General features: G+C 41.7%; 1 protein-coding gene across 1 annotated transcript; it reads right to left on the bottom strand.

Moving 5' to 3' along the window:
• Positions 1-9,321: 9,321 nt before the first annotated feature.
• On the bottom strand, positions 9,322-51,488 carry LOC142661448 (suppressor of cytokine signaling 3-like). The gene is made up of 2 exons (XM_075838842.1): positions 51,086-51,488; positions 9,322-10,548 (listed from the first exon to the last, which is right to left on the bottom strand). The coding sequence occupies exon 2, from the start codon at positions 10,449-10,451 to the stop codon at positions 9,798-9,800; it is 654 nt and encodes a 217-aa protein (XP_075694957.1). The 5' UTR covers positions 10,452-10,548; positions 51,086-51,488; the 3' UTR covers positions 9,322-9,797.
• Between the last annotated feature and the right edge of the window lie 16,089 nt (positions 51,489-67,577).

The following is a 67,577-nucleotide window of genomic DNA, read 5'->3' as shown; positions in this document are numbered from 1 at the left end:
TCTATACAGGGCGGAGGGGTGAGCAGGGGGAGGAAGTAGGAGCAGAGAAACACACAAACATGATGGTAAAATGTAAATCTCACACCAGTGCTGGATTCTCAGCTACATTGCTGCCGTATAATCTCCTCCATGATGCTGCAGCTTCTATATATGTGATAGAAGAGGAGAATCCTGCTCTCCTATTTCTATGTGTGCAGTGTGTAGAAGACATGATAGCAGTTAGGCTCCACCCACTAGCTCAGAGACAACTGAGAATTAGGGATAGAGCCTGCAGAGTGGAAAACTGCTAAATAATGCCACAGAGAAGTCATATAATGGCCAGAAATAGTGTTATTCCTCATGTACACACATATTACAGATTATTTTGAAAAGTCCCCAGAAAAGTTAGTTGCATATACCCCATATACCTTCTCTACCCTTAGCTTAGTGCCAGTTTGACCTTGAGCAGAAGAGTAGTTTGAATAATCTCAGACAGATACATTGCTAGGGATGTTCAGACTAGCAATCCTATCCATTCAAAAGAATGTTGCTATTAGGCAGTGTATTCCAGGCAACTAATTAGTGTCCAAAAGGGCAGAGCAGTATGGCAGCAGTCATGCCATGCTATTCTCAACAGATTTTCTTAAAATACACTGATGTCAAAGGAGTTGTTTCATCAGAACAACCCCTGTCCATAAGTTCTATTAGGGCATATGGATGCCATATATGGGGGTCCATGGCTCTGTGATCAAGAGCGGAGAGCTACTAACATGCAACGGTTATCGTTCTGGCGGATTCTAGCCGTACATGTATTAAATGGACTGCCATTCATCTAAATGGTTGCCATATAATACATTATTTTTTCTGTGCAGCGGTCGCGGCTTCCACCAACTTAATCAGCTGTTTGCCGGGGTCTCTTGGACTATCTGTTAACTTTCTGTGTATCTGGCATGGGACTATTATTGTCATGTTGGTACCACATAAACTTTCAGGTGCACGACTAATGTATTTTTTACTGCATTCAGAAACTTCTCAATTGTAACTGTTCTGTTTTAAAGGCTATGTGAACCTTTGAGCAAATTTTTTATTTTATTTTTAAAACAACGTATTAGAAGATTTTAGCCAACTTTGTAATTGTTTTTTTTAATTTCCTTTTTGAGTAATAACTTCTATGTATTCTGGATCCATAGAAGCTGTATATTTAAGAATAAATGCTCCTAATCCAACGTTGAATAACTTTGAAATTACATTACATCACACCTTGTAGTGATCCTGATTTATAGCCTGTAGAATAGAGCTGCAATCCCCATTCTGCTGGTTGTTATTGGAAACATTTCTAACAGTTTATCTGAGCCCTTATAATGCAATTATGGTTTGCATTTGTGATAACCTGGCAGAAAAGGGCAGCCAAGGGCTTATTTTTTAGCTGATTTTTTAATTTAAAGGCTATGTAAACCTTTGGAGGGCAATTTTTTTTTTATTTTTATAAAAAGGTTAGTCAGTGTGATTAGTGCAACTTTCTAAATAGTTTTTATTACAAATTCATTTTACTTTTTGAGACACAGCTGCTTTGTATTCTCTATACTCGGCAGCCGTATCTAGCGCTAAATCCTGCTCCCGTCAAGTCCGCGGGACTGATGGGTTCAGTGATAGCGGATCCGGGGCTGGCTCCAGGTTTATGTGGGCCCTTGGGTGACACAGACTTAGTAGGCCTCTTTGTGGGGGAACTCACGGCAGCAGTAAAATGGCAGAAAACGTCACTTTTTGCCCCCATTTAGCCGTCAGGCCCTGTTTATGGCCTCATATAGAAGTTAGGCCCCCAGTTTGTACCCTCATAAATTTAGTGCCCTCTGTAGATAGTGCCACAAAGCCCCTCCCAGGTAGTGCCACACAGCCCCCTCCCAGGTAGTGCCGCACAGCCCCCTCTTAGGTAGTGCCACACAGTCCCCCTCTCCCAGGTAGTGCCACACAGCCCTCCTTCCTGGTAGTCCCACACAGCCCCTCCCAGGTAGTGCCACACAGCCCCCATCCCAGGTAGTGCCACACAGTCCCCCTGCCAGTCAGGGGCTTCCCCAGAGACGGAGTCCCAGAGCAGACCCGCTAGCGCTCTGCCTGGGACTCCTCTCCTCTTGACATCACTGTCCATATATAGACAATGATGCTGTGTTGACGACAGTGTCAGCACCCGGCGGCCGAGTGGACCCCAAGGGTTGTGGGTCCCGGCACTTGCCTGGGTTCGCCAGGTGCTGACGCAGGCCCTGAGTGGATCCACCTGTAATCTATCACATCTAAGTTCATACCCTAGATGTGATAGATTACAGGTGGATCCTGCATGTCAGAGACACGCAGGACCTGCTGTCACTGAACCCGTCAGGTCCGCGGGACTTACGGATTAAGGTCATAGCAAACGATAAAGCTGCTGTGTATGGAGAATAAAAAGCAGCTATATCTCAAAAAGTAGACATTTTTAATAAAAACTATTTAGAAAGTTGCACTAAACACACTGACCAACTTTTTTATAAAAAAAAATAAATAGCCCTCCAAAGGTTTACATAGCCTTTAAGGGGAAATATTTTAGACCGTTCTGTTCTGGGGGATTATTATGCCTCTGTTGAATAATGTTGCCATCCGATGCCTTGAAGGGGTATTCTGCTTTCAGCAAAACACATAGTATTCTTTACATAATAAGGCTTTATTCAGACGAACGTAAAATACGCGCTTGCAACGGGCGTGATTTTCACGCGCGTTGCCCGGACCTATATTAGTCTATGGGGCCGTGCAGACATGTGCATGTTTTTTGCGCAGCGTTGCTCCGTTGCCAAAAAGGCACGACATGTCCGTTGATTCAGCGTTTTCAACGCATCACGCACCCATTGAAGTCAATGGGTGCGTGAAAACAACGCAGGGCACACGGAAGCACCTCCGTACGCACAGCGTTTTTCACGCAACACTTGTTAAGTCTATGTAAATGAGTTGAGCAGACTAGACAAAACAACTACAAACCAGGAAGTGGCTTTTCACTTTCTGAGCACATGCGCACAGTTTAAACTGACATCTGCAGCAATAGTAGTTTTTTTACCTGTAAAACCACCCAAAAACAACAAACACGGGCCAAAGTGTGAGGTAACGTGAAATCTTGATGCGAACATGTGTTCACAGCAAGCAGGTGTTGGAGAAGGTGTCTTTTTGTAGGCTGCCCTCTCCATTACTCTACCCTCCGTTGTTTTGACGCGCGTAAAAAACGCATGCCATACGCGCGTTAAATACGCTATCACGCTGCCCAAACGGATGCCACACGCAACTCCAACGCAACCAAAACGGCGCGTTTTTCACGCGCGCAAAAACGCAACGTTCGTGTGAATCCAGCCTAAAACAAGAAATGGATACGATATTAAGGAGAACTTTTCACCTGACCATACATGTGCAGCTGAGTGCAGGTGAAAGGTTCTCCTTAAAGAGATGGCCACTTCTATGGGTGGATCTTCCTTTCTGTAAAAAATTACATAGAACAGTTAATGGCATATTTATGTTCTTTCTTTACTTAATTGTATATGTTATTAATGAAAAAAATATGCAATCTTAAAGTCCCTTGGCACCGCAGCCATTTTTAGTTTTTTCATTTTTGTTTTTTTCTCACCACCTTCCAAAAGCCATAACTTTTTTATTTTTCTGTCGACATTGACTTATGAGAGCTTGGTTTTTTTTCAGGATAAGTTGTAGTTTTCATTATAAAATTATTTGTGGGGAAGAACTGAAAAAAAATGGATTCCTCCATTGATTTTTGGGTTTCATTGTTACCACGTTCACTGTGCGCTAAAAACTACATGTTTACAGGATAAAGCAGGAGACGGCAAGCACTAAGATACACTCAAACATTGAATTTATGGGTTATTTCACATTGCATCACTGCTATATTAAGCTGGTACTAGTTTGGTAGGCCTTTTAAAACCATGTGCCCACATACCTTTGTATGGCTTCCTATCATCTTCTTTGCAGAGATAATCCACTTTATTTCACTATGCAAATTAGGTTGAAAGTGCCACTGGAGCAGTCCGAATCCCGGTAAGTGCTCCTGGTCTCGGCGTGTAACCCTGCCTAGTCCCTTGCCCTTGCTTATGATTGACAGCGCCACCTTATAGCAATGTCGTTGTTCCCTTCTCTGATCTCTCGTGGAGCATACCCTGTAGGCCTGTGAGGATGTTACACCACAGTGGGCATGCACCACGTATAATGCAAGCGACGCATACGCGAGAGTTCTGTTTTTTGATTGTAGAGGAAAATGTTCTGTAATTTTCCACTTGAGAAATAATAAAACATATATAGTAGAAGATTGACAAACTGACATCCTTAATTTTAAGGAACAAATTTAAGAAGCTGCAATTTATTGGTACAGATTTTAATGTGTCTTTATCCAGTTTAGACCATCAGTATGATTAAATATCGTTTATTATGTGAGCAAAATACATAAGGTTCCTACAACATAAGGGTATGTTCATACGGCTTAGCAAAATACGTCTGAAAATACGGAGCTGTTTTCAGGCGAAATCAGCTCCTGATTTTCAGAAGTTTTTGCAAGTGCTCGCGTTTTTCGCGGCGTATTTTACGGCCGTTATTGGAGCTGTTTTTCAATGGAGTCAATGGAGTCACAGCTCCAAAAACGTCCCAAGAAGTGACATGCACTTTTTTTTCGCGGGTGTCTTTTTACGTGCCGTATTTTGACAGCGACGCATAAAATTACACCTCGTGGGAACAGAACACCGTAAAACCCATTGCAAGCAATGGGCAGATGTTTGTAGACGTATTAGGGGCATTTTTTCAGGCGTAATTCGAGGCGTAAAACGCCCGAATTACGTCTGGAAACACTGCGTGTGAACATACCCTAAATGTTCAGGATTTATGAAGCTTGTAGATACTAGTGCATAAAATGTGCCTGAAAACCATGAGAGATCAATTGACTTGTTTTTAGTATAGCAATGCGTCTGTGGATATACTTTAGTGAAAAGAAGCCCTCTCTTGAACAACAATTTAGAGTTCCATATAATTGCGTTTATAAATACTTTATTTTGCATATCTTGTATGTTTTGTGAACTAGTTAATGTTTTTTTTCGCCTTCCACGCCCAAAGCTAAAATTGAAATTCGGCTGGTTCCCTCTTGGAAACTGCATGCAGTTTATATGAAGACTATTTCATGTAGATTTAAACTATGGGGTGCTGTAAGTGTATTGTAGGAAAAGTAGAGTTTACCTTTAAAGAAGCACTCGCATGAAAATTGTTATGCTTTTCCCATTTCCAATGGGCATCTTGTGCATGTATATGCTATGTATTTGCACACCACGCGTCTAGTTTTTAAAACACCGGCTCCGTTCGGCTCCCCTGTGCGGTCATGTGATCTCTCATCTGGCTCGCCGATTCACACTGCATCTTATCCTAAGTCTCATAGACTGACATAGGGAAACTGGCTTCCGATCCTCACATAAAACGCGGTGTGAATCGGCCTGCTAGATTAGAGATCACGTGACCGCACGGGGGAGCCGAAAGGAGACTGTGTTTTGAAAACTAGATGCTCGGTGAGCAAATAAATAGCATATACATGTACAAGATGCCCATTACAAACGGGCTGTCACGGTGGGTGTGTGGATCCAACGGGACCTACCGCCGTAGTGGGACAGCAGCTGGCCAAACAGGATACCAAGGCAAAGTCAATAGTTCGAATAAGGGTACCTGTGGCAATACAGGCAGTAGCAATGAATTTTAATAGTTCAGGGTTTTTTGTCCCAACCCCCTGAAAACACCACAGTGCCCATGTAGTGACGCAATACCACTGTAGATAGTGCCACATTGCCCACATAGATAGTGCCAGTGCCCTCATAGACAGTGTCCACTGTAAATAGTGCCACAGTGCCCACATAGTGCCACACACAGTGCCCATGTAAATAGCGCCAGTGTCCCCTGTAGGTAGTGCCAATATAATGCCGCAGTGCCGGTGTAGATAGTGCCCCACACCCTGTTTATAGCACCAGATAGCACACCTGCTGTATATAGTGCCACCCCCTGCAAATAGCGCCACCCCCCTGTACATAGCGCCACCCCCCCAGTAGATAGCAACATCCCCCCTGTATTTAGCAACATACGCCTGCAGATAGCGCCAACCCCCCATAAATGGCACCCCCTTCCTGTAAATAGCAACACTGTAGCTGCCTGTAGGAGTGGAATCCCTCTGGCCGGGGATTCGGCTCCTACAGGGAGCCCCTGTTGTCTCTGTCCATATATGGACAGTGACGTCAGGGGTTTACACTAAAAGTGGAATCCCCTGCCAGAGCATATATGGATAGTGACACAAGGGCCTTCTCCAGTAGCGGAAGAGAGAACCACTAACGTCAGTGTCCAAATGGACAGTGACGTCAGGGGCTCTTTCTAGAAGTTGAATCCCTGGCCAGTGCGATCTGACACCGGGGATTCCCCTCCTAGAGGGAGTTCAGGTGGCACTATCTACAGTGCGGGGTTCGATGCTATCTACAGCGGGGGGGGGGGGGGGTTGCTATCTCGCTTGGAGGGGAATCCTCAGCCAGAGCGCTGGCCGGGGATTCCGATGCTGGAGGGAGCTTAGGTGGCACTATCTACAGAGGGTTTTGCGCTTCCCTTCAGGGGGCTGTGTGTTGTGCTATCTACAGTGGGGGATGCATTCCAGTGCTCTCAAAGCCATGGTCGACATGACAGTGCAGAACTGCTCACACTGAAGCAGCACTACACTCATTAAACCCGTTCAAGTCTGTCAACGTCTATATACGTGACAACTGCACGGTGCATCGGAAGTTGGAACGCATATAGCCGTATGGCAGTCGTGAAGGGGTTAAAAAACTATGACTTAAAATAGGAAAAATAGAAAATTCTAATTTAACATTTGCATTGCTTTAAATGGAAAATTCTCCATAAAACTATTGCTAAATGTATCAATATTGACTAGTAAACAATAATGATCTCCAAGCAGGCCTGATACATCTTCCAGTTGATGTAACATATTACCTTTGGTTGGAACCAATACCATTAGCACCCCAGGCATAACATTTAGGGCATGTGCACATATAGTGGAAATTTTGGCTGTGGAAATGGCTGAAATGTTACTGTGCGTTTGGCTGCGGATTTCACCATTTGCATTCAAATTAGAGAAATCCATGGCAAATCCAGGAAAAAAACGTGACTGGAAAAGCATGCCCTCATATCCGCACAAATGTTGTAAAACCTCATTCACATGCTTTGTATTGTACTTAGCTGTGGATTTTTATGTGCAGAATCTGCACCGCTAATCCACAGCAAATGCACGATATGTGAACATGGTCTTATTGCCTTGACCTCTTGTTATTGATCATAATGGCTAAACCCATACTTAGGCCGGATTCACACGAGCGTGTGCGTTTTGCGCGCGCAAAAGGTCTGCAGAAGCTCTGTGTGTCATCACCATATGATGCGCGGCTGCGTGATTTTCGCGCAGCCGCCATCATTATGACACTCTGTTTTAATGTATGTAAACAGAAAAGCACGTGGTGCTTTTCTGTTTTCATTCATAGTTTTGACTGCTGTTGCGCGAATCACATGCGGCACCCGGAAGTGCTTCTGTGTGCTGCGCGTGATTTTCACGCACCCATTGACTTGAATGGGTGCGTGATGTGCGGAAAACGCAGAAATATAGGACAGGTCGTGAGTTTTACACAGTGCTGCGTGAAATTCACGGCCTGTCTGAACGGCCCCATTAACTAACATAGGTCCGTGCGGCACGCGTGAAAATCATGCGCGTAGCACGGACCTATTATATGTTCGTCTGAATAAGCCCTTAGACTGTCATTTGGAAACCAAACTGACAGCAGGACCACGGTAAACTTGTTTATCTCTATATTCACTGCAAGAAATTATTTGTTTTGCGCACGTTTTGTTCATAAAGGGTGCTCTATGGACAGGATATGTGGGATATGTCCATAGAGCCATACCTTTTCTTTACCATCTACTTGTAGACATGAAAAACTCGAGATGTCGATTTTTGATAGCAGGATATTAGAGAGCAGTCATCTACTGGAGGTTTGTAAATGTCTACAAATTGTTGACTTGTCTTTGCTCTTCAAACACTGGTCCAGCCATGACAGGGCAACGCAGGCGGCGTCCTAGGAAGCAATTGAGCCTGAAACCAAGTCACCTAGAATCTCTGATACTATGACATACAACTGAGAATAAGCCAATAAATGGTTGGCAGATAATTTCTTAATAGTTCTGAATATAAAGTTTGGTGCCAACTGTTCAGTGTTGACTTCTTATTGGTGACATGCGTGTGTACCATAGTGTAACTATAGGGGGTGCGGAGGATGCAGTAAAACACAGTCCTGGAGCCTGATGGAACCAAAAGGGCCCTCTGCCCCATATATTAACGTGTGATCATTGCAGAGTTTGCATTTTGGCCTTGAAGCTTACGCCTTTGTAGTTGGTGATGGTAGATTGTAGACAACAGGAATACTTTCATTTCATTTCTAATGTTCCTGACTATTACACCTTGTTGGTTCTGTGTGCGCACGTGATACAACGCTTTTTGGATTCTCAGTCATTTTTTCAGTGTTCAAAGCACAAACAGAAAGAGCTCCCTAAAAGGGACGACAACTGAATTGCTTGGCTGGTGATTGTCCAACAACCTTTCCAGGACAACATTAAGTCATTCATTTTAAGTTGACAAAAGTGGATATGGGTCCAGAGGCAGAGAGGGCCCACTCGCGTCACTATGGGCATCCACGTGTTTCTATGGGGAAAAACACAAGTCTTATACAGTCAAATACAGTCTAATCATTTCTATGGGGAAAAACACAACAGTCTAATGCTACTATATAGGTTCTTTTTTGTGTCTTTGTGTTAATGTTATCCATCCCTTGATGTTGAGCAAGTAGTTATGTTGCTGTTTCCATCATTACACTTCAGTTTAGAATCGGGGGGATATTTCTGACAGCTATGAAGCCCTGCAAAAAGTTATTATCTACAGCAAATTTTACACCTACATTGGATGTTAGGAAATTGTGTATATTAAATCAAGCTTAGGTTCATATTGTTTATAACTAGATCTTCCAGGGGATGTTAAAAGTGATTAGGCCTACTGGAACAAGGGAATGACCGTTTCGGAGGCTAGCATACTACAGGGCAATGTCCTGGTAGGATTTTAGCATGCAAAGATTATGGAGTGGTATGGTCGATGGTATGTGTCAGGGAGTATTCATTAATTCAACGGGATCAGTGTGCACACAGCACAGAATATGTTATGTTTATTATATACATATAGCGCAATGAAGAACAACAATGGACAAGACAGAACAGTCTCGTGTGTCATTACCTTTAATATCTGAAAGTATCAAGGGTATAGTTTAAAATGAAATTTTCTCTGTTGCCTTTTAACTTGTTATTTTGTCTAATGTCACATACTGTTCCATTACAGACGTCATGCTCCTTATCTCACTGTGTCTGCGAGATGCTGATAAATTAATACAGTAAGGAAATAAATGTGAAAAACATAAAATATCAGTCAAGTGTTTCCTCTAGATAAAAGCCATCTCTTTCTATATATAAAGAAAAAAAATCTGCTGTTCTCTGCACCAGGGTCATTTTTTTGTCTTGGTACGATATTTTCTGTGGTTTTTGAACAAGTTCATTTATTTTTCCTTTTCTGTATGACCTCATACTGGAAGTAAGAAAACATGGAAACAAAAGTCCTGTAGGCAGTTTTATTTAAGAGACTGCCATGAGTTTACTTTCATAGTCTCTCCTGAAGTGTTTTCCAGCTTAACTCAATGTATCTAGTTTGGAAAGGCATTCCGGAGCATCTTAGACACAGGAAGTTCTTCCAAGTTCCCGTCGGAACCGGAAGCTTCTGCAGGCATGCTGGCCACCACTGTCCTTTTGCATAAATACTGTAGAGACACCACTTTACAATTTAGTGGTTGTGTAAGCATAAGAGGGACAGGATGCTCTTTACCTTCAATGTAGCACAGATTAGAGTCAGACTCTCCTGCTGCTGTCAAGCGCATATAATGTTCAACCAGCTTCACCACACATGGAAATGTTGGAGGACTTTCTGCTCCCGCTACTGTTTCCAAGTAGAAAGAAGTACCTTCTAGTTTAATACGTAGATTGGTAATGCCAGCAGATGTGCGAAGGCTGAGGGTAAACAGGTGGTGATGGTCTGAAGAGTCACGGATAAGAAAGGATCCAACAGGCTGATCAGATAAGAGCTTTTTGGCTTCAGTACCGGAGAGGGTACTCCAGTAGTAGCCAGTGGCCTCCAGCCTCTCAAGTGCTGTCTCCACCCTTTCATAGTCTCCACAGAAAGATTTGTAGTGGTAAGACAGTTGGGCAGCCTGTGAGCTCATGGCTGCAAGGATGGATGATGGACAGAAGCGGCGATGGAAGCAATTCCAGCGAAGTGTGACCATCGTCAAACTAATGAACATGGACTGCTGCACGTTTTGAGAGGGAAGACCCAGACTGGTTGTGCTTAACTGTTTGCACCACTTTTAGTGCTCACCTGTGTCCACCTTCCCAGTTCATCTGTAAGGCAAAAAACAGAAAGTTAGGTGATGATAGGCAGATGGTGTTGTATGATGACTTTAGTCATGGCTAAACAATCCTAGTATGGTCCCTCTCAAGCATCTAAGTTTTTTTAGTAGCAGTGGAGAAATGCTATTCCTTTTATATCAAGTAAACTTGTGATAACTTAAAGAGGCTCTGTCACCACATTATAAGTGCCCTATGTCCTATATAAGGAGATCGGCGCTATAATGTAGATGACAGTAATTCTTTTTATTTAGAAAAGCAATCTATTTTAAACCACTTTATGAGCGATTTTTAGCTTTATGCTAATGAGTTTCTTAATGCCCAAGTGGGCGTGTTTTACTTTAGACCAAGTGGGCGTTGTACAGAGGAGTGTATGACGCTGACCAATCAGCGTCATACACTTCTTTCCATTCATTTACACTGCACTAGCGATATAGTTATATCGTTATGTGCAGCTACATACACAAACATTACTGCAGTGTCCTGATAATGAATATACATCACTACCAGCCAGGACGTGATGTTTATTCAGAATCCTGACACTTCTGAATCTTTTCTGTGAGATTCCAGCAAGGCAAGCGTAATCTCGTTTGAAATGACAGGTTACATCGTAATCTCGCGAGATTACGTTTGCCTTGCCGTAAATCTAACAGAGACGCTACAGGCATGTCAGGATTCTGAATAAACATCACGTCCAGGCTGGTAGTGATGTATATTCATTATCAGGACACTACAGTAATGTTAGTGTTTGTGTATGTAGCTGCACATAAAGATATAACTATATCGCTAGTGCAGTGTAAATGAATGGAGAGAAGTGTATGACGCTGATTGGTCAGCGTCATACACTCCTCTGTACAATGCCCACTTGGTCTAAAGTAAAAACACGCCCACTTGGGCATTAAGAAACTCACTAGCATACAGCTAAAAATCGCTCATAAAGTGGTTTAAAATAGATCGTTTTTCGAAATAAAAAGCATTACTGTCACCTATATTACAGCGCCGATCTCCTTATATAGGAGATAGGGCACTTACAATGTGGTGACAGAGCCTCTTTAAAGAGGCTCTGTCACCACATTATAAGTGCCCTATCTTGTACATGTACATTATAAGTGCCCTATCTTGTACATGATCGGCGCTGTAATGTAGATTACAGCAGTGTTTTTTATTTAGAAAAACGATAATTTTTGACGGAGTTATGACCTATTTTAGCTTTATGCTAATTACTTTCTTAATAGACAACTGGGCGTGTTTTACTTTTTGGCCAAGTGGGCGTTGTACAGAGGAGTGTGTGACGCTGACCAATCAGTGACCAATCAGCGTCATACACTTCTCCCCATTCATTTACACAGCACATAGCGATATAGCTATATCGCTATGTGCAGCCACATAAACACACTATAACGTTACTGCAGTGTCCTGACAGTGAATATACATTACCTCCAGCCAGGACGTGATGTCTATTCAGAATCCTGACACTTCGGTAACGTTTGTGTGAGATTTACATCAAGGCAAGCGTAATCTCATTTTAAATCTCATTTAAAGTTCACAGCGTAATCTTGCGAAATTACGCTTGCCTTGCTGTAAATCTCACAGAAATGTTACAGAAGTGTCCGGATTCTGTAAAGACATCACGTCCTGGCTGGAGGTAATGTATATTCACTGTCATTACACTTGAGTAACGTTAGTGTGTGTGTATGTGGCTGCACATAGTGATATAGCTATATCGCTAGTGCTGTGTAAATGAATGGAGAGAAGTGTATGACGCTGATTGGTCACTGATTGGTCAGCGTCTTATACTTCTCTCCACAACGCCCACTTGGTCAAAAAGTAAAACACGCCCAGTTGTCCATTAAGAAACCCATTCGCATAAAGCTAAAATAGGTCATAACTTCGCCAAAAATGATCGTTTTTCTAAATGAAAAACACTGCTGTATCCTACATTAGAACGCCAATCACATTATGTACAAGATAGGGCACTTATAATTTGGTGACAGAGCCTCTTTAAATCTATAATTAGAGAAAAGACTCGTCAAAGCAGAAACAAGTGTTATATACTGCATGTAGCTATGAATCTCTAGCTGGGGACATCTCTAAATGCTTTTATGCCCAAGTGACACCAGGGAGGTTACAGTAGCACAAGGGTCAAAACCATACAGCAGTTAATACTAGGATAACCCATTAGCGATCATCCTATTTTAGGCCCTAATAACCAAGCATTTTTTCTATTTTCTTTTTTCATCATCGCATTTCATGAGCCGTAACTTTTTTATTTGTTACGGCTTGATTATGTTTGGTGTTTCTTATAATGTATTGTATAACTTAAAAAGGAAACATTTTTTTGAGAGGGGGTGGATAAAACAGTAATTCCGCCAATGATTTTTAGGTTTTGTTATTACAGCGTTCACCCTGCGGTATAAATGACATGTTAACTTTATTCTCAGCATCAGTACGATTACTGAAATACCAAATTTATATGTTCGTAAATGTTTTACTACTTTCGCACAATAAAAACACTTTAAAAAAAAAAAAAAAAAGATTCGTTTTTGTGTTGCGCATTCCAAGAGCGTAACATTTTACCCCCTGGCGACATCTGCTTTACATGTGCGGTGGATACTGCCAACGTATGTATAGAGCGGGCTCAGGAGCTAAGTCCGCTCCATACAGACCGCGTGACAGCGGTTTATTATCTCTGATCGTGTTTAATCACTTAGATACCGTGGTCAATAGCAATTGTGGTATCTAATCCATTAGACAGGGAGGGGTCCTCTGTCACTCTATCGGCCTCCTCACAAAGTGATTGCGGGGTACGGATGGATTGTCATGGATAATTCAACACTATTTGCATAAATTATATTAGGTCAGCTAATGGAAACGGGAAGCTTAAAATTCTCCTCAGAGATGAGAGAAGGTTAAACTGACATGTGGCTTTTGAATGGAGTGGAGATATCCATCTGACCCCCAAATTCTCGCCTACGTGGTCCCTGCTGATCGGGAAACTATGGGTGTCAACTGGCAGACTGCTCCTGCCCAGTCAGTCATTGTCATGACCTGCCTAGAAACCTGCATAGGAAATAACTTACTGTAAAGCCTTATTCACACGAACGTGTCCGTTTTGCACGTGTAAAAAATGCAGCATTTTTCCTGCGTTGCATGGTGCTTGTCAGCATTTCTACGCGCGTATGTCATGGGTTTTTTACATCAGCAAAATAAACTGAAGGAGGTGGCTTTCTTTTTCTCATAATTTCTTTAGCAATTGTTGCGTGAATCATGCATAGCACACGGATGTGCGTCCGTGTGCTGTCCGTGATTTTCCCACACCCATTGACTTCAATGGGTGCGTGATGCGCAAAAAACACACAAGTATAGGACATGCAGTGAGTTTCACGCAGCAGGCACACGCTGCGTGAAAAACAATGAATGTCTAAATGGCCCCATTGACTTGCATAGGTCCGTGTGACGTGCATTATTGTCACGCGCGTAAGGCCTCATGCACACGACCGTATTTTTGTCCACCCGTAAATACTGGCGTAAATACGGGTCCTTGGTCACACGTATTCGACCCGTATTGCACCAGTATTTACGGACCCGTGCCCGTAAATACGGGTCCGGTGTCACCAGTATTCCACCCGTATTTACGGGCACGTTTTTTGCTGCAAAATTGCACTGCACTAATCGGCAGCCCTTCTCTCTATCAGTGCAGGATAGAGAGAAGGGACAGCCCTCTCCGTAATAAAAGTAAAAGAAATTCATACTTACCCGGCCGTTGTCTTGGTGACGAGTCCCTCTCTTGACATCCAGCCCGACCTCCCTGGATGATGCGGCAGTCCATGTGACCGCTGCAGCCAGTGATTGGCCTGTGATTGGCTGCAGCGTTCACATGGGCTGTAACGTCATCCCAGGAGGCCGGACTGGAGGAAGAAGCAGGGAGTTCTGGGTAAGTATGAACGTCTTTTTTTTACAGCTTTATCTATATTGTGATCGGTAGCCACTGTCCAGGGTGCTGAAACAGTTACTGCCGATCGTTTAACTCTTTCAGCACCCTGGACAGTGACTATTTACTGACGTCGCCTAGCAACGCTCCCGTAATTACGGGTGCACACACGTAGTCACCCGTAATTACGGGAGCCCCATAGACTTCTATGGGCTGCCAGTGCCGTAATTACGGCCTGAAATAGGACATGTTCTATCTTTTTCAACGGCACGGGCACCTTCCTGTAAGCATACGGGGAGGTACCCGTGGCCAATAGAAGTCTATGGGCCCGTAATTAAGTTTTTACGGTCGTGTGCATGGGACCTAACACGGACGTGAAATAAGCTTGTGTGAATTAGGCCTTATCTAAGCCTAAACAGGTTCCCTAGTTAGTCATGACAAGTTCTACTGCCAGAAAGCACCTGTGGAGCCCCATGATCGGCAGAGACCACATATGTAAGAATTTGGGGTTGTAGAAGTGCATTTTTTCGTATAGCATTTAGAAAATATTGTAGGCATGAGCAAGGCCACTACTGAGCCCTCACACAATTCTTCATGTGGTAATGTGCTTTGTGAACAGTAGCAGAGGAATGTGCATTGTGGGCTTCTTATCACAGGCCTGAGCTGCCGCTTCCCTTTATGGGGTTAGTTCATTCACACTTTCTAGTATTTGATACTGTTATATGTTTATGGTGGTGACTCATTAATATCTATTGCACAATAAATATTTTAGGTCAGTGATTCATTCTTTAATATTCCTTCTCATTAATCCTTCACAAAAGTTTGGAAATTCATGTTTATTCAATGTTATAAAAACCACATGAATTTCCTATGTTTATGTTCTCCACTTGGATAGAGATATTTCTCTGAAAGACAGAGAACTATGTCTTTTTCCTCTCATTTTCTAATTTTGGGGACTATGCAAAAATGTTAAATTGAGAAGACAATAAGGCTCAGTCCACACAGAGTTTTTTGGCGCTGATTTTGACACGGAATCTGCATTGGAATTAGCGGCAAAAAACATCCGAAAACGCCTCTCATTCATTTCAATGATAGGCTGAGGCATTCCCCCCTCCCCCCCGGTGGCTTTTAGCTGCTTGTGGGGAAAAAGCAGCATGTCCTTTCTTGGCACGGTTCTGCCTCTGACCTCCCATTGAAAAAAGCGTTTTTCCCGGCGTTTTTTGCAGCGGTCCTCAATAGCCGTGGCAAAAAAGCGCAGGCTGGTCAAATTCTGCATCAAAATTCCTGAAGGATTTTTGAGGCAGATTATTTCTGCCTGCAAAAAAACTCTGTGTGAACTGGGCCAAAGAATAATTTTAGTCTGTAACTAAAACCTGGGTTCATGTCACCAGCCTTTATCTTATTATTGTTGACTTACAGTCTACAGTGTTGGGAACCTCAGAAATTTCAGCCACACCTGGGTCCTGGAGCCATAGAAGGTCAAAAAGTATTTGCGCTGTTTGAGACCTGTACTATAAATTACACTAATAAGATTAAGAATCACTGGTCCAGAACTTTAGCCGAGAGAGACAACCTATCCAAGAAGCCCATATTATCAGTATGTTTTTGGAGTGTAGGACAAAACATGAGGAACTGGAGGAAATCCATTAAGGCATGGGGAGAACATAGAAACTTAATGCAGAGGTGTATTGGATTCAAACCCTGGACCCAGTGCCAAAAGGCATTAGTGCTAACCACTGAGCGTCCCTACTATCTGATTTTGTGACTCCAGGGTTTCAAGACAGTAGCACTAACCAATGTGCCACCATACTTCCTATTGAGTTATTATGTTGCTCACAGGGGCATTTTGCTTCCCATGAAATGTTTCAAATAATTGAATTCTTCCCATGCACTCGTGTTCCTTCATACGCTTCATATGACTTTGAATAGTCTTTCAGGGTTCAACCCAATAGCCCGGGGAGACCAGAGAACAAAGAAACCACTATTCTGCAATTCCAGGAATATTACAGCTATTGAACCTCATTACAGACAATCTAATCTGAGAAGTAGCAGAAATGTACCAAAAAATAAGTAATTTTCATCCATCATCTAGATGCTCCCGGCCTCACGAAGGATCCAGATATGGTCACGAATACCCCCTAGCAATAACTAATAGATGTGAAGCACTTACAAAAGGAATGAATAAGTCAATCTGATATTGCAGGAATTCTGTAATTGAATAAGAGACAACTAATTTCAGCCTTAAGTCAGACATTATATGATGTATTGTGTCATTAAAGCAGAGTTAGAGATGCTTATTCCCAGAAAGTAACATTACTTATCTTTATTCTGATTTGTTACCGTCTTACTGGGAAGTGCTCTTCAATTAGCATGTAACAATCTACATTTTTAAATACCTGAACTACACAGCCTTTTTTACAGCAGGAAGAGCAGAAATGCCAGATATTAATGATATTGGTGACATAGAAAAAAGCCTTTCCATTGATTCATGTTTATCATCTCGTTGTGTTCTAAGCGATTGCCGTTGTGCATTATTCATTGGTTCTAATACTGACTGTAAACTTCACGGTGTGACTGTATATTCCGGGTGATTAATAGCTGCTAACACTTTAATGAGTGCCGGCCAACACTGAAACCCCAGAGCAGCATGTTACGAGCAATTCAGCCTGGGCTTATTGCTTGCAAGGAAATGACTATACCTTCCAAAAAAATAGAGATATTTCTTACTGTCTGTCCAGTGCACATAATTAAATGGGATTCCCCTGTTGAAGTAATGACATATTGTGCCTACGGTCACTATATTAGGCTTGATAAACACTACGTAATAGTTACGTCCTGCTACAGAAAACCAATCTAATTGCCTAAACCATCGTTCAGTCTATAAACATGCTTCTTTTCAGGAAGCTCTTTTTGGTATTTTTTTATTAGTTACACGGAACAATTCGGATTTAATATTCTATGCAGCCTGACTCATCAAGGGAGTCATCTGGTTTGGACAGGGCCATTTTGTAAGAAGGCCTCTCAAAAATTAGCAGATCACAGGTTCTGGCTGCAGAGACCACCAGAAATCATCTGTGATCTCCAGGGAATCCCAGCAGCAAGTGTTAACATTTTCCTGCAGTGCCACCACAGGGGGAATAAAACATTACATGGTGTACGTTGAAATCAGTGGTCTGTACGTGTAATTAATGGACAGGCTTTGGTATGGGGGGGTCGATATTGCATGGGGGCTGCCATGGGGGCATTATACTGTGTGGGGCAGCCATGGGGGCATTATACTGTGTGTTGGCAGCTATGGGGGCATTATACTGTATTGGGACAGCTATACTGTGTGGGGACAGCTATGAGGGCATTATACCTTGTGGGGGCATTATAATTTGTGGGGGCAGCATATGTCGGCATTATTCTGTGTGGGGACATTATCCTATGTTGGGGCAGCTATGGGGGGCATTACACGGTGTGGGGGAATTATCCTGTGTTTGAGCAGCTATGTGGGCATTATACTGCGGGGAGGCACTATTGGGGCATTATACTATGTGGGAGCACTAAGGGGTCTGTAAAGGATCTGCCAGGCACAACTTCTGTGGATACTCCCATAGGTAATCAGTCTGCACCTGAGTCTATGTCTCTGAGACTGACTCCATCTTCCACCACTCAGGATGGCAGGCTTAGGAGTGGGAGAGCCTATCGCAGCCTGGCCAGACGGAGCTAGCTCCCGCCCTCTGTCTATTTACCTGCCTTTCCTGTTCCTCCTTTGCTTGTGATTCTTCTCGTGTGGTTTCCTGGCCCAGCTACAGCTTCTATCTATTTGATCCTGCTCCATACTGACCCTGGCTTTCTGACTACTCTCCTGCTCTGCGTTTGGTACCTCGTGCACTCCTGGTTTGACTCGGCTCGTTCACCACTCTTGTTGCTCACGGTGTTTCCGTGGGCAACTGCCCCTTTCCCTTTGCTTGGTGTTCCCTTGTCTGTTTGTCTCGTGCACTTACTGAGCGTAGGGACCGCCGCCCAGTTGTACCCCGTCGCCTAGGGCGGGTCGTTGCAAGTAGGCAGGGACAGAGTGGCGGGTAGATTAGGGCTCACTTGTCCGTTTCCCTACCCCCGTCATTACAGGGTCATTACAATGTGTGGGGGCAGCTATGGGGCATTATACGGTGTGGGGGGCACCTATGGGGCCTTATACTGTGTGGGGGCAGCTTTAGGGGCATTATACTATGTGGGGGCACAAAAGGGTCATTGCGCTTTGTGGAGGCAGCTATGGGGCATTATCCTGTGTGGGGGCATTATCCTGTGTTGGGGCAGCTATGGGGGCATTATACTGTGGGGAGGCACTATAGGGGCATTACACTACGTGGGTGGCACTAATGTGTCATTACATAGTGTGGGGGCAGATATGGGGGCATTATACTGTGTGGGGGCAGCTTTAGGGGCATTATAATGTGTTGGGAGGCACTTTAGGGGCATTATACTGCGTGGGGGCAGTGACCCCTATTTTGGAAACTACTTCTCTTAAGGCATCGGGGCATTATCCTATATGGGGCAGTTAAAGGCATTATACTGTGTGGGGGCTACTAAGGGGTCATTAAACTGTATGGGGGTCCAACTGGGTTGGGTCGCTCTTAGAAGTGTTTCACCACCCCTGTGCTAAACCCCTAGCTATGCCTCTGATGGATGGGTCAGATCACATGACACACCATCAGTGGCCATAGTCGAGCCTCAGTGAAGCACAGCGGCAGGATACCTTGAGCCCACCCTCCCTCCACCCACACAATTATCATTATTTTCAATGTTGCTTATTTTTCAAACGGAGCTAAGTACTAGCACCTAGCTACGAATAAAGTCTCAGACAAAAGTGGGTCCCAGCCTCAGAAAGTTTGGGAACCATTGCTCTAGAGAACAATACACTTTATAGCCACAGTCCACCGCAGATAATTGAAGGTGGTCTCAAACAAGAGTCCGCCCCCCTTTATTTATACAGAATGCTCTAATTTGGTGTTAGAAAAAGGGTTTTATAAACCACACAACCCATTAAACACAGGAATACATAGTAAAGATATTAGATATTTATAAACTGTATAGTGTACTATGGTACACAAAAGATAATAAGATCCATCAACATCAATTGTCCTGCCTGTTTGATATATTTTATATTTGCTGACTACATACTGTAGTTAAAGGGGTTGTACAGGATTAGAAAAACATGGCTGCTTTCTTCCAGAACCAGCGCCACACCTGTCCATGGGTTGTATCTAGTATTGCACCTCCGCTATATTGAAGGGAATGGGTCTGAGCTGCCGTACCACATACAACTTGTGGACAGGTGTGGCACTGTTTTTGGAAGACAATAGTCATGTTTTTTTATTCCTGGACAACTCCTTTAAAGAGGGCGGTGTAATGTTTTCTGTATGACGCTGTCCAATCAGCATACAGTGTGATCATATAGTATAGAGCTTCTATTCCCGACTGTGTTTTCAACTGGCGATATCTCCGGTTGTGTCACAGCTAGAACTGCGATCCTGGTGTTATATGAAAGATGAGAATCTCCTCTTTCATAGACCGCGTTCCAAATTATTATGCAAATGTTATTTTTCACTGATTTTCCTAAATAGTCGATGCAAATGACAGTCAGTATAATCTTCAAGCCATCAACCGTTGGAGTATAATGCAAATTTTATTGAACAAATCTCCTAATGATAACAGGGGTTTTTTAGAAGTAAAAAACTCAAAATGCACTGTTTCAAATTATTATGCACAACAGAGATCAAAACATTTTAAAGGTTGTAAAGAGAACTAAAATGGTAATTTGTTGAATTTGCAGCATCAGGAGGTCATATTTACAGAAATCAAAAGCTCTTTCAATAAAAAAAAAACTTAACAGGCCAAGTTACATGTTAACATAGGACCCCTTCTTTGATATCACCTTCACAATTCTTGCATCCATTGAATTTGTTAGTATTTGGACAGTTTCTGCTTGAATATCTTTGCAGGATGTCAGAATAGCCTCCCAGAGCTTCTGTTTTTATGTGAACTGCCTCCTACCCTTATAGATATTTTGCTTGAGGATGCTCCAAAGGTTCTCAATAGGGTTGAGGTCAGGGGAACATGGGGGAAACACCATGAGTTTCTCTCCTTTTATGCCCATAGCAGCCAATGACACAGAGGTATTCTTTGCAGCATGAGATGGTGCATTGTCATGCATGAAGATAATTTTTCTATGGAAGGCATGGTTCTTTTTGTACCACGGAAGAAAGTGGTCAGTCATAAACTCTACGTACTTTGCAGAGGTCATTTTCACACTGTCAGGGACCCTAAAGGGGCCTACCAGCTCTCTCCCCATGATTCCAGCCCAAAACATAACTCCACCACCTCCTTGCTGACGTCGCAGCCTTGTTGGGACATGGTGGCCATTCACCAACCATCCACTACTCCATCCATCTGGACCATCAAGGGGTGCACGGCACTCATCAGTAAACAACACGGTTTGAAAATTAGTCTTCATGTATTTCATGTATTTCTGAGCGAATAATAGCTTTATGCACACTTGCAAACCTTTGGAGGATCCTACACCTTGAGGTTCGCGGGACTCCAGAGGCATCAGCGGCTTCAAATACCTGTTTTCTGCTTTGCAATGGCATTTTAGCAGCTGCTCTCCTAATCCTATTAATTTGTCTGGCAGAAACCTTCCTCATTATGCCTTTATCTGAACAAACCCGTCCGTGCTCTAAATCAGCCACAAATCTTTTCACAGTACGGTGATCACGCTTAAGTTTTCTTGAAATATCCAATGTTTTCATACCTTGTCCTAGGTATTGCACTATTTCACGCTTTTCGGCAGCAGAGAGATCCTTTTTCTTTCCCATATTGCTTGAAACCTGTGGCCTGCTTAATAATGTGGAACGTCCTTCTTAAGTAGTTTTCCTTTGATTGGGCACACCTGGCAAACTAATTATCACAGGTGTCTGAGATTGATTACAATGATCCACACAGCTCTAAGACACAATACCATCCATGAGTTTAATTGAAAAACTAATAATTAAATGTTTATGACATTTAAATCCAATGTGCATAATAATTTGAAACACGGTGTACATCACCAGAACTGTTTTAGGTGGTCCACAGCCTGAGATATGGCTATTTGAAGTGATCCCCTTTTTCTCCAGCCTCAGACTCTCACACTGTGTGAAGCAGCTTATAGGACAGTGTCAGAGGCTGTGAGGAGGCTCCACCTCAGGAGAATCGCTGCTGTTGACACTCACTTGTCATGTATAGCCTTATTTGCATATTCAGAAAAAAGCGAATAACTTCTAAATTAATAAACTTTTTGGGACACAATTTTCACTAGCATCATTAGTGTGACAGCGCCTATAAGATTAGCTAGGAGATAGGGCATTACTAAACTAGTGACAGATCCTCTTTATTGTTATTTGAGTGTGGAGTTTTACTTTGAACCAGTCATAAGCTATTTTGTTTCAGGGAAATTGAGTCTGCTTTATATTTCACAATGTCTGTTTTTATAATAATCATACTGCTGCAGACGATTTTTGCTTTAACGGGGTTAACAAGCTAAATGAGGATCCGCTAGCAGTTTCAGCAGCTGAAACACTGCGAGTGGCCACAAATTTCTCCTGCTTGAGCCAGTGCAGGGGAAACGTAGACAAGCATAAAATACATTTTCAGACTCCAGTGCAAGAGTCGTTCTTTGCAGTGGCTCTCCGCTTTGGTAATTGAGTGGGGTCCTGAGCAAGGAAACCCCCTCTATAATGTCCATATGCGCTAATTGGACATATGAACAGGAATTGCCTTAATGGGACAACCCCTTTAACCCGTTAGTGACCGCCAATACACCTTTTAACGGCGGCCACTAACGGGCTTTATTCTGATGCATATGCCTTTTTACGGCACTGCATCAGGATAAAGTAAACAGAGCAGGGAGCTGTCAAATCTCCCTGCTCTCAGCTGCCAGAGGTAGCTGAGGGCTGGGGGCGTCCCTGCTCTGCCGTGTGAGATCGATATAAGTATCGATCTCACCCGTTTAACCCTTCAGATGCGGTGCACAATAGCGTGCACCGCATCTGAGTGGTTTTGGAGAGAGGGAAGGAGTTCCCTCTCTCTCCCACCGACACCCGGCGATAAGATCGCCGAGTGTCTGTGTCTGCAATGGCAGCCGGGGGTCTAATAAAGGCCCCCAGGTCTGCCTGTGACGTTTTAGGCTATGTTCACACGGAGTATTTTGCAGGAGGAATATCTGCCTCAAAGTTCCATTTGGAAGTTTGAGGCAGATTTTCCTAACCCTGCACGCCGATTTTCGCTGAGTTTTTCGCAACGTTTTTCGCCCGCGGCCATTGAGCGCCGCGGGCATAAAACACCGCGAAATACGCTTTCTCTGCCTCCCATTGAAGTCAATGGGAGGCATTTTCGGGCCGTTTTTGACGAGTTTTGTAACGCGCTTTCCGCGTCAAAAAACTCGTCAAAATACTCCGTGTGAACATAGCCTTAAATGGACAGGCAGTAATACACTGAAATACAAAAGTATTGCAGTGTATTATAATAGCGATCGGAGAATCGCATATTAAAGTCCCCTAGTGGGACTAGTAAAAAAGTTAAAAAAAAGTTTAATAAAGTTAATTTAAAAAAAATGTGGAAAAAAAATGAAAAACCCACTTTTTCCCCTTACAAAATGCTTTACTATTAAAAAAACAAAATAAAGTAAAAAAGTAACGCATATTTGGTATCGCCGCATCCGTAACGACCCCGACTATAAATCTATTACATTATTTAACCTGCACGGTGAACGCCGTAACATTTTTTTAATAAAAAACTATGGAAAAGCTGCTGTTTTCTGTGAACCCTGACTTAAAAAAAATGTGATAAAAAGTGATCAAAAAGTTGCATCTACTCCAAAATGGTACCAATAAAAACGACAAGTCTTCCCGCAAAAAAAGAGCTCTCATACAACTACATCGGCGGAACAATAAAAAAGTTATGGCTCTTCAAATATGGAGACACAAAAACAAATAATTTTGAAAAAAAAGCGTTTTTACTGTGTAAAAGTAGTAAAACATACAAAAACGATACAAATTTGGTATCATTGCAATCGTAACAACCCACTGAATAAAGTTATTGTGTTATTTATATCACACGGTAAACGGCGTAGATTTAAGACGTGAAAAAGCGTGGCGAAATTTCCGTTTTCTTTCTATTCCCCCCCCAAAAAAGTTAATAAAAGTTAATCAATACATAATATGTACCTCAAAATGGTGCTATTAAAAAATACAACTTGTCCCGCAAAAAACAAGACCTTACACAGCGATGTCGACGCAAAAATAAAAACGTTATAGCTCTTGGAATGCGACGATGGAAAAGCGTAAAAAATGGCTTGGTCATTAAGGTTTAAAATAGGCTGGTCATTAAGGGGTTAAGAGCCAGAAGAAAATGTTTATTTTTATTTTTTTGCTTCAACTTTAGAATATTTTGTTAAGTAGAAGTAGCTGTATACCTCTATATTATTTTCTTAAAGAGAACCTTTCACCTGCCCATACATGTGCAGCTGAGTGCAGCATGTAATGGGCAGAGCTGCACAAACCCTGGGGCAATGTAAATTTTTTCCCTACCCACCTTCGTTATTTAGATATCGGTGCCGTTATATTTGGCGCCCGATATTTAAATGACCTCCTGAACTGTCAATGGAGCGTGTAATGGCAAGGGGTCATGTAAAATTGCTGTGACACTGTCCAATCAGCCACGGACACGGACATGAACTGCGCGCCTGCGAGCGCGCACGCACACACGCTCTCCTTTAAACAAGCTCTTGCAGTGACACTGTCCGTAGATGATTGGACAGTGTCACAGCCATAGTAACCATAGTAGCCATTACATGCCCCATTGACAGTCCAGGGGGTTATTTAAATATCGGACGCCAAATATAACGGCTGGTGAAAGGTTCTCTTTAAGGTTATGGGGATAACAAATGTGTCTAAGATTTTACTGTTTTTTTCTTCTTTTTATTTTACTTTTTTTTCTTCTGATAGGCGACATTTACATGCAGTCCTCCATTACTTGCTGCTGCAGCTGCTTAGTGCATATCCAGAAGCCAGCTTGTCATCACTACGGGTCCACAGCCGCCAGCTTGCAGCTGCTGCTCCGCCTCTTTCCTGGCTTGGCTGCCAGACGTGCCTGTGCCTCCCTTGAACCACTGTAGTTATTTTTAATAGGTGCTTTCCTTACCCTACTGCCCTCCCAGCACAGAATTAAAGGGGTCTTCCGATACCCATAATATTTTTTTTTTAGCCTTGCACTGATTATTATTTTCTATATTAAAGCCCCCTGAATATGTTTTGTTCCAATTTTTTAATCTTCTTTTAGCATTACGCTTGTAAGTTTACATTCAGAGGTTTATTTGTGTTTCTTCCGTCGCTCTTCCGGTTATTCTGCTCCCAGCATGCACTGCTTGTCTTCATTTAGAGCGCATGCGTGATTCAAAAACACTTTTTTTTTAAACGCGCATACGCTGTTTTACTAAATAAACTTTCAGAACAGCCCACTACGGGAATGCCACTGATGACGCGCCGTTCGTGGAGAAAACAGAAGTAAAGAACATGTCACGTGACACTACTCGCTATTAGAAGACGTCAACAGCTTTGCATCGGTAAGTATATTAGAAAGTTAGCTTAATACATATTTTTGTAAACATATTTTGTTACATATTTTTCATAAATGTTTCGGAACATAGATTTACAAAGGTGGAAAACCCCTTTAATAAATCATGGTCACCTTCAAAATATTGCACAATATTCACATGGTGCGGTTAAATCGTGTTTTACTGCTACGATTACCATGAAACCTCAGGAAAATGACTCTGTTTTTCCGTGGTTTCCATAAAGCTGCTGCAAATTGCTGTGATTTTGTGGTAATGACGGCAATAAACTGTGATTTCATCCCACGTATGAATAAGCCCGTCAAAAAAATTATACTGCTGACTATGGATGCGGCGGTGGAACACGTTTTGTGAACAGTCCAGGGCACATTGTACTCTTAATCCACTACTGTCATTATACTGTGTGAGGGGCCCACTGGATTGGCGCCCTCTAAGATGTGATTTGTCCCCCCTGTGCTAAATCTCTTTGTGTAATGTTGAATTCCAGCGCCAGTTCTTCATGTAAAAGGCCCTGAATATCTTACTTTACCTCTGCCTGTTGTAATTTTGTAATTTTTAACAGGGCTTCATAACTATTACATGCCAATCAGATATGGACAGTGCCACACCAAGAGCGAGCAGAGAAAGTACACGCTCTCTCACTCTTCAGCTTTGAAGATCAGTCTTTTCACCCGAACTGGCAAGGGGGCGTGTCACTGCTACGGACAGTGTAAGAGCTGTGGAGAGGAGCGCGCTCATGTGCACTCTCATCTCTTCAGCTCTTGCGAGAGATCAGTCTTGTATTGTCTGCCGAACCGGCAAGGGGGCGTGTCACTGTTACGGACAGTGCAAGTGTGTCTTTATGTGTGTGTATATTTGTGTCTAAGTGCCTATATATGTATCCGTATGTGTATATATTTCTGTGTGTGCATCTACTACATTATCTGTACTCAGAGTTATCACTGTGTGTTATCTGTGGTGTTACATAGGACTGCAGGTATCATCTACATTATCTGTACTCAGAGAGTTATCACTGTGTTATCTGTGGTGTTACATAGGACTGCAGATAACACTACTACATTATCTGTACTCAGGGAGCTATCACTGTGTTATATGTGGTGTTACATAGGACTGCAGATAACACTACTACATTATCTGTACTCAGGGAGCTATCACTGTGTTATATGTGGTGTTACATAGGACACCTGGTGACATCTACTACATCATCTGTACTCAGAGAGTTATCACTGTGTTATCTGTGTTGTTACATAGGACTGCAGTTAACACTACTACATTATCTGTACTACTAAAATATAGGGTAACAAACGGAAGGAGGGCCATGTCCTTTACCCTGGGTGAATAATCTATTATTCAGCAAACGCTTCCACATTTTTCTTAGGTTTCAAATTTGGTTATTAGGTTTTAAAATACACTTATATTTTTTTATAACATGCTTTACAAATACTTATCATCATTCCCTTTGCTAGCAAACCCGTGTAATGGGTTTTCTATACTAGTTTTTTATATGTTCGGCATTCTGCATTTGTAACATAGGAGCCTGAGAGATATGGTGAAGTCTAAATCAGAGGTGTAACTTGAAGCACCTGCTCACCAATGCAAAAGCTGGAACAGGGCCCCCCACCTACCATGTGCCATTTATAATACTGCCATCTTCTTATGTGGGAGAGGAGCCTATGGGACACTTAGGCACCAGGGTTCAGGTGCGACTGCTATCTCTGCACCACCGATAGTTATGCCCCTGACCTAAACCATACTGCCAGTCCCTTAATATGATTATATAACAGGGGTGGTCGATTTAATGATTTGTGGGAGCCAATAACCAATGATGACCATTCAGGAGCCAAAATAATGGAATCATGGAAGCACATTTTCCAGATGTGACTCCCTCCTTCCTACACCTTATTATTCTGACCCTACCTCCAAAACCATGTAAACCAAGACAATACTGTGTTTCCTTAGTGCCTAAACCTAGAAATGTGAACGATGCCACTGAATTGTTTTATATTGTAGTGCTTACAGCAGAGTATTACCACACTAGGGCCAATAAGTACCTTTAAAGTGGTGTCACCTTGCAGATATTCTACCCTATGGTGTAATACAGTAGTGTAGGCCAAATGGTTGTATCAGTACAGCAATATCATCCACCCAGAATCGCCCACACCAGGGTGCCAAGCACAGAACTATGCCTAAAATTGGGTCAGTCTTATAGTGGTGACCATAATATAATCACTTAGAAATGCCCATAGAGTAGTTTTGCCAGACTAATGACCCTATATTACCACACATTGTCTCCTCCATGCACTGTTCTCTACTCTTCTAACGGGAACTCAATCAACCAATCAGCAGCCATTTACACATAGAAATCTCTACAGTGCCAATCCCTTCAGTATGATCAACGCTGGCAAATCCCTCAAGCAGACATTTATGATTGATCTCTTGCATCAGGTCAGATATGTGTCATTTCGGGACAATTCTGGAATTCTAGTACCATCTCACTGAATTCTAAACATCTGTTTATCATAAAGTTGGCAAGTTCGGGGGCTACCCGATAGAGGTCTACTGTGGACATTGTGGCCACACCAGTTATATAAGAACGATTGGATCTGTATGATATATTTTAATACAGGTAAACTGACCACCATACATTACAACCTAATATGTTATTAGACATATGGTCAACTTATCTATTTTGTTTTCCGCTTTCACGTAATTTTGGAGTTAGTTACGTCTTAATTCTTTCTTTCTTCAGTACTATGTTCTAGTGACTTTTATACAGATAAAATAGAATTGTTTTTCAATGATTTAACTTGTCAGAGGACAGACAAACTAATCAAAGCACAGCTCCACTCAAAACCTCCAACATTCGAATGTGATTGCACTTACCCCAAATACCCATTTCCCAGTAAGCCACATTTACAGGGGTCCAGGTAGCTGAGATATGAGGAGTTGTTTAGTGGGATCCTTACACTGTGAAGATTTCTCTAGCCGTCTGCTTATCACATGGAGGGAACACTCTGGTCACCAGTGACCGTGGGTATTTAAGGTTAACTGCAACTACATATGAATTTTTAAACTTTAGAATGGATTTAGACTTTAAAAATATTTTCATATGACTCACTTTTCATTACTTTCATGCTTTTGTTCAAAAGTAAAAATGTATGGCAGACAAAATTGGATAAACACAAGGATATGTACTTTTGAAGTTGAATAACTTCAACTGGTTGTCTTTAGAACTTGTAATGGGTAAAGTAGGCATTCATTGAGAATCACAAATATACTATATGCACCAAAGTATTGGGTCACGCCTCTTAATCATTGAATTCAGGTGTTTCATTCAATCCCATTGACACAGGTGTATAAAATCCAGCACCTGGCCATCCAGTCGCCTTCATAAACATTTGTGGTAGAATGGGCTGTTGTTAAGAGCTCACTGAACACCAGTGTTGTACTGTAATAGGATACCACCACTGCCACAATTCAGTTATTGAAATTTATTTTCTCCTAGATATTCCACAATCAACTGTGAGTGGAATTAATGCAAAGCGGAAGTGTTTCGGACACAGCAACTGGGCCAGAAAACGTCAGACCACGTAAAGTTACAGAACGTCGCCGAGTGCTGAGGTGCATAGTGCATACAAGTTGCCAACGCTCTGCTGGGACACTGCAGAGTTCTAAACCTTCTCTGGTATTAACATCTGCACAAAAACTGTGCCCCGGGAGCTTCATGGCATGGGTTTCCATGGCCGAGCAACTGCATGCATGCCTTATATCCCCACACACTGCCGAGGTTCAGGTGGAGTGGTGTAAAGCCTCAGCCACTGGACTCCGGAGCAGTGGAAATGTGTTCTGTGGAGTGACGGACTACACTTCTCTGTCTGGCAGTCTGATGGACGAGTCTGGGTTTGGCGAATGCTATGAGAACTTTACCTGCCTGACTGTATTGTGCCAACTGTAAAGTTTGGTCAAGGAGGGATAATGCTATGGGGTTGTTTTTCAGGTGTTGGCCTAGGCCCTAGGATTTGCCTGACACAGCTTCTGTGTCGACGCCCGTGGCTAATCAGCCTGCATTGGTTCCTAGGTCTGCTAGAGTGACTCGATCTGCTACCACTCAGGCTGGTAGGCTGAGGAGTGGGAGAGCCTATCGCAGCCTGGCCAGATGGTTCTAGCTCCCGCCCTTGGTCCACTTATACCTTAATTTGCTGCTTGTCCTTTGCCTGTGATTCTGTTTCCTGGCTCTGCTGTTCCTGCTGTTACTATTGACCTCTGCTTCTTATTGACCATGGCTTGACTGACTATTCTCCTGCTCTGCATTTGTTACCACGTACTCTCCTGGTTTGACTCGGCTCGTCCACTACTCTGTTGCTCACGGTGTTGCCGTGGGCAACTGCCCCACTTTCCTTTGCTTTTGTGTTCCCTTCCCTTGTTTGTCTGTGGTGCACTTATTGAGCGTAGGGACCGTCGCCCAGTTGTACGCCGTCGCCTAGGACGGGCTGTGCAAGTAGGCAGGGACTGAGTGGCGGGTAGATTAAGGCTCACCTGTCTGTCTCCCTAGCCTGTCATTACAACATGGTTGGGTGAGTTTGAGGTGGGAGAAACCTCACCTCAACCCCATTGAACACCTTTGGGATGAACTAGGATGGAATTGGAGACAGGCCCTCTCATCCAACATCAGTGTTTGACCTCACAAATTCTTTTTTGGATAAATCTGGAAAAATTCCCACAGACACTTCAAAATCTTGTAGAAATTCTTTCCAGAAGATTGGAATCTATTCTAGCTGCACAGGATGGTCCAACTCTATATTAATACCTGTGGATTTAGAATGGGTTGTCATAAAAGCTTTTGTAGGTGTAATGTGTAGGTGTCCCAATACTTTTGTCCATATAGTATATGAAAGCTATGGTGATAGAACATCATGATAGTAATTATGGGCCATACCAATCATGTGGTTTCCATATTATGTCAATAGTAATTCTGCTATACAAAGGGTGCGACATTGTTCAGTCCGGCACAACTCTGCTTATAATCTATTCAAATAGAAATGACTGTATGGCATTCCAGGACTTGTCCTGAATACATATGTTTATGCCAATTTCATTCAGAGGCTTTGGAGTAAACAGCCAGCAGACATTACACATCTAACTCCTGCCTGACCATCAAAACTAGAATTTATAGGGACTTCTAGTTTGTCTTTAATAAACTGAGAATAACCGGTTGTGTTCCAAGCCTTGTAGAAACTACTGTGCCATTGGACAATGATCCTTTTGTCTCAGCAGACTTTAGTTTCCAGCCATACACAGTATATTTCAAGATATAAAAATATACCACGGATGACTTTGAGGTAAACACATAGAGAAGATCAAGCAGCAAATAAAACATTCATTGAGTTTACATGAACAGATCATTTCAATTGCAATAATTTATATAAAATTGACCCAAATCAATGAACAGGATTTTACCAATAATGGATTACAAAAATTAGTTGGTTATTGCTCCACTAAAATGGTCCTGAAAAGATGAGATACCAATAGGATAATCGGTCTAAGAAATCCAAGTAATTATTAGAGTTCATTATTACAGTGTACACTTAATTATTGAGCATGTCGGAGGAAAGAAGCATCGGGCATGTTAGATGTCAACAGGACCGATTATTTGTTCCCCCAGGAGACACGTGCTGCCAAAAGTGACTGGCAGACACTTTTCACCCTCTCCCGATTGAAATTAACATGCACGCTCAGCCAGTCCGAGCGTACATATATATGGGAGAGTCTAAAGAGATGTTTAACCCCTTCCCGCAATTGGACGTGATTGTACATTGAGATTGCAAGTGTTTTCCCACAATATCACCTACTGTCACGTCCAAGCTTTAAACTGTCACTGTGTTAAGTGACACGGTGACAGCGTCCTGATCGCAACTGTCAGAGATAGTTGCTGAACAGGACTCACGGCACAAGACCTATCAAAATGGTCCAGTGCCGGCAAGCGCTGTGATTGGCCAGTCAGTACAGACTGGCCAATCACAGCACAGGTGGTTGCTTTTTCCAGCATTTCTGGCTCTGACAAGCACACTTCTGTCAGAGAGCTTGTCAGAGACGGTTACCAATGATAATTGTGGAAGAAAGTAAAAGAAGATACCGCAAAACCCAGTGATCTGCCCCTTTTCTGTCCACTGACCAGTGATCACCACCTTTGTTGCCCACTGTTCATCACATACTTCAGTTCAGTCACCCACAGTGCACTTCTGCCGTGCTGTGATCTGTGCCCAGCCATCACCTGTCGCAGTACCAGGTCGCCATCGCCCTGCTGTGTCCCTAGATTGCCCACTGCCCGAGTTCCCTGTTAGGTAGCAATGACACCTCTCATTTAGATTTTCCCCTAGTTGGTAGGGTACCCTTACTCATAAAATACAGCAGGGTCGCCGGTCTGTTCTCGTTTCTCACTTGGGAGTAGCAGTGTTTTTTTTGGTAAGCCTGTCAGAAAGACAATATAGTGCAATACATTAGCATTGCAGTATATAGTGCAAGTGATCCAACGACTAATGAAAAAGTAAAAACCAGTGAAATAAAGTTTTTTTATGTAAAAAAAATAAAAAATTGGAAAAGTTCAAAAAAACAACCCTTTTCCCATTTCCCCCTTAGAGCATTGTAAAAAAAAAATAAAATAAACATAATTGGTATTGCCGCATCCGTAAAAGTCTTATTACTATATCCACGGAAAAATTAAAAAGTTATGGCTTTCGGAAGGTGGGGAGGAAAAAAAACGAAAATGAAAATCTGAAAGTTATTTACAATGGGAACGGGTTAAAAAAATACGTTTAAATTTATATTTTTCCATTTGTTTTAGTTAGTAGTTGCACTGTGGGTGCAGCGTTGAGTATATTATTCTAATATCCCCCAATATGGCCAGAAGAGTCTACACATCCGAGGAAGCATATCAAATGTTATGCTCCGTTACGGACAGTGCGAGTGAAGGTGAAGCACAGTTCGAGCTGTCAACTTCATCCGTATAAAGTCACTCCGATTCTGCACCCCCCCCTGTCGGCGCAGAAGAGGCGATCGTTCTTCTCTGTCCGAGCGGACATGCGTAGCTGTGGACAATTATACCACCGAAGTGCCTGAATTTTCAGCCCCCTCAGTCATTTAAGTTGATACTACAGGGTTCAGCCCCATAGATTATTTTAAACTTTTCTTTTCTGACACCCTTTTAAATTTAATGGTCCAGCAGATCAACATATATGCAGGTCAGTTCATCTCCCAGGAGACCAAAATTGGACCCCCACAAACGCAGTGGAATTAGGGAAACTATGGGGCCTATGTTTAGGCTTTGGTCTTGTCACAAAGTAAAGTATTATTGACTATTGGTCCCCTGATATTTTATATAAAACCCCCCTGTACCGCACAATTACGAGCAGGACACAATTTGAAGCTATCCTGAAGTTCCTTCACTATAATGACAATAGTCCCTGCCTACCCCCACAGGACCCAAATTTTGATAGGCTCTATAAAGATAGACCATTAATTGCTCACTACTCCCAAAGATTTTCCCAAGTTTATACCCCCCAACAAAACATTGCAGTAGATGAGCCATTAGTGAGCTTCAAAGGTAGACTGCATTTCAGATAGTATCTACCAGATAAAAGAGCCCGGTACAGCATTAAAATGTATAAACTATGTAAAAGTGCCACCGGTTACACCTACTCTTTTAGAGTTTATGAGGGAAAAGACTCCCATATAGATCCCCAGAATGCCCCCCCTTCCTAGGAATTAGTGGCATGATCTTATGGGAACTTGTTCATCCTTTGCTTGGCAAAGGATATAATTTATATCTGGACAACTTTTACAATAGTGTCATTTTTAATTTTCACTGCCCAATTCTAATAACATCTATGAAACAACTGTGGGGTTAAAATGCTCACTACACCTCTAGATTATTCCTTGTTGGGTGTAGTTTTCAAAATGGGGTATTTTTTTGGAGTGTTTCCTTTGTTTTGACACCACAAGATCTCTTCTAACCTGACATGGTGCCTAAAATATCATTTTAAAAAAGAAGGCCCTAAAATCCACTAGGTGCTCCTTTGCTCCTGAGGCCTGTGTTTCAGTCCAGTAGCACACTAGGGCTAGATGTGGGATATTTCTAAAAACTGCAGAACCAGGGCAATGAATATTCAGTTGTGTTTCTCTGGTAAAACCTTCAGTATTACAGAAAAAAATGAATTAAAATGGAATTTCTGCAAAAAAAATTGAATTACCAAATTTCCCTTACATTGCTCTAATTCCTGTGAAACGCCTAAAGGGTTAAGAAACTTTCTAAATGTTGTTTTGAATACTTTAAGAGTTGCAGTTTTTAAAATGGAGTGATTTGTGGTGCTTTTTAATATATAGGTCCCTACGTCACTTCAGAACTGAACTGGTCCCTAAAAAAAAATAGGCTTTCGAAATTTTCTTGAAAATGTGAGAAATTGCGGCTAAATTTAAAAGCCTTGCAATGTCCTAGAAAAATAAAAGAATGTTAAAAAAACAATGCCAACATAAATTAGACATATGGGAAATATTAACCAGTAACTATTTTGTATGGTATGACTATCTGTCTTACAAGCAGCTTCATTTAAATTTCGAAAAATGCTAATGTTTGCAAATTTTCTCAAAATTTTGGTGTTTTCTACAAATTGAATTTATTGACCAAATTTTTTCAGTAACATAAAGTACAATATGTCACAAGAAAACAAACTCAGAATTACTTGGATCGGTAAAAAGCATTCCAAAGTTATTACCACATAAAGTGAAACATGAGGCTCTGTCATTTGGTCCAAAAGTGGCTGTGGCGGGAAGGCGTTAATGGCCAACAGCTATCTTATGTGTATGGTCAGCATAACTCTTTTCTTTAAAAAGTCACTGTTTTACTTATTCATGTCCCTCTCCCCTAGCTAACTCATGTACTTTCCCTGGTTCCTGAGTCCATACCTGTACTTGCCTTTATTGGAAATCCAGAACAAATTAGCCTGCATTTCCATTCTAATATCCTGAATTAAGTCAAAATGTTACTTGACAATCTGCCTTTGACATTACATTTTCCAGATTATTTAGTTTACAGAGGACCGTGGTGTGCACGTCACTACCCTACGTATTTCCACTACAAGCTCTAGTTTGATTTTGTAAATCTGGAGAAGTTTAGGATGTCCAATTAGCAATATTCACACTTCAATGTCTATTTTACAAACGCCTCATTATCTGTGCAGAGTGTACTGGGAAGACAGGTGACTTTCATTACATCTACCCACTACAAGACAGCAGTAAAACAGTAATTGCATGCTTCTCTTACAACATGCTCGTTAAATAGCACTCTACAGTAGCGCTCATTCATTGCTTTTGGGAAATGCATATATTACATCAACTAAGAAGGTTTTTTACTGGACATATAAAAGGAACAGAGCTGTTGCCAAAGGGTTAACACCCCACCCAGCCCCCATTTCACATTTATAGCATTTAGTGAAAGGGTTAATGGTTTCCATTCATCCCTGCTCTTCTTGCAAGTTGTTAAAAAGAGCTCTTTATCTGGAGTTCACAATCAGCAGTAACAGGTTACTAGAGTGCTTCACTTCTGAGAAATGATGAGGAGAAAGAGCCGGAGAAAGTGTTGGATGCCCGGGCAGGGGGTTCTACTGCTGTCACGGCAAATGTGTAAAGGAGAAAGAGAGGCAGTAACAGGACGGATTTCAAAACCACAAGCTAGCTCGTTATTTCAGTGCTGTGCAAAACATTTACACTGCAAACACACTGCTACACAACAAAGATTTACTTTATATCATAGACATCGGCCTCATAAGAGGCCTATTTTATCCAATTTTAAAGGGGGACTTATTTCCTACAAGGTTCCAAAATGGAATGGGTTAATTAAAGCACAAAATATGTAAGCATCCCATTTATTAACCACAGAATACCCTGTTTTTCCATTGGAGAGGACGTTATGAGAACTGCACAGAGCCTGTGCTCTACTGAACAGAAATTAACTAACCGACATTCGGGAATCATTTCTATTGAGGTCAATGAGAAAAAAATATATATTGGCACCTAAATTTGATTTATTGACACCTGACTTTCACGACTTCCAGACCTGAACTAACCAGGAAACCTGTATTAGTCATTTCCAGTTGGGTAATTTACATAAACTGAGATTTGAGGTATTGGCCTCAATCTACCTCTTCTGACCATATATGAATGGAGGCTCAACATACTTGAATGACTTCTTCAGAAATTATATTTAAATTAACAACAGCTACAGTGCAGTGCATAATGGTCCTAGAGGGGTGGTCCACTCAAAGGAGATGGGCAGTAATGATAAAATATACTAGACATGATAATCTGTTTAGGTAAAGGGGGGTCTTCTTAAAAAGGTGGTCTATTGGAGGGGTTTCACTGGATTTGGTTAGTGTTTATACGTCTTTTTGTAATTGTATCCCACTTTTTAATGTAAAAAAGAAATGGGACATTCCAAGACTGCATTGAAACCATTCGACATTTGACTTGCAGCATGTGCTTAACATAATTATCATGTTAGAGGGTAAAATTCATATTCAGCTTTCTGTCCCGCAAGTTCTGTGTCAAATATTTTGATAGTTGTAGGTATTAGTTATCTTCTGTTGACCCGATCTCTTGTTCCAGGTGAAGAGATGTAGTCTCAAAGTGCTGAATTTCACCACCATACCGTATAGGCATGGGGTTTTTCAGCTGATTAGCTGATGTGTTTTCTTCCTTCAAATATATATTTTTAGAACTAAAAAATGTCTTTCGAACCTTAACCATGTGGGAAAATTACTTGAGTTGAACTTTCTGGCCTTAAGGGTGTTTCCATGTAATATACTGTATAATGTATAATATACGGTTTAAATTCCAACATTAAGCATATTACATTTTGTTATTTTTAGACATTTGATGCACAATGGCCATTATTGTTAAAGGTCGGAAACCCACTTTACCATTTAGCAAGTTCAACTCTGGGCATATCATTTTCCAACATGGTTATTGGCAATGATATTTCTTGCAAAAATTGCGTGGGTTTGTATTTTTTTTTATATGAAATTGCCTCTTTTTTGTAACCTTATCTCAGGTTCAGACATTGGCGCCAAATACATGAGATTGTTAACATTTTTTATGCCCTGCTACTTTATTGCCACTTTACGTCAATAAGACTTTTTAGAAACCACTGATAATCATTAAAGGCAAGTGTTTTGAATGTGACAGGTCATTTTTTAATTATCCTATTTTAGTTTTAAAAATGTTATTATTAATACTTAAAAAAATTATATTTTTACATTTATTGTGATCAAATTAAAGATGGAAAACGGGATCTTGATTTCTAGCTTTGTATCTCAGAACCCTTACATTTTAGATGTAGACTCTATATTAGATGTATAGATTTCCAGTTCTAAGAATAGAAAGAATTTAGAATCTGCAAATTTGCAAATAAAACGAATCCATAAAATTAATCTATGCCTTTTTTTTCATGCTTTCCATAAATGGATTCTAAAGGGAGTGGATCCTAAAGGGAGGAAAATGATTAGCTTATAATGGGTCCATCAGGTCTTGTTTTTGCAAACAATAGTGCAAACTATGTTATTCTGGCATATAGCATATAATTGGAAAAAAAAATACTAAATAAATTTCTTGTAGTGCCAACCTTAACAGTACTGACAAGGGCACATGCCTGGTTAGCCTGCATGGTAAATATAGTCCTTGTTATTAGGCATACTGAACTAAATTAGGCTATAGATCTACTAAGTTTAGTGGTCATCAGTTTGGGCATGGTTATACTCCATATCCACCACATGGATATCAGCTTGGTAGACTGGACAGTTGAATGTATTAGTAGGATTATAAGGTTTTGTATTGCACTCATCAGTTTGAAATGTGACTCTAAATTACATAGTTACTGTAATGTCCGCAGCCACAGATCGCAAACTCCTCTCATCCTGCCGACACCTTCCTTCCAGGAGATGCCAGCACATTCGGCCGTCCTGGCCTGCAATGACTACTAGGGTGTGAACAAAATCTCAGTCCTGGCCTTAAAGGGCCAGCGCACCCATATTTAGAATTGTCTAATCAGCCTGGACTATTAGAAGGGCCCTGTTCCTTCACTCATTGCCTGAGCGTTGTTGTGTTTACCCGTGTTGGTCTTGTAAATGGTTCCTTAGTGTTTTCCCGTTCCCAGTGTTCCCGTTCCTGCTACCTGTATCCAGTATCCCATGCTAACATTGTTTCTGTGCCTTTGTGAGTTGGAGTCGTTGTCCCACTGATCACGTCTGCTGTGTTACACCACAGCTGTTGTCTGCTGCCAAGGTCCCATCCGAGCCTAACCATCGCTACTGTCTGAACTACAACAGATACCCTTACACGGACTATAGACTTTACCAGGTACACTGTGTGGCCAGCTGCTATCCTGCTTCAGCGGTACGGCCCAGTGGGTCCACATACCCATAAATCATGACAGTACGCTCAGTCCATGGACCCCACTGGTCAACCCAAGACCATGATGGTAGCGGTCGACCGCATGAAACGGAAGGCAGACACAAGGAGAAGAGAGCTGTTAAGGATCTGCCAGGCACAGCTTCTGTATCCACGCCCATAGGTAATCAGTCTGCACCTGCTTCTATGTCTGTGAGACTGACTCCATCTTCCACCACTCAGGATGGCAGGCTTAGGAGTGGGAGAGCCTATCACAGCCTGGCCAGACGGAGCTAGCTCCCGCCCTCTGTCTATTTATACCTGCCTTTCCTGTTCCTCCTTGCTTGTGATTCTTCTCTGTTGGTTTCCTGGCCCTGCTGCAGCTTCTTGAACTACTTGTCCCTGCTTCGTATTGACCCTGGCTTACTGACTACTCTTCTGCTCTGCGTTTGGTACCTTGTACACTCCTGGTTTGACTTGGCTTGTTCACTACTCTCCTGCTCTGCGTTTGGCACCTCGTACTCTCCTGGTTTGACTCGGCTCGTTTACTCTCTTGTTGCTCACGGTATTGCCGTGGGCAACTGCCCCGTTTCCCTTTGTTCTGTGTTTCCTTGTCTGGTTGTCTGTCGTGCACTTACTGAGTGTAGGGACCGTCTCCCAGTTGTACCCCGTCGCCTAGGGCGGGTCGTTGCAAGTAGGCAGGGACTGAGTGGCGGGTAGATTAGGGCTCACTTGTCTGTTTCCCTATCCCTGTCATTACAAGAGCCTCCTCAGTTTCTTACGCTTACCATGATCTGGCTATCCTCTAGGAATATCCAGCTGAGGGTGCCGTCATACAAGTTTGCTCCCAGGTTCCTTGGACCCTTCGAGATCCTACAGCTGATCAACACTGTCTCCTATAAGCTTCGGCTGCCTCCCAACCTTAAGATCCCCAACTCCTTTCATGTCTCCCTTCTGAAGCCTGTGGCCCTGAACCGCTACACCAAGACTCCTAGTCCTGCAGTTGCCCCAGCGGTTCATCAGATTCATTCAAGGTTAAGGAGATCTTGGACACCAAAAAAAGTCCTGGCCTGCAGTGACCATTAGGGTGTGTGCACAAGCTGAGTCCCTGCCTTAAAGGGACACATGTTTAAAATTGTCAAATCAGCCTGGACTATTAGAAGGGCCCTGCCTCTTCACTCATTGCCTGAGCGTTGTTGTGTTTACCCGTGTTAGTCTTGCAAATGGTCCCTTAGTGTTTTCCAGTACCCAGTGTTCCATTTCCTGCTACCTGTATCCTGTATCCCGTGCTACCATTGTTTCTGTGCCTTAGAGAGTTGGAGTTGTGTTGTGCCACCGATCACGTCAGGCTGTGTTACACCACGCCTGGTGTCTGCTGCCAAGGTCCCATCCGAGCCTATCCATCGCTACTGTCTGAACTACCACAGGTACCCTTACACGGACTATAGACTTTACCTGGTACACTGTGTGGCCAGCTGCTATCCCGCTTCGGCGGTATGTCCCAGTGGATCCACATACCCACAGATCGTGACAGTTACAAAGGTTGGAAAAAGACACAGGTCCATCAAGTTCAACCTTTCTCTATTAATTACACATCTTTCATTGCTAGATTAATTATAACCCTCAATACCATTTGTCAGTAAATAATCATCTAGACCTTTATCTAGGCTGACATACTATCTGCCATCCCTACCTCTTGGGGGAGGGCATTGCATGGTTTGACTACTCTAACTGTAGAGAACCCTTTCTTATATTGACGTCTGAAACATCTTTATTCCACACACAATGGGTGTCCCCTGGTCCTTTGTAGAGTCCTTGCAAGGAACAGATTATGTGCTAGTTCTCTGTATTGGCCACACATATATTTATACATGTTAATAAGATCACCTCTAAGGCGTCTTTTTTCCAAGTTGAACAAGCCCAATTTCTCTAGCATTTCATTGTAAGCAACACCTCCCATCCCATTTAATAATCTAGTTGCCCGCATTTGAACCCTTTCCAACTCTCCTATATCCTGTTTAGAATGTGGAGCCCTAAACTGCATCCCATATTCAATATGTGGCCTTACAAGGGATTTATAAAGGGGTAATATTACGTTTGAATCATGGTTTTTAGCTCTGTTTTTATATACCCTAAAATCCTATTTGTTTAGCAGCTGCTGCTACTTTTGACTGTAGTAAAGCCACAAAGCAAAATCTAGTAAATGAAAAAAATAAATAAATCAGAGATCAAACATCTAAAGAAAGGAGAGTTATTACTACATCTGAAGCACGGTTGGCAGTGACACTGCCAACCTCTAGTTCCAGCTACGTGCTGGAAATTATTTTATTCTCACAAGAACTCATTAACATTATAAATAGATCTGGTCTATTAATGCGTAATTCGATTTTTCAGGAGACATTAACAATTTTCTTTACTAATTTTAAGGGGGTTAGCTTTTTTGGGGTTGCTTATTAGGGCATATTGATGCCATAGAGGGGGGTCCCGCTTAAGACTTACTTCTATGAGCCAAAACAGCACACGCTCTGGCCAACTCGACCCATCCATAAATTACATGGACAGCCATTCATCCGAAGGGTGACCCACTGCTGGGATCCTCAACAATCAACCGTAATCTGTGAGGAAATCTGTCAGAAAATGGTAAATTTCTCTGCAGCGCCACCACAGGGGAAATTAAACATAACACAGTTTCCATTGAAATTAGTAAGCTGTCCGTGTAATGCATGGTCGTGTCGGTCCCTCCAGAGTGAGAGAAGCCATTCTCTGATCTGACTAATAGAGGAGAGTCCTGAACTTTTAACTCAGAATACCCTAATGGGGTATTTGAAAATGAGTTTTGCAAAGCAGATAATCCCAATAAACCTGGTGACATAACTCTTAACTGACTGCAGTCAATTCAATTTAAGCTTAATTAATTTTATCAGATGGGAGGGGGTGGGAGGGAGGCAGAGTTGGATTTGCTTACCAAAAGACCAGAAAATCCACTGTTGGTCCAAAGTCTTTGACATAATAATGAGCCTAGCCATAATAGAGTCCTTGAGGTTTCAGCTGTGGAAATCCCTTCTGAAGCTAAGAGATGAATGGGTTATTTAATCATTCTTTTTGGGTTATTTCTTAACTAACCATTTATTTCTTAGCAATATGGCCAGTGTGTGCATTAATACCAGCAGAACATATGTATAAATTAAAAAGGAACATACGCACGCTGCGTAAAGATAGAGGGTGATTCCTTAGAATCTCAGAATCATCTTCTCTTGTACTGTATGCAAGTCTGGTACTGGAAGACAGCAATCATAGAATGGACAATTCCTTCTCAATACTCAGTTTTTGTCTGTTCAGAATGATGAATAGAGCAGGGCATGATTCGACTGAATACACAGTAATGCGGAACTTCATTTTAAAGCCAATACCCTTGTAATAATTAAAATTGTCCATGTATACCTTACACAACTAATTAAGCCAAATTTACACCGAATCAATAAATCTCCCATTAAAATGGATGAGTATGGGTTTGATTTTGGGAAAAAAACTCCATAGCAACCTTTATTAGAGGGGTAACCACCAGGGCTAAATTGTGTACCTTTAATTGTATGTGTGTTCTCCTTTTACAGGTGACGATGACTACCCTAGGGGTAGAGTTTTTTTGCAGGATAATCCCTGATAGGATAACTGGCTTGACATACCATGATTGTGTGAACATGGGGATAGAGAACGGGTACGGGCCTGTCATCAAAGTTAGGTGGGATCCCACCAGGCCCAGGGCTGTCTACATTGCTAGGGTACATGCTGCACCATAGGTATTTTGGGCCCTAGTAGTGATATTCCCAGGCTCCGTTTTGAGGGAGGTATAAACACCTCTAGTCCAAAAACCTCTTAAAGGCCAAGCGTGACCACGTAGTCTCGGGTAAGGGGGTTGGAGCCTCATAAAAGTGTTTAAAAGAGGTTGTGCATTGGCACAAGCTGGTAGGGCATTTGCATCGGTGAGCAGTAAAGGCTTATCCTCCCCTCTTGAAAGCCAACTAAGGCATTTTTTTCAACAGATATGGGTGGAGTGACCGCTTAGACTGCCACCCAGGGCCGGCTTCAGGTTTATGTGGCCCCTTGGGCGACACAGACTTAGTAGGCCCCTTTGCAGGGGAACTCACGGCGGCAGTAAAATAGCAGAAAACAGCACTTTGTGCCCCCATACAGACACTAGGCCTTGTTTATGCCCCCATATAGAAGTTAGGCCCATTTGTACCCCAATAAATTTAGTGCCCTCTGTAGATAGAGCCACACAGCCCCCCCCTCCCAGGTAGTGCCACACAGCCCCCTCCCAGGTAGTACCACACAGCCCCCTCCAGGTATGGCCACACAGCCCCCCTTCCTGGTAGTGTGACACAGCCCTCCTCCCTGGTAGTGCCACACAGCCCCCTCCCAGGCAGTGCCACACTACCCCCTCTTAGGTAGTGCCACACAGCCTCCTCCAGGTAGTGCCACACTGCCCCCTCCCAGGTAGTGCCACACAGCCCTCTCCCAGGTAGTGCCACACAGCCCCCTCCTCCCCGATAGTGCCGCACAGCCACCTCCCAGGTAGTGCCACACAGCCCCCACCTCCCAGGTAGTGCCACACAGCCCCCTCCTCCCAGGTAGTGTCACACAGCCCCCTCCTCCAAGGTAGTGCCACATAGCCCCCAATCTGGTAGTGCCACCCAGCCCCCCTCCCTGGTAGTGCCACATAGCCACCCTCCCTGGTAGTGGCACACAGCCCCCCTCCCTGTAGGTAGTATATATGGACATTGATGTCAGAGGCTTCCCCAGAGACAGAGTCCGGGAACAGAGCCACTAGCGCTCTGCCTGGGACTCCTTCTCTCCTCCTGACATCCTTGTCCATATATGGGCAGTGATGCCGTGATGACGGCAGCGTCAAGACCCGGTGGCCGAGTGGGCCACTCCAAGGGTAGTGGGCCCCGGCACTTGCCTGGGTTCGCCGGGTGCTGACGCCGACCCTGCTGTCACCCGGGATTTCAAGATTAAAAGGTGTGTTCATTGTTAGATTGCCAGGGGTCAAAATGCTAACTATACCCCTAGAAAAATTCCTTGAGTGGTGTAGTCTCCAAAATGGGGTCACTTTTGGGGGGTTTCCACTGTTTTGGTCCCTCCAGGGTGTTGCAAACGCAACTGAAAACCAATCCAGCAAAATCTGCGCTCCAAAATCCAAATGGCGCTCCTTCCCTTCTGAGCTGCAAAAAAACTGTGGTGTCAATATGATAACTATACCCCTAGATAAATTCCTTGAGGTGTGTAGTTTCTAAAACCGTGTCACTTTTGGGGGATTTCCACTGTTTTGGCCCCACAACACCTCTTCAAACCTGACATGGTGCCTAAAATATATTCTAAAAAAAGGAGGCCCCAAAATCCACTAGGTGCTCCTTTGCTACTGAGGCCTGTGTTTCAGTCCATTACCACACTAGAGCCACATGTGGGATATTTCTAAAAACAGCAGAATCTGGGCAATAAATATTGAGTTGCGCTTCTCTGGTAAAACCTTCTGTACAGAAAAAGATGTATTACAAATGAATTTCAGCAAAAAATAAATACATTTGTACATTTCCCCTCTACTTTGCTTTAATTCCTGTGAAGCGCCTAAAGGGTTAAGAAACTTTCTGAATGCTGTTTTGAATACTTTGAGGGGTGCAGTTTTTAATATGGGGGGATTTATGGGGTCTACATAAGGCCCTCAAAGCCACTTCAGAACTGAACTGGTCCTTGAAAAATAGCCTTTTGAAATTTTCTTGAAAATGTGAGAAATTGCTGCTAAAGTTCTAAGCCTTGTAACGTCCTAGAAAAATAAAATAATGTTCAAAAAATAATGCAAATATAAAGTAGACATATGGAATATGTGAAATAGTAAGTATTTTGTGTGGTATTACTATCTGTTTTACAAGCAAATACATTTAAAATTAGAAAAATCATAATTTTTGCAAAAATTCTCTAAATTTTGGTGTTTTTCACAAATAAGCAATGAATTTATTGACCAAATTTTTGCCACTAACATAAAGTACAATATGTCACGAGAAAACAGTCTCAGAATCGCTTGGATAGGCAAAAGCATTCCAGAGTTATTACCACATAAATTGATACATGTCAGATTTGAAAAAATGGGGCTGGTCCTGAAGGCCAAAATGAACTCGGTCCTGAAAGGGTTAAATTCACTTTCCCAGTTAATTAAATCCCCTTTGTTTTTACCTCTTTTTATTACTCTCATACCTAACTCATGTACATTTTTATTGTTTCTTAGCCAACTTTTTTACATTTTTGCGACTAGTTCCCCATTTTGATAGCACTGCAGAGACGAAACATCCTGTTCCTATTGAAACACTCATTAACATTTTTTAGGAAGTTTCTCTCTTCCCTTTTATGTATGCAAAGGGGGGGGGGGGGTTAAATATACCATTAATAGCTGACAGGAAAGCTATTGAATGTCTAAGTTTATAGATAGTTCTAACAGCTCTACATCATGCTTTGATTCAAGTTTTTACCTTGCAATAATTTAAGGATGTAGCAAAAAAGGCACGTTGCTCTTCAAGAAATCTTTTGACCTTGTCTTCCCTTTTTGAAGGTCCACTCTTTTTGTGGTCTCAAACTGGAACTAACTGCCAAAGTCAGAGAGTAAGATTTCACGTTGTGATAGCCATACCCTAGTAGCCATCTGTAGGTTTCTAGAGCTTTATCTGTGGCCTTGGGTCCTCATAGAAAAGGAGAACACAAAAATCAAAACTACCAATGCCAGGTCTACCAATAACACAAGTGGTTCCTGAATCTCAAGCAGCCATCGAAACCAAGTCTTTATATACTTCTATAAGAACTGGTTCCTGGTTCTGCTGTAATATAGCTGAGGTTTAATTACAAACTTCAGCTATGGACATCTCTGACTATAGAGTAAATGGGAATTAAAGTAAATATTGTGTAGTCCATGGAAGAACAACACTTCCTTGTTACTGTCAACTGGTCATAAATATTCATCATCCTAAAGATTAAGTGACAATCGGTTTGTGTAGGAGAGAGATAATGACCACTTCCCATAGAGGGATATTTGTTATGACACGATGACATTTTCAATCATACTCGGAAATCTTCTCAAGAAGAACAACACTGTTTTAGTATTCACAGCTCATGCTTCTTTAGCAACATCTATGAGATCTTGAGGACTTCTAGGGTTACACTTAACAATGACCTCCTCATTTACATAGAAGTCGGACTTGCATATTAATCTCTATATTGGTGGAAGTAGAGGATGACTGCCAGGCCTATTGGGAAAAAAATTAAGTAGAAATGAGTAGAAATAATGAGTAGAAATAATCTAATCATTAGATTGTTGGTAAATTTATTACATAATTACATCTATTTCTAATTTGCATATGTATTCACTGCCCGAAAGGACTGACAAATTACCAAAGTTTTCCATTTTTTGAGAAATAAAAAGTCACGTATCCTATGTATCTAACTAGTGCTATAGCCTTGCTATTCACTTCTTCCTCCTATTCTTTATTTATTAGTAACTCAACTTTGGAAGGGTTTTATAAGATTAAAAAAAATATGGTTGCTGTCTTCTGAAAACAGCGTCACTTTTGTCCATTAGCTATGTGTAGTATTGCAATACCAAAGACAGCCAATGAACAAGAGTGGCGCTGTTTTTGAAAGACATTTTTTTTAACTTCACACAACTCCTTTAATTTAACATCTCCACTAAACTAAAGATTGCAATAGAAATGTAAGGCTTTTTTTTTATTAACGCTACACACTTTCACGTTTTATTGTTGTATTGTTTTAATCCCCATTGCAAGGAGTTCCCCACTTCTGAAACAGGACTTCTTTAACTTGTGTTATAGCAACTGTAGAATTGAGATATAGTTAGGTGTTAATATCCAATTGTATCTGGAATTAGTAAATCAAAAGGACAGGTGCATGTTAAATTAAAGTACATAGATATGCTCCATTTGCAACAGTGACATCTATGTAATGATCTTGTATTGCCATCTCTCAGCACAACCCTCGGCCTGCAACCTGTTGTGCTGCTCATTATTCTAAAGAAATCACATGCTACACCCAAGTCTTTGCTTTTCCATTAGTCTTTTTATGGATGGAAGTTTATTCATCTAGATTACCGTATTCCATAAAATGGTCCCTCTTAAACATACACCAATTCTTTAATATTGTACAATGCCAATGGCATAGCAACTGGACTTCCCTTTTGTCCCTACGTTTAGTCCAAGTAGTAAAATTATTAGCAAATATTAATTACCGAACAAAACGAAAAACTGATCATAAAAGTGTTTATTCTCATACATGATATAGTGATATTGGATACTTTTCTAGCTACATTTTGGGGATCCTAGTCAGAGATTTAATGATTCGCCAACCAATGAATTTCCTATTAGGGAACTATATTTCCTAAATTTAAGAAAATAGGGGCTAATCTACTAATGTGTAGTTTAGCCCCCAATTTCTTTTATGGTTGAAATATGGTTCCATAACAAGAATTAGGAAAATGGAAGGTCTGCGAATTGGTGGACCATTGAGAACCCACAAACTTGCTTAGCTCTAATTTTATTACAAGACTAGAAGCCACCAAAACAGTGGAGTCACTTAAACCCCAGTTCAAAATCGGTAACAGAGCCGTCAACTATCACTCATCATTTATACTGGTCTCCTCATATCGGACAGAGGAGCATTTTGGTCATCCTTAGAAACATATAAATAAGTAACCAGCCTATAAAAAAGTAACTTGCACAAATAGAACTTTTATGGACCTTGAATGATCTTCAAAAAATGGACAATAAATCCACATGACTTTATATGTTGTCACAGTCAATGGAACTAAAAAGAGAGACGTACTGCCATAAAACTACTCAGGAACAAAAAGAAACATTTAAGGGGAGCTGGCTTCCAGGATGTTGGGAATTTTCCAAACCTGATTAAAGTATAACCTTCTGACTTCTTACTGGGAAATAACTGAGAAATGTCAATGTTTTCCATACAGTGAAAGAGCAGATGACTTGGAAACGATACGGTGGAAATTATGCATTATGCCCTTTCGAATGTGGAAGTTCATTAATCCTTTCAGAACTGGTAATCTGCTAGTTTGATCCAAATAATGTAGTCAAATGACGATCTAATAGGTCAATTAACCAAGTCAATTAATTAAGTTAACAACTATTACAAGCAGTCACATACAATGTGTAATTAAATAAGGTTATGGTCACACAAAACATGTAGTAGTAGACTTCCAATGCCGTATCCGGGGCTGTCAGGAGTCTAATGACAGAAAATAATGTACGCCGTTGGATAAGCATTCTTTATCATTCTTGTTGGAGATACCAACATCCAGGACAAGCTTCAGACTCTCTCTCTCTCCCTGAGGCAACTTTGTCTAAGACAGGACATTATTGTAAATCTTGGTGGAGCTTGCCTTAACCTTCTGTGTACTAACCTTTATGAAGAGCTATAGCTCATTTGTGAGATGTTGAACATTGTAGAGAATCTTCTCATCCCAATGAACCGTGCATAGCCCCAAAACTTGCAACACAGTGTCCCCTGAGCTGTGAAGGTGAATTTAAACATGAATTCCCAACCCTCTTACCAGAATGGTGGGCATCATTCTCTTTAGACACATTCCCTCTTGCTCGGGGTGGAGCCTGGTTAAATTGAGTTTACACACAATCCTAAACTGCACACAAGAGCATGGTTACCACATAATTGCATTTGAAGGGCCAATTTCATCACTTGTATCCAATTTAGAGAAAAAGTGGCCATGATGGGGGCACCACCTTTTCTTTCCCAGTGCCCACTGCAAATAGCCTATACCAGTCTTTCTTTTTACAACAGAATCTGTTTTAATAAACGTTATTGGTAAAAAGTTATTATTTTGCATGCCTTTTAATACTTTGACATTATGTAGCTTTTGTTTTTAGTAAAGAGGTATTATTAAATGTATATACAGGTCAAGGACGCACACAGGATTGTTTTCCATTTCCCCGCGAACCCCCTGTGACTTCCGTTAATGTCTCCTGCGTCTCTCTCCCCTGCCTCTTCTTGTGGTCAAGTGACGGCTGATGTCTGTGCAGGGCAACTGAGCAGGTTGGCGTGGTGTAGCGGAGACCAGTGAGCTCATGGCTGTGAAGAGTGTCTCCACTGCCATGGCATGCTGGATGCCATGGAAGCTGCCCTCCACACTAAGGGGTGGATGAGGCCTCCACGTAACATGTTTCAATGAGAAAAAACACATGGAGCTAGCGTCGCCGCATGTAGGGTTGGAGAGAGGACGCTGGAGTAGGGAAATAGAGGGAATCATCACAGGGTTGTTGTGTGCGGCGGCCATTATCTCTGGAGCCCCAGACTAAAACATTCAGTGGAACCCAGGATTGTTTCTCATGGTCCCAGTAGCACATCCAACAATGAAACCTTATTGTAGAGGTTTTCCAGCAAAGGCCATGCTACATGTGTATTGAAAGCTCACTGTCCGCTAGTATTTGTTTGTTTTAAGATACTGACTGACAGTATTACTGACATATTATTGCCTTAAAGTTATATCTCTCTTATATAGGGTATACAATTAACAGTTGCAAGGACATGTTTCTGTGTGGGGCCGCCCTTTTCTGGGCGAATAACCTGCTTTCTTGTAGGGACTAGACTAGGGATAATATAGGGCCACTATTCAACACCCTTTTTTTTCGCCACGCCCCTGCAACAAAGAGTAGTGGTCAGCACATATCCCCTAGCCTGGCCCTTTATATGAGAGCTTGTAATATAAAGGGCTAGATTGGTAGACCGTTACTCGTAGAGTAAAAAACAGATATGTGCAGACCACTAACCATAACGCAAAAACCAGAAGGTAGCTGAATTGTGGCGAAAATAACTTGGTTTAACAAGTATACATTTGGAAACCTCCCCTTTAAAAATCCTTTGTTTGCCCCTGCAAGTATATTATGTCCATATAGTGGGCTTTGTAAAGTAATGTCAGGATTTATTAGCGCTGCTTATAGGTAAGGGCATGCCAATTACTGTACCATAAGTGACATACAGTATGTATTCTTGCATAAAAATGGACTGTATTCCTTTAAGAGATCACAGAACACTCAAAGGGGTATTGCCATTTTTACCATTTATGGCATATCCATAGAATGTGTCATAAATGTCTTATAATTGCGGTTCCCACTTCTGGGACCTCACCCATCAGGAGAATGGGGTTCTAGCTTTTCTCATTAAGACCATTGGAAAGTTGGCCACTCTTGCACGTGGCTCTCTCTATTGAAGTCTGTTTGAGTTATATAAAGCAGGCAGCAGGTTTTAATGGGAAAAGTAGCTGCTGTGATGGCTGCCTTGAAATGGCAAATGGTGGTTACAGAATAGGTGAGTGTCCCAGAGGTGGGAGTAAAACCTATTTAGCATTTATGGCGAGTCCTGTGGATATCACATAAATGCCCAAGATAGGAATACCCCTTTAATGATGCCAGGCAACTTATGTGTATGTTTTATAATCAATAGGGAATGTTCAGTTGTTAACTTGATCTGTTTCTTAAAGGGGTTTTTATCAAAATATGTTATATCAATCAGACATCAGGTCAAGGTAATCAGATCACTATGGGTCTGAAATATTGGACCCCATTGATCTACAGAATTTATGGGACCTATTTCTTATATTCAGGTGGGCATGCATATGCAACTTTCCATTGAAGTTATGAAAACCTATAAGCGCTCTCCCAGCCCGTGTTCTGTATAGAATGGGCCACACATGCGTAGTAGTCATCTCATCATTGAAAATAATGAGTTACAGAAACGTATGGGTGCGTTTACTCTGAGGTTACTTTAACTACCACTCACTTCAATGGAAAATTGATGCAATCATGTGCGGCCACTTCTCAACTGAGAACAGGAATCCAGACCCCTTATTCTTGGGATCAGCAGGGTCCCCAGTTGCTATACCCCTTTAAACTCAACATGTGACTTATTATTAAAGTGTTACTTTGAGTTTCCAATTCCAATTTCTCAAGGACCATGGCCGCAGGGCTGTCCTGTTTACCGTACTCGTCTATGGATGTGACAACTACATTGATCCCTATGGACTCATTCTGCCTCTACGGAGAATACCTCACTGTTGCCTATTGTTATGCATACACAGTGACATTTTCCATTTTATTGTGATCGGCTCCTCATATGCGCTCTGGTATTTATGTATCGTAGAACTGGTAACAAAAGGAAAGTGTGGGAAGTCTCTTAGGACACAGATACATTGTGTGGAATCCAGTTCTTGCATCTATTTTAAGGCTTCAGTAAGTATTTTGCAGGATGGTGTCTGATCCTCGGCACTCATTCCCAAACTTTCCATTCATCTCAACAAAGCAAGAAAGAATTACCACCTTGTGCCAGGCTGGACACATGCCAGGCTACCTCTGCTAGTTTATAACGGGCGTCCTAACACATAACATTACAATTACCAAATTGCATAATACATGATAGTGTGCAGCCTCAACAGCCTTATATATCAATAAGGACATAAGCAGATACATTTTCAGACTCGGAGCTACTAGATTGTTAGCTCTGCAGGCAAACTGTCACCAAAGAGTGGCAAAATGATCTATTTATACTAAATAGAATAATAATAATAATAATAATATATATATATATATATATATATTTATTCATCAAGTATTATGTATATGTTGATATGACTGTATGTGTCGCCCAAGTGCAGATGGAGCAGAGCTGAGTGTGTCAGTGTAGACAAAGGAGTTTGTCATTTTGCAGCTCAGTGTGTATTAAACAACAGCTTATCTGTGGATTTCCATAAGGCTGTACATTATCCTAACTCTCGGTGCTCAAAATTAATTTTCCAAGGAAAAATTCAACTCTGCTACATCTGTAGATTGCAAGTTTTTGTTGCAGTATGAAACGATTCCTATGTGTTTGTGAGAGGATAGCTATTGTATTAAATGCATATTTTTGCATTATCCTACAAACATAACATATTGTACATCTGATATGCAATTCATTTACAAACATAAAAGACTGAGTGCAATTGATTTATGATTTGATTATGCCGCCGCGTTTTAATTACGGTAAAACGCAGTAACGTATTCTGTTTATATAATACCTCTGAGTACCAGATCCTTGTGATAGTAGAACTTGCTGCTGGGCTGTAATCAATATTATTCTTCAGAACTTAATATTCATGAATCACATTATAAATATTTATAGAATGTCACAATGTTTGTTCCCGGAATAGGCGAGGATGTGGAATATTAAAAGTGTCATTTATAATGGATAACAAGAATAATATTTGCGTATATGTATGGGTCAGCTGATATACTGAAAACCTCATTACACTAGAGGCAAATCCCAGCTAGATAGATGCCTTAACTTTTACAATATACCTGGAGATAAAAGGGATTCACTATTGTGTGCATATATAACAGATGGAGGGAAAGGGGTTAAAGATAGTTCAATATAAACATAAAATAATAGGACTTTACCTTGTTGCAGAGACTTCTTCCTATGTTGCTTGCATACAACTTGCACAGACTACCTGGAAAATCAGATGTAACATGATGCATGGTGGTAAATAATGGGCTAACACATAGTTATGTACAGCCAAAAGCGTGGATAGAAAGACAGGTTCTTAGGGTATTAATGGAGGTTAATGCAAATATTAATCCATAAATAATGCTGGCAGGGGTCTGTGCTTGTCTGCAAAGGTCTCCTTGGTTCTGCATTCTTCATGCAATTTTCCCATTGGAGTCAGACTCCACTTCGCCACATTCAAAGCTTTACTTTTTGAAGGGGAGGGGGTTGTTTTTTCATGGAGTGTGTGTTTTTTTTCTCCATTGCAGTCGTGCTATTCGTCAGAGTAAGGTTTGGGTTCTGTTTGCTTGCTGATGCCTCATTGAGTCCCTCCTCCCCAAGTCCCACTCAGCCCTCCCTCCCTCCCTGAGTATTCCTGGAAGTGCTGAGGGTGATGTTGGTAAAGGGGTGGACTTGTAATGCTCTATCCCTTTTTTTATTCTCTTTCCCTGCAGTGCAAATGTCATTACAAACAGAAGCTGAAATGATAACAGGAAGTCACCCCCTACCACGAGGCATGTATATATATATATATATATATATATATATATATATTATATCATAATCTTATTAACACCGTAATTATTGGAACTAGGTGATATATAGCAAACAACTGGGAAAGAGGACAAATGCAACAGTAAAATCAGTAAAATAAAAACATAATAGTCGCCCTGGTTATAATAATGAAAAGAACTCTCTACATTTAATGCAAATTCACCCATAGAACGAACTGATAATCTAACTCACAAGTATATATATGTATATATATATATATATATATATATATATATATATATATATATATATATATAGGTACATGTTTCTGGAGGCTCTCAGTGTTGCAGATATGCCAGATAAAGATTAGACTTTTTTTGCATTTCCTGTCAGTGATCCCATTAGAGAAAACTACTGTTAAACTAGTGAAATATCTGATAAGAACAGACTGCACTGCAAATGGAGATAAGATGGGCTTTTGGGTTTCTGTTCCATTTAAAGCGGGTCTGTCAGTTCAATATGCTGCCCGTGGTAAGGGCAGTGTATTACACGGACGTGTCCGTTTTCCCAGTAGCCAAGATGGCACAATAAAATATTGTGCCGTTTGGCTAATAGGAGATTTTAAAGACTACACCAGACTCAGTGTATTCATGAGGAAAGCGCTCCCCTCTTGGCGGCCCTCTTGGCGGCGGTTATCACAATCTGTGTATGCAGATACACAACTGCCAGCTGTCAATCACTGCGAGGAGGGTGGGCGGAGGTGGAGGAAGCGCTCTCCTCATGAATAATTATGAGTCTAGTATATTTTTTGAATGCTCCTATTAGACAATGTCTCAATATTTCATTGTGCCATTTTGGCTAATAGGAGAACGGACCTGTTCCTGTGATACGGGTTAGTTTATTGAGGTGACAGATCCGCTTTAAGAAAAGTTATTGCATATTTCATGCAAGCACAAGATAACCCCCTTTGTCAGCTCTTGTGGCTGCGTGCCAGTTTTGGCAAATGTGGTTAGCATTTTCCCTTATTCAGCATCATTTCTTTTCATTGAATGCATTATATTTTTAACCCTATATGATGCTATTTTCATTCATCGATTTTAACGTCCTGACTGTCTCAGAATTTGTCGGTGAGTGATGTCACGTTTTGAATGAAGTGTACTCAGGCATAACACAGCTGTGCTAATAATTGACAGATTGCAATACAGTTCCCAGGATACTCTAAAAAAAAAAATAAAAAAAAAATCAATTTACCGTATGTTACTAATGTGCATCTACTTCTGCTTTCGTCATACAAACCCTGTTTATGTATACAGGCGTTTCAAGGCTCTTTTGAAACTATGAAGGCAAACTTGACTAAAGATCTAAAAAGGTAAGCAATAAATAAGACACGCCGCAATCATGACGTTAATACCAACATTTCACCCACAAAGTGACAGCTTAAACTGTTTAATTGTAAAGGAATACAAATATCAAACTGAATTTGAATCCGTTTTATTTCTACCTTTAAATTTACTTTAACCAATATATTAGGTTGGTGGTTCTCAAACTTTCTGAGGCCAGGGCCTACTTTTGTTCGAGACTTTTTTTTGGACCCCTCACTATTGTACTTAGCCCCATTTTATCTGACGTATGTCAACCTCATTCGTAGCTAGAAGCCGATACCTATCTCCATTCGAAAAATAAATCCCTGCAACATCGAAAACTATGATCATTTTGCGGGCTGGGGTGGGCTCATGGTTTCCTTCTGCTGTGCGTCGCTGAGGCCTGACTATGGCTGCTGATGGACCCGACTCGCCCATCAATGGCCATTAGAGGTGTAGCTAGGGGTTTATCACAGTGGGGGCGAAGCACATCTGAGTGGGCCACCCACACAGTATAATGCCCTTATAACTGCCCCCCCCCACAGGATAATGCACTTATAGCTGTCCTCACACATTATAATGCCCAGGGCCGGCCTTTGGGGTGTGCGACCTGTGCCATCGCACAGAGCGCATCACTTCAGCAAGTGGAAGGGGGTTCTGCTCTGGTTCCCCTCCCGTGCTTGTGAAGCGCCCAGGCCCGGCTGTCTTTCCGTCTGGGCACTCTTTCTCTGCTCAGTGGCATAACTACTACACTAGCAGCTATAGCGGCTGCTAGCGGCGCCACCGGGTATCAGAGCATCCATGCTGCCCGCCGGGATGGGCCCTCCCCATGCCCAGTCTGTCTGCTACAGTGGTAGCGATGCTACATTCAATAGTATCTGCGTCCTTAGTACGCAGATACCAATGAATCCTATGACAGAGCAAGGAGGTATCTCCCTGCTCTGTCATTCACTAGGCCGCAAGCCGTTTGACCTGCAGCCTGTCAGACGCAGGGACAGGATTCCAGCGCTGACCTGCGTGATGACGTCACTGGATCACGCCGGCCTACGCAAGGATCCCATCGGCATTGTGGAGCAGCTCCGTTCGTCACGGGAACAGGGCCAAGGTGAGTACAATTTTTTTGTTTTATTGGGGGGGGGGGGCACTGTCTACAAAAGGGAGGTGGGAGCTGTATTGCACCATCTACAAAGGAGAGGTGGGGGTACTGTTTACAAGGAGGAGGTGGGGGTGTATGGCAGAATCTACAGTGGGGTTGTATGGTAGAATCCACAGGGGGGCTGTATTGCACAATCTACAGTGGGGCTGTTTGGCACAATCTACAGGGGGCACTATCTAAAAGAGAGGGCTGTGTGGGGTTCCAGGGGAGGGGAGGGGGGACATTATACTATGGGGGCTACTAAGGGGGCATTATACTATGTGGGGGCCACTAAGGGGACATTATACGGTGAAGGGGCACTACAGGGGCAATATACTGTGTGTGGCACTTAGGGGACATTATACTGTGGGTGGGGCACTAAAGGGGGCATTATACTGTGTGGGATTACTATTAACTAAATGCCAGAAGGCAAGTAAAGCTCTAACTTCCCAACTACCTGAAAACAATAAAAAGTGAGATAACCTTTATTACCTCTACTGTGAGCAAATTGACGGACCACAAATTCAAAAAAAAGAGTAAAAAAACTCTCAGAAATTGACCTGAGGTGCGGATATTTATTCCACAGCATGTCAATTGTATTTGCGTAAACGCTGCTTATTTGTTGTGGGTTTTCCCCATTAAATTCAATAGAGAAGTAAATCCCAAAACAAGTAGTCGTTGTTGCAATTTTTAAAGAAGGGTTCGCAGCGAATCCGCCGCAAAGAACGCAACTCAGGAAAAAAAAACCCTCATACTTACCCAGAAATCTGTGTTCCTCCCTCCAGCGAGGCCTCCTGGGATGACGTTTCATCCCATGTGACCGCTGCAGCCAATCACAGGTTGTAGCAGCGATCACATGGGATAAAATTCATACCAGGAGGCCGGCCTGAATGACGTCAGAGGGGCGGTATCCTGGGATGACACTTCATCCCATGTGACCGCCGCGCAGCCAATCACAGGCTGTAGCAGTCTCCTGGGATGATACGTCAGTTTCCCGCAGCAGACATTCCGGGTGAAAAACTGCACCACAGTGGCGCTCAGGGCAGATATGCTGCGTTCTTTTACGCAGTGTATCCGCCCCGTGTGAACTCGGCCTAAATGTTGAGGATTTGCAAGTTTTACATGGGTATCTAACTGAATAATAATAGAAGTCACATGAATTTTTTGTGTAGGAAGCAGCAGACAGACTACAGTCAATTTACTGTGAACTGTATCTACCCAACAAGTTACTTGAAAAAGTCTCATCGTTGGCAGTAAAAACTTTGCGCTTGTAACATGTTGGGTAAAAATATTTCACAGTGTAAACATATTGTTGCATGCTGCTTCCTACTCCTTCCATCTTTGAAATGTGGAGACAGTTTTTGTATAGACAAGAAAGTTTTTTTTTGTGGGACTGTTTTGCTTGCACTATCATTCTGTTTTTTTTCCTGGTGATTTTAAATCATCATATAGCTATATAGTTACAAAACTGAAAAAAAACAGAGGACACTGGTCCATCAAGTTCAACCTTTCTCGATCAATTATATCATTGCAAGGTTAATAATAACCCTCAATGCCATTCATCAGTAAATAATCATCAAGCCTTTTTTTTAACCCCTTAAAGGGAAGGTGTCACAACTTTTTATTTTTTTATATTATATTGCTTTTTGTATGTCATTAAAATAAATTTTATTTAGTTGTGTTTTTGTGTTGTACTTTTTACTTTTTTCTTTCTTTTACTTCTCTATGGGGGGCCGCCATTTTTTTTTCATCTCTGTATGTGTCGAGTAACGACACATACAGAGATGGAATACGGCACATACATCCCCATAGAGAATGCGAACGGGAGCCGTTCCATTCAATATAGCAGACGCCGTCTGTGTGGGAATGGTGCATGCACTGCTCCCACACAGACCAAAAGGAAGGTCTTTGGTAGAGCGACATCTGGCGCCATTTCCATGTGAACCGGAAGCCGCAGCCGCATAGTAAGATGATGACTTCCGGTCGCGGCTTCCGGCCATAGGTTCAAGGCAGCACAGACGCAAGGACTAGGAGTGGAGGCGGCAGCGGCGGCAGGAGCAGGTAAGTTATGTTTGTGTATGTTAGTGTTATACTGTCTGATTACCACTGTATCTAATCCTCCTACACTGTGCATTCGCTCAGAAAATGGCGGCACACAGTGTAGGAGGTTTGAACATTCACCCCCCTCCTTTCTCCTGGCACTAGCCAGAATAAAGGCGCGGGATTGTGTGAGGACACTAGAGCGAGTGTGTCTACTCGAAATTTTCAGCATAAAGCAATGAGGTTGCTTTACCACATTGCCAATGCTGTAATTTTGGGAATTACTCCCTCTAGTGACCAGCACATGTAAATGTTATAAATTAGAATCGAATTTATAATATTTCCTGACTTGTGAAAAAATTTAAAAAATTAAAACAATGTGTAATCATTTATATACTAACTGTTTAACTGAAAAAAAAAAAAATAATTCTAGCGACACATTCCCTTTAAGGACGTAGCCTAGTTTGGGCCTTAAAGGGAATGTGTCGCTAGAATTTTTTTTTTTTAGTTAAACAGTTATTATATACATGATTAGACATTGTTCTAATTTTTACAAATTATTCACAAGTCAGGAAATATTATAAATTAGATTCTAATTTATAACATTTCCCTGTGCTGGTCACTAGAGGGAGCAATTCCTAAAATTGCAGCATTGGCATGTGGTAAAGCAACCACATTGCTTTATGCTGCAAACTTTGAGAAGACACACTCGCTCTAGCGTCCTCAAACAATCCCTCCTCCTTTATCCTGGCTAGTGCCAGGAGAAAGGAGAAGATTGAATGTTCAAACCTCCTACACTGTGTGCCGACATTTTTTGAGCGAACACACCATGTAGTAGGCTTACATACAGTAGTAATCACACACTAAAACACATACATACACAGAAATAACTTACCTGCTCCTGCCGCCGCCGCCGCTCCCGCCGCCGCTCCCTCCGCTCCCAGTCCTTGCTTCTAATCACATGTCCGGTCCACAAGAATATGGCGCTGGATGTCGCTCGGCCGAAGACCTTCAATTTGGACTGTGTGGGAGCGGCGCATGCGCCGTTCCCACACTGACGGCGTACACCATAGCGAATGGAACGGCTCCCGTTCGCATTCTCTATGGGGATGTATGTGCCGTATTCCATCTCTGTATGTGTCGTTAATCGACACATACAGAGATGAAAAAAAAAATGGCAGCCCCCATAGTGAAGAAAAAGTTAGAAAAAAAAAAAAGTAAAACACAAACACACAAATAAATAACATTTCTTTTAATAAAACACTAAAAGCAAATTAATATAAAAATTATTTTTTTCGCGACACCCTTCCTTTAAGGCTCAGAGCCCATTTGCCAAATCTGACATATTTCACTTTATGTGGTAATAACTTCAGAATGCTTAAACCTATCCAAGCGATTCTGAGATTGTTTTCTCGTGAGACATTGTGCTTTATGTTAGTGGTAGTTTGGTCGATATATTCAGTGTTTATTTGTGAAAAATTGCAAATTTTAGAGAAAATTTAGAAAAAATAGCATTTTTCTGAATTTAAATGCATCTGCTTGTAAAACAGATGGTTATAGAACCCAAAATAGTTACTAGTTCACATTTCTACACATATGTCTACTTTAGATTGGCATAGTTTTTTGAACATTCTTTTATTTTTCTTGGACGTTACAAGGCTTAGAACATAAACAGCAATTTCTAATATTTTTAAGAAAATGTCAAAAGCCTTTTTTTTAAGGTGCCTGTTCAGTTCTGAAGTGGCTTTGAGGGGCCTATGTATTATAAACCCCCATAAAACACCCCATTTTAAAAACTAGAACCCTCAAAGTATTCAAAACAGCATTTAGAAAGTTTTTTTTAACCCTTTATGCATTTCACAGGAATTAAAGCAAAGTGGAGGTGAAATTTGCAAATTTCATTTTTCTTGCTGAATTTCAATTTTGTTTCATTTTTTCCTGTAACACAGAAGGTTTTACTAGACAAACACTACTAAATATGTATTGTCCAAATTCTGCAGATTTTAGGAATGTCCCACATGTGGCTCTAGTGCGCTCGTGGACTAAAACACAAGCCCCAGAAGCAAAGAAGCACCTAGTGCATTTTGGGGCATCTTTTTTTTATTACAATATATTTTAGGCAACATGCCAGGTTTGAAGAGGTATTGAGGTGCCAAAACAGTAGCAATCCCCCAAAAGTGACCCCATTTTGGAAACTTCACCCCTCAAGGAATTCATTTATGGTTGTTGTTACCATTTTGACCCCACAGTTTTTACACAGCATGTATTTGAATTGGGCTGTGAAATTAAAAATATGACATTTTTTTCCAATAAGATTTCATTTTTCATCAAAATTTCTTATTTTCACAGGGAAAAAAATACCCCATTTTGTTGTCCAATTTCTCCTGAGTGCAGCAATACCCCATTTATGGTGATAAATTGTCGTTTGGGCCCATGGGAGGCCTCGGAAGGGAAGGAGCACTGTGTGTTCTTTGGAGTGCAGATTTTGCAGGATTGGTTTTTGGGTGCCATGTCGCATTTGCAGAGCCTCAGAGGTATCAAAGCAATAGAAACCCACCAGAAGTGACCCCAGTTTGGAAACGACACCCCTCAAGGAATTCATTTATGGGTGTTGTGACCATTTAGACCCCACAGTTTTTTTACAGAATTTATTTGAATTGGGCTGTGAATTAAAATAAATGAAATTTTTTCCAATATGATGTAGTTTTGGCTCAAAATTTCTTTTTTTCACAAGGAATAAAAAACCTCATTTTGTTGCCCAATTTGTTCTGAGTGAGGCAATACCCCATTTGTGGCGCTAAACTGCCATTTGGGCCCATGGGAGGGCTCAGAAGGAAAGGAGCGCTATGTGTTCTTTGGAGTCCAGATTTTTCTGGATTGGTTTTCGGGTGCCATGTCGCATTTGCAGAGCCCCAGAGCAATGGAAGCTCACAGGGAAAATTGGGCTGTGAATTTAAAAAAAATAACATTTTTCCAATGAGATGTTGTTTTGGCTCAAAATTTCAAAGTTTCACAAGGAAAAAAATACCCCATTTTGTTGCCCAATTTGTCCTGATTGCGGCAATATCCCATTTGTGGTGATAAACTGCTGTTTGGGCCCATGGGAGGGCTCAGAAGGAAAAGACCACCATTTGGCCTACTGGGGATTTTCTGGTGCCAAATCATGTATGCAGAAGCCCCTGAGGTACCAGTACAGTTGAAACCCCCGAGAAGTGACCCCGTTTTAAAAACTACACCCCTTAAGGCATTCATCTAGAGGTGTAGTGAGCATTTTCACCGGAGACATACACCCCTTAAACTGTAATGTGGGTTCTCCCGGGTATGGCAATATGCTCAATGTGGCTGTTAACAGCTGCCTGGGCACGCAGCAGGGCCCAGAGGGGAAAGATGAGGGGGATAAGCTGTGCGGAGTTCATCAGAGTAAGTAAAACTGGGGTAAATTAAAAATCAAGGGATGTATGGTACATTTTAAAACACTCTTTCATACAGAGCCCTGGTTTTTCGGGACACATGTCACATTGATATATTGTGTCCTCCGTTATCCCCCTCTTATAGAAGACTTTGCACCTCTTTTGACTTTTTCCCTTCTTGCCAGTTTGGGGAACTTCTCCTGGAAAGTGTTGCACTGGTACGATGCGTGTGGCCTCACTTCCAGAAGTACTGGGTATCCCCCTTTTTGGTTCCTAAATATTAGGTACTTGATAACCACCTCTTGAAATTCCAGGAAAGTTCCCCTCTGGCCTGTACATCGATGTAGCACGTACACATTGTACAATGCCATCTGTATGATATGCACGGCCAGTTTCTTATACCACACCGCATGGCGCTGTAGGGCTTCAGGATTTGATCTGACAAGTCCACCCCTCTGATGTACATATTGTAGTCCAGGATGCAGTCTGGTTTGGGGGTCTCTGTACTGGTACCTCGTACAGGTACATGGGTACTGGTGTGGTCATGTATTGTTGTCAATACAAGGACATCTCTCTTATACCTGTACTTGACACACAATATGTTGCTGCTAGATTGTGCCCTGCTCTCACCCCTTCTTAGTGTTTGCCCAAGCAGAGTCTTAGGGAGGCCTCTCAGATTTCTTCTAGCAGTGCCACATGCCGCAGGACTTCTGGAAGTGAGGCGCTTGAAGAGTGGGACGCTGGTATAAAATGTATCCAGGTAGAGGTGGTAGCCCTGGCCAAGCAGTGGGTGAACCAAATCCCACACAATTTTTTCATTAACTCCCAGTAAGGGGGGGGGGGCATTCTGGGGGCTGAATACAGGTAACTTTCCCTTCATATATCCTAAATTTGTAAGTATGCCCTGATGCACTCTCACACAGCTTATACATCTTCACACCATACCTTGCCCTCTTACCCGGCAGGTACTGGCGGAATTGAAGCCTCCCTTTAAAATGTACCAAGGACTCATTAATAGAAATACGCTTCTCGGGGGTGTATGCTTGGGCAAACCGGGCACTGAAATAGTCTGATAGGGGTCTCCGTTTATAGAAACAGTCAAAACTGGGGTCATCTTGGTGTGGGCACTGCTCATTGTCAGTCTAATGTAAGAAACAAAGTATTGCCTAATTTTTTTTAGGTTCCAGTTCAGTTCTGAAGTTGCTTTGAGGGGCCTATATATTAGGAACCCCTATGAAACACCCATTTTAGAAACTAGACCCCTCAAAGTATTCACAACAGCATATAGAAAGTCTATTAACCTTTTTTTTTGTCAGAAAATCCTTTTTATTCCATTTTTTTCTGTAAAACCAAAGGTTTTACCAGAGAAACGCAACTCAATACTTATTGCCCGGATTCTTCCGTTTTGAGGAATATCCCAAATGTGGCCCTAGTGCGGTAATGGACCGAAGCACCGGCCTCAGTAGCAAAGGAGCACCCAGAGGATTTTGAGGCCTCCTTTTTTATTAGGCACCATGTCCGGTTTGAAGAGGTCTTGTGGTGCCAAAACAGTGGAAACCCCCCAAAAGTTACCCTATTTTGGAAACTAGACCCCTTGAGTAATTAATTGTAGTTTTCATGGGGTGCATGCGACTTTTTGATAATTTTTTATTCTATTTTTAAGAGGAGTGGTGACTAAAAAACTGCAATTCTACTATTATTATTATTTGATTTTTTTTACAGCGTTCACCGTGCGCTATAAATGACATATTCACTTTATTCTGCGGGGCGATACGATTACGGTGATACCAGATGTTTATAGTTTTTTTTTATGTCTTATGGCGTTTGCACAATAATATACTTTTTGTAAAAAATCATTCACTTTTTGTGTTACCTTATTCTAAGAGCCATAACTTTTTTATTTTTCTATCAAGAAAGCCGTGCGAGGACTTATTTTTTGCGTAACGAACTGTAGTTTAGTTCAGTATCATTTTACAAGCGACTTTTTGATCTCTTTTTATTCCATTTTTTGGGAGGTGAAGTGACCAAACAATTGTGATTTTGGTATGGTTTATTATTATTTTCTTTTAGGGTATTTTCACACGCTAGCTGGCTTTTACGGCTTAAATGACAGCCTGTTTTCAGAAGAAAATAGCTGCGTCGTTTCAGCCGTAAATGCTCCTCCTCGTCATATACGAGGCGTCTGTGACGCTCGTATATCTTGAGCTGCTCTTCATTGAGTTCAATGAAGAACGGCTCAAATTACGTTGCAAAGAAGTGTCCTGCACTTCTTTGCCGAGGCAGTCAATTTACGCGTCGTCATTTGACAGCTGTCAAACGACGACGCGTAAATTACAGGTAGTCTGCACAATACGTCGGCAAACCCATTCAAATGAATGGGCAGATGTTTGCCGACGTATTGTAGCCCTATTTTCAGACGTAAAACGAGGCATAATATGCCTCGTTTACGTCTGAAAATAGGTCGTGTGAACCCAGCCTTATGGCGTTCACCGCGTGGGATAAATAACAAAATAATTTTGTAGATCAGGCCGTTACAGACATGGCAATATCAATTATGTATAGTTTATTTGTTTGTTTATATATTTTTATTAATAATAAAGGACTGATAAGGGAAAAAGGGGGATTTTTACTTTTATTACTTTTAAAACTTTTATTTTCTTATTTTTACATAACTTTTTTTTACTTTATTACTTTGTCCCACTAGGGGACTTGAGGGCAGGAGGCCCTGATCGCTATTCTAATACACTGCCTACATGCGTAGTGCAGTGTATTAGAGCTGTCAGCTACTCGCTGACAGCAAGCATAGTGGGTCCTGACTTTGCCTTCCATAGACGGCATAGCCGGACGCCATTGTTAGGCGTCCGGTTACCATAGCGACCATCGCTGCCCGCTATCATGTAGCAGGCCATTTATGGTGGTTTAACCCCTAAGAAGTCGCTATTGAACCCAGCTTTTAAGGGGTTAATCAGCGGGGACACCGCGATCGGTCCCCGCTGAAGGAGCTGCGGCAACTGCTGTACGAGACACAGCTCCTGTATGTGTCGGGAAGAAGGCCGAAATGGCCGTTCCTCCCATGACGTACTATTCCATCATGGAGCTTGAAAGCTATGGTTACCATGACGGAATAGTACGTCACTGAGCGCGAAGGGGTTAAATGCTGCCATTACTACATCTTGGGGTAGGGCATTCCATAGCTTGACTACACTAACTGTAAAGAACCCTTTCCTACATTGATGTCTAAGACACCTTTCTTCCACACACAATGAATGTCCCCTGGTCCTGTGTAAAGTCCTTGGAAAGATCATATCATGAGCTAGTTCTTTGTATTGACCACACATATACTTATACATGTTAATAAGATCACCCCTAAGGTGTCTTTTTTCCAAGCTGAAAAAGCACAATTTTTATAGCCTTTCATTGTAAGATAGACCTCCCATCCCATTTAATAAACTAATCGACCGCCTTAGAAGCCTCTCCAGTTCTCCTATATCCTTTTTACAATGTGGAGCCCCAAGCTGAATGCCATATTCAAGATGTGGCCTTACACAGTATTTTTAGAGGGGTAATATTACATTTGAATTTTAGGTTTTTATCCCTTTTTATACACCCTAAAATTGTATTTGCTTTTGCTGCTGCTGCTTGACATTGAGAATTGCTATTTAGCTTATTTCTAACCAGAATACCTTGGTCCTTCTCTTGTTCCGTTATCCTCAGTTTTATTCCATTTAATGTATATGCAGTAATACTTTAATTGCATCCTAGGTGCATTACTCCACATTTATCAACATCAACATTGTCCAGTTTGGGGACTGTTTTTTATACTGCTGACGTATCTGCAGCCAGAACAGGTGATCAATGTGGGGTCCGGGTATTGGACCCCCACGAATTATATACTGATGACCCATCCTGTGGATAGTACTGCAGTATAAAAAACAGTCACAGTAAGGACAACCCTTTCAATATTCATCTGTTATGATTTTGCCCATGCTGCCAACTTATCTAGATCGGTCTGTAATAATTTACAATCAAACTGAGTTTTAAGTTTTGTATAGTCAGCAAAAACTGAGACTTTTGGAATATTCCTTATTACAGTACTAATTTATCTTATGGATATAGGTGGGCTGCAGTGCATGCAAACTCACTTCAGGTACTACTACAATATTTATACATCTGGATTTTGACATTTTATTCCGAAAAAATGTTGGCTTTAGTCATACTTTACTATACTAACTTGTGTGTTTAGGCTTTTTGTCTTCTTGAATTGACCACCTTCTGTAGAGATTCAATTCATAGATAGACAGTAACAATTCCCTGTAGAATTTGCTTGTACTATACAGATTGCCTTGTTTCAACAATGATGGCAAGCCATTCTGTTTTCATTGCAGTAAAACAGTTCCAATCTATGATACCACAAGAATGATCTTTCACAGTTGGGATAAGGTACTTATGTTGGAAAGCATTTTTGATTTTTGACAAACATAACAAGGTTTCTTATTGCAGCCCCCAAAAAAATTCCGCACATGTGGTCATCAACAAACTTTATATGGGCACCAACGTTCTTATTGAGGAGTAGAGGCTTCCTCCTTACTATCCACAATACACACTATTACTGGTCAGTGTTGGCCTGATGGTAGAAACATTTGACGGTTCAAAAGAAGCATGCAGATCATCAGGGCTCACCCTGGGTATTAGGTGAGTATTAACTATCATGATCGAAGCCAGCAATTCCCAACCCTATTGCCATGGAGAAACCCCTGAAATATTTTAGCATTCCCAGGAAAGCCCTACTTCCATTCCTACCTCAAAGAAGCTTGGTGTAGGGGTGTATGGCATTGTGCAATTCTTGCTCAGCGTTATATATTCAATGCCAAGGATCTTTGTGCAGGATGAAAGCAGTCCATCCTTAGGGTATGTTCACACGATAGCAGGCATTTACGGCTGAAATGACAGACTGTTTTCAGAAGAAAACAGCTGCGTCGTTTCAGCCGTAAATGCTCTTCCTCGTAATATACGAGGCGTCTGTGACGCTCGTATATCTTGAGCTGCTCTTCATTGAGTTCAATGAAGAACGGCTCAAATTACGTTGCAAAGAAGTGTCCTGCACTTCTTTGCCGAGGCAGTCAATTTACGCGTCGTCGTTTGACAGCTGTCAAACGACGACGCGTAAATTACAGGTCGTCTGCACAGTACGTAGGCAAACCCATTCAAATGAATGGGCAGATGTTTGCCGACGTATTGTAGCCCTATTTTCAGACGTAAAACGAGGCATAATACGCCTTGTTTACGTCTGAAAATAGGTCGTGTGAACCCAGCCTTACTGTGAAAATATAGACTCTTCCGGCTGCTTTCTTCTGAGGTACCCCTGACTAAGTTTCAATGAACTTCAGGGTTCCAGAGAACCCCGATTGGGAAACACTGATCAATGGTGATATTTGAACTTTTAGTATCTGCCTAATATTGGACTGGCGAAGTTTAAAGTCTTTAGAAAGTCCTTTGTATAATTTTCCAGCCCGATAAGTATTAGCAGCTCTTTTTCAAAAGTCCTTAAAGATGCCGAAACCCACCAATTTTGGCTGCATTGCTCAATGATCTAATGCATATGGCAGGCTCCCCACAGACACTTGGCAAGAGATAGAAGGATTAAGCATGTTGGGCATCAAATTACATAAGTATTTGTCCCCCTGGGAGATAAGCCAGGTGTCTGGATGAGGCTTATCTTCCTATTAAAATAATCATCCTTTCTCAGATACATGCATACATATTTATGTAGGAGTTGGAGAGAGTTGTTCACAAAAGGAGTATTTGGCTGACAGCTATCTAATATGTATGGCCAGCCTAAACTTTAGTATTGATGACAGAGTTTTTTTTCAGTTTTTTAAGTAGAACTACTTTTTCATAGATACATTTTCCAACAAAAATATTTAAATGGGTTATCTGGGTTGTTAAATTTTTTACTAGGGGCTCACCTATCCTTTCCCCTGGCTATGCAGCGCTGACGCTCCGGCGACCCTCTGGATCCCTGTGGAAAGGATAGATGAGTACTGTTTTTTTTTTTATCTTAGGACATTTAGAGCAATTAGTAAAACATTTTAGCAACCCGGATAACCCCATTAATACTAGATCACTTGGATCATTCTTTGTGTGTTATTATAAATTGTTTTCTGTTATCTCTTTTTATTATGTAAATGAAGATCCGAGTATATTTAAGGTCAAGTTTGTGAAATCCCAAATTCTAAAGGCTTCACAAGCTTTCTAATTATTCTGTTATTTCTGTAAAACAACATTTCACTTTTAAAAACAAAATTATATAATTCTTTAATTTAATAGAATTTTGGCATTGTAGCCCAACCAACTGGTTTGCTGAGGTGACTAAGAGACTTTTTATACCTAGGTTTTTCTTTCAGTACCAAAAATATTCAATTGAAACAGCACTCATGTAAAAAAGTGGTGGGTGCAAAGCAGCTAGAGTTCAATCCACAGTTCAAAATACCATGTGAGAAAAAAGTTTGCAACTCAAGCATAGTTCAGTGAAAAATCTGTAGTTTTATTTCCGCATGTTTAAAGCCAAGCCAAGCGACATTTCAGTTCCACATGGTGGAACTGAAACGTCGCTTGGCTTTAAACATGGGCAAATAAAATAACCATTTTTTTACTGGAATTTGCTGGAATGCTTCAACCTTTTTTCTCATATAGATTTTTCTTTCAATTCTCCCACATCTTCTCGTAAGCCAATAAGTTTATGACGGTATTGTATTTGACTGTCCAAATAGTGCATTATAGCTCTATTTCTATTCCCTGATGAAAATGAGAAACATTCCAGGTTATTAGATAATACTGGTCTTATAATTTATACATACATTTCCAGGAGAAATAACAGAAGAACGTCACAATGTAGAGTTCTAATAAAAGATGCTTCAGAATTTTTATTTTATGGGGAATACAAGTATTTGCTAAAACAGACATGTCAAGAGAGCTGTCAGATCCTCTTTAAAATGGGGATTTTATCTATCAAAGTTGGAGAATTATGTGTGGTTGTTAGTGAACAGCTACTCCTTGAACAAATCCACAACCTCACTGGTGCAGTAGTCCTAAGCTGGCCATACAGTAGTGATTTTAAACAGCCGAACGATCACTGACTCCTCGTTCATGTTGATCAGTGTCAATTGGCAAAGCAACGGTATTGTAACAGACGTGTAACGATTTCTCGCTCAAAAGATGAAATCAGCGTCTGCGTAAAATACTTTGTGGGTTGGAAAATTGATTGAATTAACTTATGAGGTCAGCTTGGCCACGCCAAGAGGAAGTTCGTTCATATATTCAGGAAGTGCACATAGATACATTCCGGTGGGTATTTCACCTAAGGCACATTTCATGACATAATTTGTTGGCGCTTCCTATGTCCATATCATCGGTTGTACAAAAGGAAAATTTCTGTACAATCGATACCATTCATGACAAACGACTGTAAAAAAATCAAATACATCAGACATTGACTGACAGATTTTGGGGGTTGGTCTTTGAATATGATAATTTGGGGCTCGAAAAATGGACGATTAATGGATGACAATTGTCTAAATCTGTTGTTTCGGCCGATTGGACCACTCCAGTCACCTGACCTGAGTCACCTGTGACGTGAGGTCAGGTGACTGGAATGGTTTATTCCCAGGCCGGCACCGACCTCACTCAGAACGCCGCCGCCGCATGACCTGCTGCTAAATGTGAGTCACGTCAGGCAGAGCGGAGAGTCGTTAAGCGAGCTGTTACATTTATAAATCTCACAATTACAATCAGCCCTTTGAAGGCAACCATAAGGCTGATGTGGCCCTCCACAAAATTATTTTGAAGGTTGCTTTACAACTAACAACATATCATCAATAACTAATGAAAAGTGCAAAAAAGTGGATGCACGTCCCAACAGATAACAAGATTATGCCAGTAGTATTGGGTTTCTCAAATGACCCCA

The sequence above is a fragment of the Rhinoderma darwinii genome, chromosome 10 (assembly GCF_050947455.1).
Source record: "Rhinoderma darwinii isolate aRhiDar2 chromosome 10, aRhiDar2.hap1, whole genome shotgun sequence".
Classification (NCBI taxonomy): domain Eukaryota; kingdom Metazoa; phylum Chordata; class Amphibia; order Anura; family Rhinodermatidae; genus Rhinoderma; species Rhinoderma darwinii.
This window is presented reverse-complemented; position numbering and strand designations above follow the sequence as displayed.

What these genes read in the sequence shown, in the direction of transcription:
- LOC142661448 (XM_075838842.1), bottom strand. Translation starts at nt 10,451, where the DNA reads ATGTTCATTAGTTTGACGATGGTCACACTTCGCTGGAATTGCTTCCAT.